Source organism: Falco punctatus (assembly GCF_963210335.1).
Source record: "Falco punctatus genome assembly, chromosome: 4".
Classification (NCBI taxonomy): Eukaryota; Metazoa; Chordata; class Aves; order Falconiformes; family Falconidae; genus Falco; species Falco punctatus.
Genome location: NC_137583.1, coordinates 110,129,019 through 110,200,850, shown reverse-complemented (window position 1 = coordinate 110,200,850; position 71,832 = coordinate 110,129,019). Strand labels below are relative to the sequence as shown.

General features: G+C 44.2%; 1 protein-coding gene across 1 annotated transcript; it reads left to right on the top strand.

Annotated features, from left to right (window-relative positions):
- The first annotated feature begins 28,011 nt into the window (after positions 1 to 28,011).
- SNX10 (sorting nexin 10) lies at positions 28,012 to 50,643 on the top strand. Its single transcript, XM_080383201.1, has 6 exons — positions 28,012 to 29,859; positions 35,609 to 35,695; positions 38,213 to 38,313; positions 38,950 to 39,048; positions 47,178 to 47,393; positions 47,848 to 50,643. Exons 1-6 carry the CDS (start codon positions 29,836 to 29,838, stop codon positions 47,924 to 47,926), a joined length of 606 nt encoding a protein of 201 aa, XP_080239327.1. The 5' UTR covers positions 28,012 to 29,835; the 3' UTR covers positions 47,927 to 50,643.
- Positions 50,644 to 71,832: the final 21,189 nt, after the last annotated feature.

Below are 71,832 nucleotides of genomic sequence, written 5' to 3'. Positions count from 1 at the left end.
TATCTCATTTTTGTGGACAATCCGTTTCAGAAGAAGCTCAGAGAATTATACCAATCAAGATAAACACAGTTACGGAGGCTACTATAAAGGAACCAATAAGTTTGCACAACTTGGACAACATGAGACTGCTAAATGTATATTTTTTTTCTTCCACTGTGTAAAATTCAAAGGCTGCTTGAACTTCTTTCCCCACCTTTCAAAACACCAGTCAAAAAGCAGGCAATGAATTCTGACTTTGGTTTTCCCAGAACTGCAAAAGGCTGTGCTAAATGTATTGGGAAGGTTAAGAACTGAAAAGCCGTTTGCTCTTTCTGTCATCAAGCACCACGAGTAGCCTGGACAAGATGCAACATTTCTGTTGGACAAAAGTCAGCCGAAACTGTGTGCAGGGAGCACGCTGCCCATCACCGGAGAAATGTTTGTGTCTTTCCAGTGTTAATAATAATAGTATTAATGATCCAGGTGAAGGTGCTTTTGCTTTTATAGAATAATACCTGGTAGTCCTTAGATAAAAAGCAGAATTCGTGGGCTTCCCTTTGAAAGTCTGTTGTTTCTCTTAATTGCCACTGACTCACAGGTGCCATGCCTGTCAGTATTCTGTGCATCACTGCTTAGAAAATGTACGTTACCCCCTCAATTTAGAAAAAACCTAGTTCAATCTATCTTTTTGAACGAGTTGTTGAGCTGGTTTTACTCCTTCAGGGGTAGCTGAAGATACAGTTGCTACGTTTAAGCATTTAAACACGTTGTTAGATGTAACACGTAATTAAGATATCTCGTGTGCAGTGGCTTTTATTTCAAATGCTGTGGCTAAACCTACAAGCTCGAAACAAATCGCCGTAGGCAGCAGCGGTGGTGATTCAGTAGGTGGCACCCCAGCCTGGGAGTCACGGGGCTGCCTGCACCCAACCCGCCAGCGCACTGGCTGGTGCCTGGGGGGTGATGTTTGTGTTCTCCCATGTAACTGCAAATAGTTCATAGCCAGTGTGCAATGCTGCAATGACGTACCTTCGGACTGCCCCTTTGGGTGCAGTTTACAACCTATCCGAATACAAAGGATCGGGGTCAAATTAACAACGTACTGTTTTTCCACGGTCAGTGCTCCGCAGTGACTTTGCTGCTAACACTCTAGGTGCTGCTTACACAGCACTGTGCACCATCGTTCTGAAATGACCGCTATCCTAACCACTAATACTGAATAGATCTTCAGTCACATTGGCCCTCGTCTTGGTGGATGACTTTGAAGAGTTGGAAGATGCCACCAGCCTGGCCACTGCGACTTAATGTGCTCAGCGTTGGAGAAGGGCGATCATGAATGCAGCACTTTCCGTACGGCTGTCTCCTTGTGATGCTCTGCTTGGGATGAGCTGGTCCCGAGAACGGAAAGGCGAGCAGCGGCCAAAGAATTTCAGAGGTGAACAGCGGCTTCCCTCGAGATGGCTCCAGGCATTGGCAACTTCCTTGAGGAATCTAATTGTGCTTATTGCTTTCTGGTGACTAATCTATTTGCTGCCAGTAGACCAGCAGTTGGAGCTGCTGTCATGAAGATCAGCGCCTCCATTAAGAGGATGTTGTGTTCATTTAGAGGGAATGTGGGCCTGGGGAATAAAGGTTGTAATACAAATCTGTAACGTTAACTGCTTAAGTATGGTTCAAGGTTTGAATAGAGTCTTTGCTTTTCTTTCCCCCACGGCAGACATGCAAGATGTATGTTGAGGTTTGCAAATGTATTTTTAGGATGAACAAGGATAAAGTTCAAAAAGTTTAAACTTCAAGTGAATAGATATGTCAGATAACATTAATTAGAATATTAAAATGCCTTACCAAAGATGTGGTAAAGGACTCTCAACCTGCCAGTAGTTCTGATGAAAAAGAATAGCTTCTCAGGCTGATTTGGGGACTGTCATGGTTACCTTCCTGCTTGTGATTTCGTGGCTGCTAGTCACACTGGTGATGACATGATGTCCTAAAGATCTGACTTACTGTTTGCTTCCTTGGCTTCCAAATGGTTTTACCGAACACTTGGACAGGAGGCAGAAGCTGTTTAACTTCATACAGGACAGTTGTGGAGTAGCAGTATGGAACAGATGTGGATGACTGGAGACTACCTGTACGTAGCCATGTGGACAGTTTTCTTGTTGTGCACATGTGCAAGAGCAACAGAAGAACCACAGCAAAACCTGGTAAATATACATTTGGGAAACTTCCTCACCAGTTGGAAGTGTTGCCTCTGAAAAATGTGAATATTTCAGATCAGTTAAAAGATTACGCATTGATAAATCGCTATCTTTCCAAGAAAGTTGTGCTAAAATAGCCCTTGGAACAGCGCCTGCTGAAATGTTCCTGTTCCTTTTGCAATAACATCGGTAAATGCTGGGCTAGACTCACAGAGCTGACCTGCTGAGGCAAGGCTGAGGATGCAGCACTGCGGCTGAAGAAAAACAATGCAAATAAATGAAAGCACTTTATTCATGTGGATAGAATGATTATAGTGGGGATGTCACGTGGAAAGAACAGACATGGAACAGTTGCATTTCTTTACAAAATTGCGAGAAATGTACATCAATATAATCGCAGGCTTGATTCCTAGTTCCTCATGCTTTCTCATGATGCATATTAAGTGCTTTCAAAATAACAGATGCTGTATTTTGAAAAAGAGGCGATTTGATTTGATCGGCAGTGTTTGCAAAGGCAAAACTGAAGTTTAAGGCAATACTAAACCTTCAGTTAGTAGAGGACAGTGTACATAAAGCCAACACCACTGGAGCAGATCTCAAAGACACAATTACAAACTTAAGAGATACTCTCTTTAGTGGAGAACTGAAGTTCAAACAATTGAAGGCCTCCTGCTCTTCCTTCTCATCCTCCTCGTTACTTGCCATCTGAAGCTGCTCAATTACAGCTGCTACAGACTGCTCACTGCCTGTGTCTAATTTGAATATGCACAAAAATGGAACCAATGTCATCTTTTTGTGTCTGACCCAGTCATATCTCACTATTAAGACAACTCAGCAGGCTCTCACTTAAAATTTGCATGCCTTTTTCCTGTACCTAGTGAGAAATGAAGTTGCTGAGACTGGTCTGAGTGGAGTTCAGAATATCAAGGCCCAGACTGCTGAAGAGATGAAGAACATGCTCTGAAAAGGCAGTTACAGGTAAGGGGGAGTTGCTTATGCCCTTGAAACCTCAGTTCTAACTGTTCCCCTGATACCACACAACAGATACGTAATCAGTGTAATCGGTGTAACTGCACCAGCAAGCCCAGCTACCACGCTGTCAGTGCACAGGGGCAAAATGCTTTTTAAAATTGTTTTATTTCATTTAAGTAATACAAAAACTTTCTGAGAAAGTAAATAAATTACTGCAAAAAGTCTTTTGGTGTCTTGCTTAACTGTGCTAATGAAGTGAGGGAGGGCAGCACAGTACAGCATGGAAATACTATTTGAAATCACAGCAAGTGCATGGTAGAGTCCCACGTCACAAACCGAGCTAAGGCGGGTGGCATTACAAACATCCCTATCAATATTGCTATACCAACAAATCCTGAGGTCAGACCAGTGAGTTTTGTCACAATTTAATGACAAAATTCTTAATACTCCTGCCACCGTGGAAGTTACACTAGTATCCGACACCGGTGATGACAAGGTAATTAAAAAATGCACCCAAATGTTTTAGAATTTGTAGTCAGAAAGAGGGAATCAAGCCACAGGAGGAAACTAAAGAGTCACTCAAATGCCTGAAAGCGTGTCTAATTAAGTAACACACATTTCAGATAGTCCCTAGCCTTAGCTTTTTTAGCCATGTAATATAATGAATAAACCTCATATGAAGTCATTAAAGGCAGGCAAAGCAATGAGCTACGCCATAGGGCTTGTCTACACAGGAAAGAGCTCAGCACAGCCATTGCAGAGTATCTGTTCTGCAACAGCTCCCCGAGGGAATGCTTTTTTGCAATAAATATGAATTTGTGTGGTTTAGCTTAATACACGGGAGAAGTGAACTATGTTAAAAGCAAAGGCATCCATCATGGAGAATAAGAACATCTGCTTGAGGAACTGGTACACCATAGCTGCTGGGCTTTGAATTTTGCACTTCAGATTGTTTCACAGTAACCACCTTCTATAGATCAATCCACTGCTCCTTCATTGTAAATGTGCAAAATGAAGGAAATGGAACAATAGACTGCATGGTTTCATGATGAGGTAATAGTTAGCCAGAAGCTGCTTGTGGTGCTGAGCTGCAACTCACACATGTAGGCTCACAAAGTCCAGGCAGCCAACTGCAAAGAAGCAACAATGCTCCAGTACCACTCACACCCTACAACGTGTTTCTGTGGCCATAAATGGCCTTGCAGATGTTTATGAGACAATGAAGAAGCTGTTTCAAATATACTAGTGCACAGAACCTAACTTACATTGTAACTTCAGATATTACACAGGCGTGACTGCTTACTCCATGTAGACTTCGGAATGAGTCTGAAAAAAATAGCAGCGTTTCTCTGCTGTAACGCCTTTAAGGTCACAGGTAGGTTCCTCTAAGAGGGACAGAATACATGGGCAACAGGGAGGGCAAAGCCTGTCTGGTGTAGCTGGGCCAGGCAGCAGGAGGTACCTAATCCACTTGACTTAGTGTGGAAAGAACTAAGCAAGTTGCCCTAAAACACAGTGTCAAGAGGGGATTCTGAACACCGGATGGTTTTGCTTGCCCATCTCCTCCATGTAACAAGCCAGCTGGTTCAGTAGATTTCATCCCCATGTACTTGTAAACTTTATTCACAGCAATGAGGTATTGATATAATTAAAAGTGACAGCCGTTGGCATGTTACATGCTGCACTAGAGGCTGTCTGTGTATGGCAGTCATACCGCCGCATGAGAGGAGCACCGTTCTAACTATACAGGTGTGTCTTAAAATAATAAAACTTTGTCAAGGAGTTCATTAAATTGGCATTAGAAGGGTATATAGACAGGCTTGTGCCTGTGCTAGGGAAGAGAGTAGGTTATGCTGGTGTATGATAGCTTTAAATCAGCCTAATACATTAGTACTGGGAATTGTACCGGTATGTTTATGCTGGTAAAAGCATTACCCGCCCTAAACAGCACCTACACCGGCACAAACCCTGGATGTAACCAGGTCACAGGGACAAGGAGGGGATGGCAGGCAAAGCCCTGCAAGGGACCAAGCTCCCTCGTGGGAGCCACCCACCGGCACGACCTCGGAGTGCTGGGAAAGCAAGGTGATAGCATCTAACTTACATCGTTCTTGTTTCCTGCTAAATGAGATTGTACGATGTGCCATTTACATGAACCGACAGCAGTGTCGGTGAAACTTGGGTGATGCACGGTAACTTGTTCAGCTGCCACATCTTCGGCACAGGCATGAACCCTAACCCTTTGCTATCAAAGTACTGAGGGGAAATGTTCGTTCAATGTGGAATTAGAACAAATGCATGCTCTCCGGCTGTTTTAGGAAAAAGGGTCCCTTCCCCAGTAACACAACCACTGCCAGTAAGGCCAGACCCTGTAAATCTTGGTCTTTCCAAAACTGCTTCTCCTAATTGCATCTCTGCTCTTCTTGAGCTTCTAACTCCATTGGTAGCTCACCCTGACGCAGCTTCACTTAAAATACTCACCACCAGTTCGACCCCTCCCATCCAAGCTCATCTCAGACAAAGAGTACAGATCCAAACGCCTTTCAAAATGACTGATTCCTCCCAGCCTCTCCACTGTCCCCACCTGGTTCCCGTTGCTGGTACCCTTGTTTCTGCCTGAGGGCGACCCGAAGTTACCTTAGCAGGCTGTTGCACAGTCACTGTCTACAAGTCAACTGCAGAAGTCACCTCATGGGGTCAGACCCACCGGCCCCTTAGGCGTGGGGTACTGTCAGCAGTAGCAGCAAGTGTCTGAGGCTTCAGGAGTGTGAGAACAGCGGGGTCATCTGCCAAAGGGAACAGATGCTCATTTGGAAACACACATGTACAACTTGCTGAAAGCGGTGCTCCCTCTAAAGTGTATAAAGAATGGCTAATTTTTTCATGGTTTGTTTTTTTTTTTTCCAGATGTGGAATAAATGGCACATGAGGATTTATCGTGGGTTTCTTTGCATCAAAAGAAAAAAAAAAAAAAAACAGAAGAGAAATACAGGAAAAGGTATTTACTAATGGGAGTATTTGGACTGAGACTATCACAAACCTCTTTTTATGCCACCTCTTTTTATGAATGTCTCAGGACAGCGGTGGGGAGTAGACAGCAGACTGCCTAGGCACGGCCTTTTGCATGACATGCACATTTTCTGGGCTAACAGAATCACAGCTCACGGCCAAGCCTCTGCAAGAAAAACCTACCATTTCATTGCCAGTCTGACCCGCCTCCTACTTGAAGGTACAGAATTACCCTCGGCCGCCTTCCCAGACACTGGAGGCACAGGTGTGTTCAGAGGACAAATTAAATCCTAGGCAATCTGAATTATCTGAAGGAGATGTTTGTATCTGCGTCGACTACAGAGAGCTGAGGGACAAGTAAGTCTGCCGTGTAGGTAGGGAAAATCGGGCACAGCCAGCTCCCTGGCCTTTGTGCCTTGCGTCCCAGTACAAAGGGCGAGAAATAGGAAGGGCAACCAGGAGATACAGAAATAAACACTCAGCTGGAATCTCTTTCAAGAACAATATTGTTCTGGTATAATATTTTACAAGAAACCAGCACACGAACAGTAAGAAATTGCAGGTGGAAAAACAGTGTCTCAGGCTTTTCCGCTCAACCACTGCTTTATGCTATTATTATCTTCTCAAATTTGAGGGCTGTGTATTTCATTACTTTAACATTTGCCCTGGATGCTGATTCTAATTTGTCAGTCTGGTGGGTCTGTGCAAATAAACATTGTTACTCTATGTCACTTTATTAAACCTGACTGAAAGAAACAAAACTAAACGGAACAAGCTGTCTAGGAAAAAAGGAAACAACAAGGACCTTTGAAGAAGCAACATCAGAGGAGAGAAGGGAGAGGAAACTCTGTATTTCTTTGCTTCTACCAAACATGTAAAGGAGGAGTCCCTTTAAAAATATTCCTGTTTGTTTCATCCTTGTTTATTTTTACCGCAGAAAATCATGCAAGTCTTGCAGGTTGGCCAGACAACTCTTTGCAGCACTGAGTGTGTGGCAGTGGGTCATAGCTCCTTCTGATGGTTTTCAGTTTTCAATAAGGCATTGGGCTTCTGCTTGAGTTGAAAAGATGGCATAGAGATTTCATTAATAGTTCTTTTCTTCTTAATTGATCGTTTTCTTCTTTTTCACACTGAAAAAAATGAGGCCTTCCATTTTAGCTTGTCTTCAGATCAGATGTAATACAGGAAACTGGAATTACTTACAGGGAGAAAAGCAAAAAAAAGAAACAAAATAAACAGTCTTTTTTTATATTACATGCAAATCCAAATAATCCTCTCCCTCCCACAGTCTGACCCAATTTTGCTTAGGCAGACTTTGTTTTTCTAAGCCAGGCAACTTTGAGACTGTAGACTTAGGAGATACTACTGAATACGGGAGCACAGCACTTGCAAAATAAAGTTTTAAAGCTACTGCGGTCACAGTGCTACGATGGCAGTGTACTGACAACTCGCCTGTTCTAACCAAATCTCCTCCCTTAGCCACGCTCACACAAACAAATAAACCAAAGCCAAGTTGCATTCCTCCAGCAATTTTAGATAACAGAACATCAATCTGTCCCAGCTGCTTCAGGGAATGCCCTGCTCACAGGTAAGAGAATTTAAATATGTTCAACCCCTTATTGTTATACATACCTGGGAAAGGGATAAAAATTGTTGGCAGGACAGCAGCAAATGCGCTGATTTTGTGCTTTCTTGCAAACAAGCTACAACAAAATCACTGCTTGCCAAACGTAATGTGACATCATGGATGAGGGACAACTGTTTCCCACCACAGAGCACAAACCAGCAAGGGGAAATCTTTGCAGTGTTCCGTCCTTTCTTCTCTTTTCTTAATCCTTACACCTTCCACAACATGAAAGGACCGAGCAACTTTTAGAACTGCAACCAGTGACACGACTCCTGTCACTACTTATTGGTGCTTCCTAAGAGTAATGCCTAAGAATCCCACCACAGCCTAATGCTGCACGATTCCCTCCCCTCTTTAGCTACAAAACCAAAACTATAGGAGAGTCTTAAAAACATATTTCTTTTTATTTTGTGTCCATAATATGCCATGTATGATTGTTCTTTAACTCTAGTTCTCCGGTTTGAAGAAGCGTAGCTTGCAAATTTAAGGATCTTCCTTTGAATCTACAATTTTTCATAATTGTGATCAAGCAATCAGGATCCAGATAGTCCTGTTGCATTTTCTGGATGCAGAGTTCTATTTCAGTCTAATGAACTAGTTGAAGGATTATAAAAATGTGGTAACAGAACCGGTACTTTAATCACTGTGCGACTTAGGCTATGTCTGTGTTAGCAGGCAGCGGGATGCAACAGGAAAAGCTCTGCAGTGCAAACCAGCTTGCACAGAGGACCCAGCCTTGACCCTCCGCGTGCTCTGGGGGGTTTGTTCCAGGCTGGCTCCATCAGTGGTTGGAATGCAGCTTTTGGTTACGTTTCAGGTAACACTAAATTTCTTCTGTGTCTTCTGGAGCTGCTCCACAAACTGAACCGAAGAGCAGGAAGGGAGGGCAACCAGAGGTCTGCTTCAAAAAATACAGACATACATCATCTGAAACAAAAATGCTAAAGTAAATGAAGGCACACTTAAGTTTGCGTTTCTGAGTCAATGGACAGTGACAGGTGTGGGAGATTTGATCTGAACTAGGTCAAACCAATGTCAAGATAGCAGAATAATAATTTATTTCAGTGGAAATTTGAAGAGCGTGTGGAATAGTCGTGTGTCATCCCTGCCCCCCCCCCTTTTTTTTTTGGCTAAAACGTGGAGAAAATATTTTATAGAGAGTCAATAGCTCCCTGAAATGCAATTAGTTTAACACAGCACTGGGATGTAAACTCCTGGAGCAGAGAAAGAAGCTTCCTTAGACCAGCAGGTCAGCTGGCGCCAGCAGCGGGCCCCATCATTCACACCAGCACTACAGCTGCACCCCGAGAAAGGGCCACAAAAAAACCTTCATGCAGAAGCATTCCTGGACATCACGTGTCCTGGTTTCAGCTGGGATAGAGTTAATTTTCTTCTTGGTAGCTGGTGCAGTGCTGTGGTTTGGATTTGGCGTGAGAGCACACTGATGGTGCTGGTTGTTGCCTGCAAATGTTTGTGCCAAGCCAAGGACCTGCCAGCGAATGGGCTGGGGGGGGTGACACAACCAGAACAGGTGACCTGAACTAGCCAAAGGGATATTCCATACCACATGATGTCATGATGAGCATATATAAGCTGGGGGAAGAAGCAGCAAGGTGGGGGATGTTCAAAGTTTTTCCTGAGTAACTGCTATGTATGACGGAGCCCGGCTTTCCTGGGGGTGGCTGAGCACCTGCCTGCTGTGGGAAACAGTGAACAAATTCCTTGTCTTGCTTTGCTTGCATGGGTGGCTTTTGCTTTACCTATTAAACTGTCTTTATCTCAACCCCACAGGTTTTCTCACTTTTACTCTTCTATCTCCCCCATCCCACTGTGGGGGGAGCGAGAGAGCGGCTGCGTGGGGCTTAGTCGCCCGCCGGGGTTAAACCACATCATCATGTCAGGACACAATGCTGCTGGTGTGAAAAAAGCTGGACAGAAATAGTATGAGAATTTCACAGAAAATGCACAGGAATTTCCTTTATGCAAATTCTCAACTGGCAACAGAACTGAACTGGCAACACCAGTTTTCTAAAAATCCCTCTCACCTCTGATTTCTAGCGCTTTCCTCAGGATATTAATCCCCTTTTCCCAGTCCTTCGGTCTTTTTCCCCTCCCTGTTTTTCTTCTGCTTCCTCAGTTTTTTCGGTTGTTTTCCTAGGATGCCATGTTTTACATTTTATCATTTAGCAGTGGCAATAATCCTGGATTTTGCTGTTGAGTTGACAGCTATTTCCCCTGCAGCGGGTCTGGTGGTAGATGCTCTGAGCAGTAACCAACAGGTCCCTCTGGATCTCTCACTGAGCAGTGTTATATAGCTCAAGGCAAACTGAGAGTCTGGTTTGCTGGCAAAAGGAAGAAGGAAACAGAGTTAGAGCATACAGCTCCCGTCATCCATGAATAAATGGAGAGCAGAACATGAAATGGAAAACATCGGTGAAGATGACTGAGACTAGGAAAATTTTGTCTAGGCTAGCAAAAACTGGGTGCATCGACCAAACTAGGCTACAGAAACAGAAAACCACTCTTTTGAGGAAATTCATCAAGGAGGTCTGGGACAGATCTTACACTTGTACGGCAAAATGTGGATATTGTGGTGATTGGCCTCTGTTCCTTTTGATGTATGCTTTCGTGTAAAAGTAGGAAGGAAGAAAATTTCTGTAGGAGCATCATTCACATTCTGCTGCTCACCGCAAGACAGTCATCTTAGTAAGGTCTGATGTCTTCCAATTTCCATTCTTTCCTGGAACATACCTGCACACCGTGTCCTTACGAAAGGTGGTAATTCAGTATGACACTGAAGTGGGACAGAACAAAAGAGGTCTGGTAAACGAATTAAGGATTGAAATCCTACAAATAAGCAGTTTGGAAGTTTGAACAGACCTTCTCCAAAAGAAAAACTTGTTCCCTGTTGTAATTGTTCTTTCCTTTTTCATTAAGAACACTTGCCTGTACAGCCTGTTTGTTGAATTTAACTGTATCTAATTATGTTTTTTTGTTGGCAACACTGTGTGGCTTAGAGGTTGCACTGTTTCACATTTAAGCAGAGATAACTAAGATTCACAGATCTCATTGATAACAATTTTTATTATGCTAGATTATAAAAACAAAAATCTGATTTCTGAAAATGAGTTTATACTGGCAGTCCCACGGAGAGCTACTTAATTGCCAGTTAGCTTCACTCTTCCTTTCCACTCCCATCTTCTCCTACGCTGGCCTGCCTTTGTGGATCCTTTCTCAGACAGGACGACTGCTCAGCACGGCACCGGACAGGAACAGCCAAAAAGGCGATGCCCAGCCTTGGTGTTTCCACTACCTTCCCACCAAAATTGCTTCCACAGGACAAATGCCAGCAGCTGTTTTGAGCCCCCATCTGCGCTCACAGGGTCTCCCTGCCAGTGATGTTGAACCACCATCACCAAAAGTGGCAAATATTTGGGGAAAAAAAGTCTGATGTAGACACCTAACATAGCAGCCGTGTAATTCTCTGTACTTTGTTACGAGGAATCAATAGTTGTTCATATTATTCTCTACCTGTCCCTGTAGTATTTTGCTTAAGAGCTCGTCAGATTAAAGTTTTGGGGCACACAAGACAAATTAATGACAATTATTTTCTTTCAGAATTTTTATCCTAGAGATCCCTTCATATTTTAATATCTTGGGGGGAAAATGAGCCCACAATTTACGTAAAAAGACTAAGAAAAGAAAAACTTCTAGGCTTTTCAGTATTTAGAAATGAAGTAAATATGTGTAATAGCATTGAAATTATTTTTCCTTTTTAAAATAGAACTTGCTTGGATTATTTGGTGATTCTTTATCAGTATATAAGTTAAGTTCAATCAAGCTCTTCAGAAGCAGCAGCAGCAGCAGCAGCAGAAACTTACTTCTTGTTGTAACAGAGAATTTACCATTTCCCTTCCACCCTCGTTAGTGGATATTTCCAAAGGCCCTTTTGTTTATTCCTATTAAGACAATTTCAGCACACAAGAACAGCCAGAACTGATAACCCCTGAGCTGGTTCAGCTCCTTTTCAGAAGCCAGATTCCAAACCCCAGGAATCTGAGGTTCCAGGGATGTGGCATAAAATTTACTGTGCCATTCTCAAGAGGACCCCGGAGCGCGGGCACACAGCATTCATCATGTATTTCAAATCCCTCTTGGAACTTTTAACAACAAAGATGTGATTTAGCTAAAATAGGAAACCAGAACCAAAACCCAACGAAAACCAGTAAGGAAACAAAAAAAATTATAGTATTTTGGGTTCCTGAGAAATATCAAGTAAAGCTGGGCATAAACCTTCAGGAGGGGTTTTATTCATTCTTAAACATGTATATATATAATAATTAGTTGAATTTATCAATCGTTATTTCTCTCTTTTTCCTTTTTTTTCCCCCTCCTTAACTAGAAGGCTCCTAAAAACAGCTGGCACCGAGGAGAGCCGCCTGCCGCACCTCCCAGTTTCCCGAATGCAGGTGGCGGACGCGGCGCTCACACAAGACGCAGCCGCCGGCTGAGCCCGGCCCCGCCCCTCCCCGCCCCGCCCCCCCTCCCCCCAGCAGCGAGACCCGGGCCGCCCCCCTGCGCTGCCGAGTGCCCCGGGGCCGGGGGCGGTGCCGGGGGCGGTGCCGGGGCGGGCGCGGTGTGGGGGCGGTGCCGGGGGCGGGGCTGGAGAGTGCGGCCCTGCCCACTGCTGGTGACGCGCCGGCGCCTGCGGGCCTATGGGTGGCGGCGGGAGCGGCGGGCCGTGCGCGGCGGCGGCGGCGGTGAGCGGTGAGTGGGGCGGCGGCGATGGCGATGCGTCGCGGTGGGCGGCAGCCCCGCCTGCATCCCGGAGGGCGCCGGCCCGGCGGCTGGTGCGGGGTTGCTCGGGCGGTGTGCGTGCGGCCGCCGGCGCGGCGGGGGAGTGCGAGCCGCCGTCCTCCGGTTCCGCGGGTGCCGGCGAGGCGCTACCGGAGCGCGTTAGACTAGCGCGGCGGCGGCTCGGGAAGGCCGGGTACGAGCAGCCAGCGCCGCCGCGGAGCTGCCGGCTGCGAAGGGCTCGGTTCCGCCTGGCCTTTGGGAGCGTGTTCGTTCTCCTCATCCTTGCCGTCGGGCCGCGCTGTGCCGCACGGCGGTGCGAGTGGCTGCGCGTAGTAATGATTAACGCCCGGCAGTAACGCCTCGGTTGAATTACCGCTCCTGCTTTGTGCCGCCGCTTTCCGAAGTGACTCCATCACCTTCGGCAGCTGTGGTCTTTCCGTAGAAGCACGAAGGCTCTGCGTGTGTGTACATCGTGGTGTTAGCCTGCATTATATAAGCATGTGCCGTACTGTGGACAATAATATATAGGTATATAATGTACATCATATAGCAACATTATTTTGCGTTAAATACACCGTATTTGTTGTACCTTTTTGTTAGTCAGGAGGCGGTCTCGTTATTAACTTTAAATTCTGTGTGTTACTCAAATAAGTGGCCTGAGTGCTTTGAGGCGCACGTGAAGGAAGGCGATGAAAACGCAGCAGGCGATGGAAGCAAACCAGCGGATGGAGCAAAGGGCTGCGGGCAGGTTCTGGGCCAGCCCCGGGCTGGGTCAGGCAGCAGCAGGCGGGAGCAGCCCCCACGACACCCGCGATGCCCACGTTGGCTTGCTGTCTCGCACCCACGTGCCGGGGCTGCCCTGGAGAGACGTGCAGTCACCATCGGATCAGGGCACCGGGGTGTTGTCACAGCCCCTCCGAGGATGGGGCCATGCGAGAGGAATGTTGCCCGGTCCTGCTAGCGGTGGTGGGAAGGCGAAGGCAGGTGGAGGTGAGGAGCCAAGCTGCTGAGGGTGGCGGTCCGACCTGCTCTGAAGGTCCCACCAGGCACGTGCCCACATCACCCGTCGTCTAGGGAAAAGGGCACTTGGGTCTTCATTACCCGCTTAGCTTCTCACGTTGACAGTAAATAGCTCAAGTGAGGAGAATGCAGCCTTCCCATTGCTGCTAGGGAAAACTGAAACTAAAAGTAATACAAGGCAGAACTTTCCTGGATGATGCAAAACGGGAATTCCTGAATGATGCAAAACTGAAATTCCCTTAGAAAAATGGAAACACCAATGTTTTCTCTGTGTACAAGAGGAAAATAATATTTATGTCTACTTCAGCCTAGGGTATTATTTGTAATGCTTGAAATTCAGAAGTCTCTTGTTTATAATTTATATTTTATATTGAAACTAAGAAGTATTTACCTTTTAGTGAATTTCATTGTAAAGATCTTGCATTGGTACACCATGCTTATGTTCATACAAATACTTTTTAGTACCATCTTTATTATACTAAGTTTTATCTGCTAAGTAATTATGTTTAAGTTGGGGTTTTTTTTAGAAAAAGGAGAAAAATGTTCTGAAAATATTACTGCCAAGGTACTAACAACATACTTTCTTAAATGCCATAGTCTAGTTAGAAGATAGCACCTAAAAGCCTCATTCAGTTACTTGGGCTCCATGGTGGGAGCAATGCAAATACAGACAGAAAGGCAATCCTTGGTCCCAGCAGAGAAGTTAAGAATTAGAAAACGTGATGCCATTTCTGATCATAGACAGGAGTAGTTGTTTAGTAAAGTACCTCCAAATGTTCATGGAAGTGGAAAATACATTATAAGTTATATTGGTGTCAAGGTTCCTATTTCATTTATCTCTCTCTAGCTTAAATGCTGTTAACTGTTATCAGCTGAGCTACTGGAATTAAAGTTTTGTGCTTCTCTACCACTGTAAAACAGCAGTTGCCAGCTTGCAGATCGTCTTCCCTAAAATTAGCTGTTTTGTGATAGAATCTGCTGCAGGAGTTCTTATATTTGAATAAGATAGTGGTTTATTGAATGGTGCAATTTTTAAAAATGTTTTATTACGATTTGGTTTTAGTGGTACAGACAGTCAGGGATGTTTATGGTACAGTCAGTCAGGGATAGCCCGGTAGAAAGCTGGAACAGCATCACTTCACCGTGTTACTGTGTTTTGTGAAATATTGCCTAGATCCTATCTTAGCAGACTTCCAGTTTTCTGGTTTGCCCTTGTTCCCTGCCTTGCAGGCAGAGCTAGGTAAACGTTGCCTTTAACCTTCAAGGTGTCTCCCTTTCATCTTTCAATACGCTTGGAAGTTGTTTTCAGCTGTACTTTTTTGTGTTAATTCCTGAAGAGCAACTGTTCTCAAGGCAGCACCTTTAACCACCCCTGGCGTACCTGCTTAAGCTAATACTATGATCATTGCATGCCCATAGCACTGCGATGCTTTTGGCGTAGATGCAGTGTTGGGGTCGGACATGAGTGGTGCCCTGCTGTGCTGCAGGCTCCCGGTGTCCTGGGACTTCCCTTCCCCAGCACGGTGCTGTACGGAGCAAAAGCCACCGGGGATTTGGGTCAGACCGAGTAATTCTCAGACATAAGAGGAGGTGGAGCATTAAATCAAGCCAGCACTGGGTAAGCATGTGATGTGACCTCTTGGACTGTCACCGTCGAGCCAGGACCCCGCGATGTGAATGGTGCCAGGTAGTAGCACTAAACAGATGAGGACTGGAACACAATAAGGGTGAAAGCTACGTTCCCAGAATTTTTTAGAACTTACGCTGCTGCTGCACGTGGGTCTTTTACAGAATAGTTTTTTTCCATTCAGAAAGGGTCGTGGCAGTCATTGTTCTGAAGATTTCTGCATCCTGTTCCTGCTTAAGCAGCCCTAGAGCACCTTTCCTTGATTCTTCCCTCCTTGCTCCCCCTGTCTAAAGAGCACTGTTGCATTTGGCCCAAGGGGCTGCATTCGCTGGTACCAAATGCACTTGCTTCGGTGTGGTGTTCCCATCTGCCTGCCCTTCTGCTGGTCCTGTGGAGTGAAAGATGCTGTGAAGGGTATCCAGGCGAGGTTGGGCTCTTCTGACCATAAAGGGGCCGAATCAGCCTGGTGGCCCCATTTTACTCAATTTTTCCTCAGTACTTCTCCTAATTGTCATCATTTCAGACAACTGCAGCTTTCTCTGCTTTTATCACACAATTTTGTAATTTCTCCATATGAAAGAAGGAAACATGTCTCTGGTAGGCCGGTTGGGTTTTTGTGGCTTTTAAAAACAGCAAAACCCACACTAATAAATCCCAAAGTAAAAGGGTAGTGAATGTTTGCTTAGCAGCACGGGCTGCTAGAGGTTTTGCTTGCTTCCTGGGAGCAGGTAGGTAGGATAGGACACGTGACAAATTGTGTGTGTCATATCTCCACAGTGTATCACATGGATCTTCATTCCATGCATATGTTATCTAGTATGCATAAGCTTTTGGCTTTTGTAAGCAGAGAAGTAAAAGAAATCTGGTTTATTTAGGGTATTCTGATTTTTTTTTTTTCTTTCATCTTGTTAAACATTTTGCATCTTTTTATTATCTCAAAAAAATAACTCGGCAAAATTTTTGTTCTGATATTAAACATAGAGGAAAGCACAGCTATGTGTCCTACAAAAATTTCCTTACTACTTGGCAGGATAACTCTTGGGATAGAGAAGCAAATCATGCTGTGTAATTATAGGGAACTACACATGCAAGTATGGTGTGTAGTGTTTGGCTCTGGATCTTTGTAGCATTCCTTGCTATATCTCTACACAGTACTTAACAATAGAAACACCTTTCATAAGCATTCTTCCCCAGCTTGGAGGAAAAAAAACCCCAACAACCAACCCGAAAGAATCCTTGATTAATCAATATGGTCACAAAACATTCATGTTTTGCGTGTATGTAGACATTGAAGAACAGGGTAGTAAAATTCAAAGCTTGTTGTGTTGCTTTGGCGGCTGCAGGAATGGTCCCTCCGCTCCCAGAAAGCAGCCTGCCGTCCTGATCTCCTTGTCAGCAGAAGCTCTAACTCAATTACACCCTTGGTCAACAGCTCTCTGTTCTTCTAAAATCTGGGGGAGGGCAAGAACAGAGAGGCTGCAGAGAGAGCTTGGAGCTGAAACCCCTGGCAACAGCCCTGGCATGGGCTGACCCTCGTGGTGGGGGATGCTGCGGGTGGAGTGGGGTCTCCTGGGCACTGCAGGTAGCGACAGAGTGCTGCCTGTGCAGCGTCCGTCAGCTTGGGCACGGCTCTGCTGCTTGGGTGTGGGTAGCTGGGGCCTTCCGTGAGGGTTCTCCAAGAGGACTCAAGACACCTGTATGAGGCTGGCATCCTGACTGGTGACCTACAGCTGATCCACCCTCTTCTTTGGCAGCAGCTGAAGAGTAAGTAGGACACCTGGTGAGCATCCACAAAGACACTGAACATTTCTGTTCAGCTATCGGAATCCTACTTGTCCTGATGTCCGCAGAGCAGCGGGATCAGTGGGACGTTTAATGGAACACAATCCAATAACGTAATCACAAATAGCCCTGCGTTTCCCACAGTGGTGCTCCGGTGATCCTCTTCCAACATGGAGGACTTCTCTTCTCGAGGTCTGTTTAGTGATATGTCTTCATAGAATCCTAAAAAAGCCTCACGGCTTCTGGTCCCAGAAACTAGTTTCCTTTTGGACGCGGCTGGGCATGTTTTCCACGGAGTGTGCACTGAAGGAGCTGGTAGCCCACGCTGTCTCCAGCCTCTTTGCTGGCCTGGTACCCACTCCCTGCTACACTCCCTCCTTCAGTGCTTAGAGGACAGTCACGTAAGTAATACACAATCTCCATCCTTGTTTTCTTCTGTTTTGCTGATAGCCTGCAGTTACACAGGGTGTATCTTGGGATTAGCGCCGTGCAGGTGTTGCTCAGGGGCTCTGCACACCAGCACTGCACACTGTCTCACTGGTACCTCAGCATAAGTTATTTCAAAATATTTCCCAGTATGGCAGATAAATTCATCAATAGATGTGAACCTTGCAAAAACCTTTACAACTGAGCATGTCCAAAAGGAAGGACTTGATTGATTTGAAAGGAGTTTCTTTTTGCTCCGGCATCTTCATGTGGCTGGGGTTACACATGGCCAGACTCGTTTAGCAGGATGCATACCGATGAGTTTCATTTGTTTGAGAACAAGTAAACCTACAATGATTTTGTTACGGATCTTCTCTCCAGTCGCTCTTGTGCATAAAGAGAGAATGCAATTTACTTGCCATGCCTGCTTTTTTTTTTTTTTTTTTTTTTTTTTTTTTGTGGTAGGCAGGATTTTCTGTTTTGTGGTATTTAAAGGATTTGTGGCTTTAGAAAATTACTTCTTCCTCTCCCCTTCTTCGCTGCCAGAGTTGTCTAGGAGGATGCACTCACTCGCAGGTAAACTACTCTTAAAGCAAAACAGGTATTTTAGTCCTGTAGCAAAGCATGTGTTTCACTATGGAGTTGACAGTGAGTAATACACGCTGACCTCTGCGTGTGTGCTGCCAACACATCCCTCAAGTTCCTGTCCCTCCTTTCCCTTAGGGAAGCCCAAACTGCTCGCCTACCTTGCTCCGTGTGTACAGCAACAGTCACCGGGTTATAACGTTGTGCCTTCTAATAGCCTTCATTTTAATTGCATAATGGGGATGTGTGGTTTTAAATTAGTCATAAGGTTGGTACCTGTTTTAATGAGCTCTTCAGCTGTCTTCCCAGAGGGGAAGGCTTTGTTTTCCCAGGGGCGACATGCCTGTTCCCAGAAGAAATGTATTTCCACTAACGAGGGCATGAAAAGGCAAGGTGGTAAGGGGACTATTGGGAATGGTTAGAGGGAGAAGGGTAAATAGCTGCAAGTCCTTGGTGCTGGAGAGCATTTTGATAATGCCAGAGCCTATGATGTGCCAGGTGTTCACGTGTATAAGCACGGTCACGTCGGCACGTCCTGTCATTGTGATCATGCTTGCTTTGATCGCATTGGTGTGATCTAAATGGCATAGCCTTGTCTGTCATGGCATAGAGGAGCACAGCCCAGATACCCTCACGTGTCTTCAGACATACGGAATAACGAGACTGGTGTTTAATGGCTGTGACACCGGTTGGTCTGCTCCCCGAGAATCGATGGCTGTGTTGCATGTTACGTCTGTCTGGTCATGGTGAAGACCGACTGCAGTATGACTGCGTGGCGCTGAGCCAACAGAATTGCTGGGGAGACAGTAAGGTGCATCACTCGTTCCAGATGAGCTAAAGCCTCTTGTTTCCCCTTCTCCAGGCAGCTGGAGGTGGGGATTGCTCTGAACGTGGTGGGGAAGTCAGCCAGGTGGCTGGCTTCAACAGTCTCTCCAGCTGCCAGACCACGAAATTGGGTTTGGGCAGTAAGATCCAAGAATGAGAGAAGTTTTATAGCCGAAATACCCCTTTGGGGATTTTAGGAAGTACCGTTTGACACGCATAAATACTTGTGCAGAAGCGAAGTCCTCCTAAACTGCTTGTCCACAGCAAAGCTTTCTGACTGCTGTTTCACTCATCATCGCAGGTAGATTTGGAAGGAAGATCTGTTTGACTTGCTGGCCAGGAAAAGGATGTCTGCATTGGGTGTGTAGTCCAAGGCTAAATCTTAGAGTAGAGATGCAAGTTCCTCTGGCAGCTGAGGTCTTTTTGGTGAGCTTTTCACAGCAGAATCACCGGGGTTTAATGCAGACCCTGGTAAGTAGGTGCTGATAGTTGAGATCAGCTTGCAAAGAAAAAGCATCTTGGCTTTCGCATTGGGAAAACTACCCTTCAATACATGCGCCAAACCTTGTAACTCATGCAAGATAGCTGTAAAGAATATTTGGAGTACTGTGGACTGACTGCCTTTAAGAAAACACAAAGGCAGTCTTTAGTCTTCAGTCCACAGACAGATTTTGCCTTCTTTTTTGCCATTACATATTTGAGTTTAAATAAAAGATGTGAAAAAATAATATTAATATGCTGTATTATAGCATATGTGCATAAGCAATGATTTTTTCCAGAAGGATTCTTCCATATTCTCCAGGCTCTCCAGAGCTACAGATCTCTTTGTCCAAGGCAAGTTTTGCACGTTAAATATCTTTTATCAGAGTAATATGTTTGGTCAAAAAAATACGGCTGTGGGATATACAGCCTCTGAAATACTTTAAAGTATACTTCTAATCTCTCATACGAGGCACCATCTCTCCTTATAGCACTGTCTTGCCTATGCTCAGACCGTGGCAGCAACAAGCACTAGTGTGTTTCCGAATACTGCGGAATTATTTTGGCCACCTGAGGATGACTAGAGCTTCTATCATTCTGACCTGGACTGGTAATTGGCTTGTGGTGGACAACTGAAATAAAAGTCCGTCGGCAGTGTGAAAAATGATGATTGGGTTTGGTGTATATGATTACCCCTTCACTCTATTTCTGGCAAAGCTTAATTCTAAGGAGTGCTGTCTTTTCGCCATAAGCTGAGCTAAACCGGATGACTTGCAAACCCTGAACTGCCGCCTTCTCTCTTTAATGCAAATGAAATTCTGCATTTGCAGAATTGCAATGCAGTCAGTTAATAGCTAGCTCTTACAGTTGCAAAGGTTGTGTTGTTTTAAGGCTCGATGACGACCATTCTTCTTCCTGTTCTCCTGCTAGATCAATAAAACAGAACCTGTCGAGGACAGCAGTATCCTTACAGAGTGCTTTCCAAGTATGTAAAGCACTTGCCTGTATATAAAGTGCTGCAGGATTTGAAACTTGCCTGTAAAGCAGAATGCATTGTCAGTAATGGTTATTTCCACATCTGTTGGCCATGGTGACCCCTTTGCATCAGTTCTGCAGAAGAGTTACTGGCAGTGACCGAGCAGGCTGGATACCTGCGGCGAGGCTTTTCTTTATGGGCTTCCAGCCACGGAGGATGTGCGGTAACTGGTACCTTCTCCTCCCACCTCCTCTGGGCTGTTTGTTTCATCAAGTTGCCTTGACTCTTCTGAGATTTCTTTTGTTCTGAGATGCACGTGTAGCCTTGGACTGAAAAGTCATCATCCCCCACAACACCGTTTCTGCAAAACGGTGGAGCTGGAGAGGATCTCTTGGTGGTTGTCTGGTCCCATCAGCCACATGATAGATGTTTATTGCAGATTTGCCTGTACGACCACAAAGCAGGGTTTCTAATATGTCCATACATACTGTGTAGGTTGCAAGTGGTTTAGCGAAAGGTGTGATTACATAAATTGACACTTGTTCTGTCTTAAGAATGGATTGTACTGGTTTTGGCCTGAAGTAAATACATTTAAGTGGACCTGGCACAAGCCTTACTTAAATGACACAAACCTAAACCAGTTTCTTCTTGTTCCATTATTTTCCCACAGGCTTGGAATACAGGCTGAACTGACCAGGTTTAAAATGGATGTAAACATGTGCCTTCTGCTCATTTAAGCAGCACCTGCTCTGCAAGTAGGAAGTCTTTCCTCCTGCTGAAGGCAGAAAAAGTCCTTCAGACCACTTAATGGTCTACTTGAATTTGTTGTTGGAAAAGTATCACGTGGGTTTGGGCACCAGGGGCTGTATTTGTCCTGTCTACCTTTGCTCCTCTTGCTGCTTGACCTTGTGCAAGTGTTTGTTCTAGGCTGGCTGGTGACTCCGTTGACTCGGCTGTGATGGCAGAGCAGTCAAACCCAAGCACTGCCTTTCTTCTCTTCCTCCTGTTTCTCTGTTTGTTGTGTCTCCTGCTGTCCTCTCACAACTTCTGAGAGGAGTTTTCTGTACCAGAAATCTGCCTCCTGTGCTGAGAGTTGGCGGAGGGTTGATGCCAGTCTTGCAAAGTCACAGTGTAGCAGTGGGGTCCGTAATTGGGGCGAGAGTAACCCAAATCACATCTTAACATTTAGTAGGCACTAAAGAAATGAGAAGCAGAAAATCCGAGGATATGGATAAATCACTGATTTGCAGCCTGGTTTTCTCGTGGGTCAGTCTCATGAAAAGTTCCTCCTGCAAAATGCTGTTTGCTCCTCTGAATTACCTGCTTTAGTAACGAGTAACACTATTTAGAATCTGTTTACTTCCAAAATACTGTTTTCATGCCACTGGCACAGGCTGGCTTAGAAGGAGAACAAAGCCCGTTGAACAAGCAAGCTGCCCAGTTGAATTCGCTGCTAATGCAATCTTAAATGGTTAATTTAACTGTTGATCGATCCAGCTCATAAACTAGTGCAATATATGGATGCAGCTACGCAGATGCAATGCCAGTAAGACCTTGCGGTAATGATGGGCCATCTGATGCATCCTCCAGGGGAAGAGAGCCCGAAGAGTGGATTGCTGTTGTGTGAGAGACTGGGTATCTGATCCAGCTGGACCGTTGTAACGATCCCTCTTGGGCTTGGTTGACTTAAAAGTCCCAAGAAACGCAGCATTTTGAACAGAGTTGCCCAAAATGCTGAGCGAGCATGCTGCATTGACTGCAGTATTTCCTGGCTTCCCCGCTGGTTTGAGCTGCAGTTACAGAGGCTGCTCAGGACCGATCTGTCTCGGGACGTTACTACTGAACTGTTCATTTCAGTTTTGACTGCATCTGTGCTTGGTCTTTCCCAGCCATCTCCCCAGATGCACATCATGAGACTGGGACTTAGAATTCGGTGGTTACAGTCAAAACTACCGCTTTTGCTTCGCTTTCCTCTCTGGGGGCAAGACCAAGCACTTCCTGGATGGGACCAGTTGGCACGTCACAAAAATAGCTGGTTGGGTAGAATAAGGAAATCCGCAGCAGGAAGAAAGCCAAGCTAAAACATGTAGTGATGCAGTGCTAAGTAACAGCAATTCAAGCAGCAGAGAAAAATGGTATCATAAATTAAGAGTTTGAAATCAGCAAAAAAAAAAAAAAAAAAATTTGAATCTCATGTGCCAGAAATTTGTCAGTGTTCCAGGGGTGAGTCAGGAAGGAACGGGTCAGGTGATGTCAGCCTCTGCACTTGAGAGACTGAGAGAGAAATGTTGCAATAAGACTGCACGGCATTTGCTGGCTTTCGCTCTGCTTACTCAGCAGCAGAGATACAGCTTCCATCAACCCGTCTTTTCCTGTGATAAGTAAAAATTAGGTATTACAAAGAGCTATCTCGGGGAAGATAATATTTTGGCGGCAATCTGATTTAATGCAATGACATATTTAAATCCCGTAAGAAACATGGAAGCTTTGGAAGAAAGAAAAACATAAGCATTTAAGATTTTTCTTAGGATTTTAACCAGTGTTTGGAAATGCTGATACTTTAGTCTCTATTTACAAATCCCTTCTTTTTGGGTTGTAATCCAGCTCGTAAAAGTATCAGCTGTCTGATGTGTTGTTTGTAACTGGCATCATACAAAAATATCTAGGAGTGGCTTATCTGTCTGTGGGTGACTTTTATATTGCTAGTTCTCCCTGGTGTGTCTAATATGTGTGGTTTGTATGTGCACAACACGTATGTTTTCACTCATCAGTTTTGTAACCGAACACAACTTTGACTTGGAAAGTACTTGGGTGCTATGTCAGCAAGTGGTTTTAGTCTGGAAATTACTTGCTGCTTTCCCTTTGTTTTCAAAGGTAGTTTTATTGCCTGTGGTATGCCCTATTTATGTCAGTATTGGTGAGAAGTCTAGTGCCTCTCCAGTGTTTTCCACGTCGAGTATGGCTGTAGTTGAAAGATGATTGAATTTGCCAGATCGCCAGTGTTGCTGCTTCTTCTGAAACTGGTTTCCCCTAGTTCAAAGGATTTCAAAACTCTTCTGGGGCAAACATCTTACTGGGACTTTACCTTAGAGGTCACCACTGCTTCCCTTCGAAGACTGCCTTATCTCTTTGTTGGCCTTCTGAAAATGCCCTAGCAGCAAAACCTGCAATTATGTACACTACAAAATCATTCAGTGTAGTTTAAGCTACTTATTATGCACTGTAATATTTGGGAAGAGTAGCAAAGGCAGGCTCACGTGGCAGACCAGCTTGACAGGCTGCCTGGAGAACACAGGAGCCAGGGCTGCGGAAGTGTTTTGAGTGGTCCCCAGGTTGGCTGCAGAAGCTGCAGCAAGCATCAGCCCCGAGTCAGAAATAATTACTGTGATGAAGATGGCACATACTGTTCTTTCGGTATCTTGACCCACAAATACCATTCTCTAGCCATTGCCTAAGAGCCCAGGCTGCCAGTGTGAGCATTACTGGTGTTTTCTAATGTGAGAAAACCAAAGTCATAGTTGCTTTGGGGTCAGCAACCCACCACAACTGCAGAGTATACATGAAGTCCTTTGGCTGAGCATACGTCTGCGATTTGAGGCTGCCAAAATTAGAGGGGGAAAAAAAAAAGGGGGGGGGCAAAGAAACATCTGATCTTCTTTCTTACAATGAACAGATTTCTTAGTACTTCTTCCTTGTTGAAGCTTTTAGAGGCTTCAGAGAGGCTTGGCGTGTGAGTCATGCTGCTGTCCAGCAATACGGTATCGACTTGAGGAAATTCAGAGTGTGGTGTAATACCACTGTGACTGGAAATCTGTGACCCACACCTGACACCGTAATCCACGTAACTTTACTTATTTTGGAGGGGGAGCGGGTAAATCTGTCGTATGTTTGATTAACTCCAATTCTCAGGTTCCTCAGAAATGAATTAAATTTTCTTTGGTAGTTTTTTTTCAAATAAACTGAATTCGTTCTCTTCACCAAGTGGGTCTTAATAGCTAGAAAGATTGCAGCACAAGGGAAGAGATGATCAGGGAGAAATGATAATGTAGTGTTTAAAGGGGAGCTGTCTTGTACCTGGTGGCCGCAAGCAAGCATTTAGCAACCAAATGGAGTGGAATCGTGTCCGAAAAGAGTAGTTAACGCAGCATCATGGCAGTGGCGGCCAGAAGTCAGAATTTCAGGTACCACTGCAGAGGCATGATTATTGGCAGTGCGTTTCCACATAGTGTTGTGGTTGGAGGGAAGGTGCGTGAATTCTCTTAGGGGGGTTGGAAAGCTCTTGTTCTTTTAAAAGCATTTTTAGACAGCGTGCTTGTTTCCTGCTCAGCAGCAAAGTGGCTCTGCTGCTACTGTAATTACAACCCTGATGAAATGGGTACCCTGAGCCTGACGAGTGAGATGGGTGTGCTCAAGGGGTGCTTTATTTTATTGATCTCTGCTGTGCAGAGTTTAGGTGAAAACGCTGATGTCTTTCATATTCATTTCACTTCTGATGAACAAACCCTTAGTGATTTGCTTGAGGGTGAGGCGCATAAGCGGCAGGGTGGAAGAAAGAAGGAAGGATGCTTTGTGGTCTGCACAGTCTGGAGTTACAGTCCTCACCTGGACAGTGAAGGGCAGAAGGGAACTCAGGACTCCTGTGATGAGCACACTCGGGTTGACCCCAGGGGTTAAACTGGACCTGGTGAAGTAGAAGGCATCGACTGACACTGAGGGTGAGTTACTCTGGATTAACTGAAAGTCCCTGCTCAGGGAGAAGCATTTGAATAAGACGTTTCCCATCAACAGGAGCAGTAGCTCTGTGATGGCCATGTACCCGATTCCTGCAAATGCCGGGCTATGCTATGAAGTGGTCGGTTTGGCGTTACAGAACGGTACATTTTATGTGTGTAAATGTATTTATAGTTTTCACTATATACCTATTTGTAGTTTTCACATTACTTTTCTTAAAATAAAACTGGGGAATATAAGCACTCAAAATTTTGCTTGGTTTTCATACACTGGGCTCCCAGTACAAGTCATGATTTAAGTCACTGTTGGACTAGACGGACCTTTCCATTGATCGATGCAGTATGGCTGGTCTTATGACCCAGGCAGTTTTGTTCCATAACCACGTTAATATTGCTTTCTGCCCCTTGTTATCCTTTCATCTGAAGCCTCTAAGATTTCATCCGTGTTTCTGACTTGCTATGAGTCAGTACTAAGTGGGGATTTAGCTCCTCCATCTCATACTCCCTTGCAACAGCAGCGGAGCAGGCACCCTTCAGGTCCTCTGCTCTGTGCAGCAGCTGAGGAGATGCTCTTTCCCCAGCAGTGACTCTCCCTGCCAGTGACTGACCTTTCAGAGAACATGACGCTTCTGCAAATACAATAAACACACCTCAAGAAACATTCTCCTATCCTGAATCTAAGTACTACTTTAGTTTTAGCATGGGATTGAGTTTATTATAGTCTTTTTTTTTTTTTTTTTTTTTGAACTTTCCAGAGCTAGCATCTTCTTTTATTACAGCTCTGTCCTTCATACCCTCCCCCTCCCACCATCACCCCCAGCACATGTATTTTCCTTACAGATCCGTATGGATGACTTGCCTTTTGGGAGCACAGTGTCGTTGAGCGCACGCAGGCATCTTCTGTGGTCGTGAACTGCACGTACAGATGCAGCTGAACTTTCTACAGGCTGTAGATTAAAATTCTTATGACTTTTTTTTTTTAATGAATGTTAATGTAAGCAAAACAGAAAATGCAGGGAAGGTCTTTAGAGGTTTAATTGTGGGCGCTCTCTCTCTCTCAGTCACATTGAAGCCCTGAACGAAAGTTTCATTTGATACTGGTGATGGGAACAACCGTGAAAGTGTGGCTGAGGACTGGGCTTGTGGCTGGACGGGACTTTCAATCATCCCCAGGGTCTACAAATAACTCACTCTTCCTCATCAAAGCTTGAAGGTGGTCGTTTAGTTACGCATTTAGAAATACCCAGAGGTGGGTGGATGGATAATTCTCGAGCTGAAGATAAACGTTTGTTGCTGGAGGGGAAGCACTGGCCACATGGAAACTGCAGGTGCTCCCGGAGCAGACAAGAACGTTACAGTGGCCACTGGCCAGCAGTGGGTGAAATCATGAAACTTCAGTGCAACTAAACACAGAACTAGCAAGGCGGCTGGGAGGGCTCACATTTTTTTTTCGGCGCTGTTCTAATATCAAGTTGTCATGGTTTTTGTCTGTGGCATTGCTTGAATTTTCATCTTTTAGTTTGGGATTGTAGGGAAGTTACTTCCATTAAGAGCAATCCACTTACATGATAAAATGGTATTCCCCTAGAAATACTAAATAATCGGTTTTAGTTTAGATTTTGAAATATAAAATCAATTGTAAAATAGGAAATAAAATATAATACTTTGTAGTATTTATCTATTAGCTTTAAAAGCAGCACTACAGTTTGTCTGTTATCCCTAGGAAAAGCACTGCAGTACTTGGGTTGGGGGAGGTGGGGGTGTGTTTCTCCCCCCCCCCCCCGCCTTTTTTTTTTTTTTTTTTTTTTTTAAGGCTACAATAAGTGTGACAAGTCATCCTACGTAATCTTTTTGCTTTTGGGTGGTGGTTGTTCCCTGGTGGTTTTGTTCGTTACGCAATTAGTAAGATCAAAAATATGTGCTGCAAGGAGCTGGTGTTATATTAAGTATATGAAACTAATTTAAAAAAAGCACCTTCAGACTCATAATAGATCAGAAGCAGAATGACAACTTACTTAAAGCAATGGGTTTTTTTCCCCAGTCACAGCAGAAATTATTGTCTAAAAACTACAGATCTACCACTACCTTTTTTTGATTCTTTTTCCCAGCACTGGTTCATTTCAGTTGATTTTTTTTTTTTTTTTTTTTTTTTTTTTTTTAAACGAGTAAAAGGACCAGCAACCTTCTGTTTGCCTTCTGAAGCCTGCTTCTCTCTGTCACTGGTATTTTGGGTAGGGTTTTTCTAAAGATAAAAAGATACGTTCTTAAGCAGATAGTTGAACTGTAGCTTCTGCATGTGTTAAAAGTCCCAAAATACGTGTCTTGCTACCAGTGAGAATACTGCATTCAGTATGTTTGCAAGTGGCTGCAGCGTGGCTGGGGTGACCTCAGGTTTAATGCCGGTGGAAAAGGCAGCTTTGGGAGGCATTCATCCTCTTATTTTATTATTTCTTCAAATTACCTGATGAAAAAATTATGTATTTTAAATATTTTAGGAAGGGATTTGGTACTGAAATATTAACTTTAGGCATAAAATATTTAAAAATGTGATGGCTGTTTGGAGTTTCAACTGTTCGTTCTAACCTGCACCAGCACAGAACTTGGTCATTAGAAAAACAGGTGACAAAATGAAATGCGTTATTTCAGCCCTGTCATTCACTAACAGCGTCAGGAATGAGACATTTTGGGCTGGCTTACTCAAATTTCTTACTCAAATCAGTTAAGAGACAGGAGAGAAAGAGGCTGCAGAATCTGATAGAGTAAAGATGTATAACTGGAAACAAAAATGTTGAATTGCCATTTTTTTTAAAAAACACAACACATTCAATCAGAGCAGAAAGGGGGTGTGTGGGGGGGAGCCCAACCCAGAACTATATAGGTTTGCAACTGCACCCCATGGGGAGAGACTGCAGACAGAATCTTCATCTTAACAGCCTGAGCCCTGCGGGGGATTTAGTGGTGGGGGGGTTTTGGTGGTGTGGGCTTGCGCTCTTCTCTCCTGAGATGTAAAAACCATGTATCTCCACCGAAAGGAAAGCTCCTAACATACTTCCATATTAACGGCAGCTGTAGCTGATGAACCAAATTGTTGCCCCCGCCTTGCAGAGCTGCTTGGCACCGCTGAGCCTGTGCGGCACAAAGTGTCCAAGTGCTCTTCTACGCCTTCAGCCTGGAGCGTATATGCCAGTTAGGCATAAATACGTCGAGTAAAAAAAGAAAATTTATTGGGAGTGTGTTTTCAACATTCCTTTGTGCTTTTATCAGCACCATCCTAGCTGCAGAAGTGAAATGGTGGTTGTACCTTTATGGAGATGGGAACCATGCTGATGGCACCATGAGGATATCTGAAGTCCTGCATACAGGCATTTGTATTTGGAGACAGAATATCCTATTTTGATATAATTGATCCTGTAGAAATTTGGCAAAGAAGTGTTTGTTCTGAAATAATTTCCTGGTTAAAGAAATATACATGTGCTTATCTGTGTGCTCCGTTTTATGAAAATGGGTGGAATCGTGTCATGAAAGTTAGGTGTATTAGTAAGAGGCATTGGGCAGAAGTGGGGTGTCCAGGCTTGACCAAAATATATAGTTGTATAATAACAAGAGCAGCTCCAAGCTCTGTATTGTTGAACCTTTGCAAAGCACCTCCAAAAATACAGCCATGTGTCTTCCCTAGCCAGTTTTCCAGCTGGCTGACAACAGCTGCTACTGCCTAAGCAAGCCGTAAATTCACCTTTTCCAGGGGCAAGGTACCTGCCTTCAGGGATGTGTGGGAAGATCTCACTCAGCTGCTCCTGCTCGGTGGCACTCATCCTGACCACGGTGCCAGTGTAGGGAGCTGCACCCGCATCCCCTCTGTTTGGAGAGAAGAGGATGACTTTGAACAGCTGAGGAGGCACTAGGATGTTTTTGTAGCTGGGGGGTCAGTGTAGGCGTCAGCTGGCAGTGGCTAGTGGCACCCGGGAGAAGTAAAGGGGAAATGCAAATTGCAAATCCTTTTCCTGTGGCAGTTGATTTAGGCAGGTGGGGGGTGTGTAAGCGAGCAAGTGAATAAAGCTGCCTCCCTTCCGCTGTGCGGATACCTGTCCTGAGCAAACTGGGTGGGTTACAGGACTGCAGCGGTAGTTAAACATTTATTGCATTTCCAGTGAAAGAGTAGATTAAAAATACAAGTTAATGACTTTTTTTTTTATTTGGTCTAATTACGTACTTCCCTACACGAAGGGTTTAAACCCACAGACGCCATGAGATTTAGCCTGAGTTCTAGCAATCCTGCAGGATCCAAACAGATTGTCTCTGCTTATCTCCCTTTCAGAGAGGCAGCTGAGAGGCGCTTTTGATTCTGCTGACTCAGGTGTTTTAGCGTTTCTGAACCTCAGCCGCAGTCGTGCAGAGCCGTGCTTGGGTGCAAGGGGCCGGCAGCACGTGTGGGGTGCACTGGGGGTGCTGGCGGTGTGGGGGCTGTTGGCGGGGGGGGGCGAGGATGAGCCCTGGGGCGGCTCTTGGAGCAATGAAGAAAGACTTCCAGAGATGGATAGGCATCACTGGACTGTCATGTATGACAAATACCCATTGAAGGGGACTAAACCAGTGCTTCTGAAATGGGAATTTTTTTTAATGAATGAATTTTTAGGTATACGTAATGCAGACACATTTTTTGGTAAAGATGTTGTTGACCCTGGATCTTTCCACCATCTAATGTCTAGAAAAAGTGATAATGACCTTCAAGTAATTACTAAATGCTAATCTGATGTCTTTTTTTTTTTTTAGGTTGATTTTTATTTTAATACAAACCAGTGAAGATGACACCAAAACACGAAAAGCAAGTAAGTCACATATGAGCCCTAATAAAAAAGGATTCTAGTCTAGTTGTTGTGGATTGAATTTCATAAAGGGCTGCATGAACCAGGAAGGATGGGTTATGCTTTTCATGCTTTTAATTGCCAGGCTACAGAATATTCCGGAGTGATGCAGTACCAGTTCTTTCTGTTACAGTTTGGTAGAAGAGAGAATCAAATATTCATTGGATCAGAGAGGAGGAGAGTCATTGACTCTGTGCATAAGGGGCTCAGACACTGACACAGGAGGGAAGGACTTGGATTTTAGTCTTCTCTCCATCAGTCTTCAGGTATTTTTTGGGGGGCTAGGTCTGAGCTCTGATTACCAGATGCATGGACCGCAAGAATCACACGTGCACGCTTTCTTTCACTCGGTCCCAGTGACCACTAAAAGCTTCAACAAATTATTTTGTCTCAGCTGTTAGTCTCTTATCAGCCTTACTGCTCAGCACACAGGGAGTGAAAATGCCAACGCTTCCAGTGTGAAAAGCCCCATGTCCTTTGCAGTTGATCCTTATTACTAATAGGCAACCTGATGGGAACCTATTTTTCTTGGAAGCTTTGTGGAAAATGGCTCTCTGGGAGTTGTTGACTAATCAGATGTGTAACAGTGGCATCATGGAGCATGAGGTTATCACCTGATACAGTCCTGAGCACAGAGATTTGAATTAAAATGCAGCTGGAATGATTAATGCAAATAATCATCCAATGTGAGATTATTTTTATTCCTCTTGCATGTGGTAGATTTCCCCCCCCCCCCCCCCCCCCCGGTATTAAAAATAAATGTTTCCATGTCAGATTTCCTATTTTCCTAATAGGAAAATTTTAAGAAGAGGCTTCTCAGAAACATGATTTTTATGGTCAAATTTGATGTAGTAGAGCTTCTGGCTTATCCGTGTCTCTGAGCAACCCATTGCGTTGTGCAGAAAAAGACTTCTTGTGTTCGCTTCAGCTCCTTCGGTGGTGTAGTCTTCCTTTTGAGACAAATCCAAATGGGAATATTTCAGTTTTCAGTGCTTGTGTCTACATGACCTCGGTGCTGCCTGTTGCCTCTGCTGTCAGCACTCGTGCTTTTGCGTAGGACTGTAACCATGGGGAAGGGGACGTAAACCAGGCTTGGGGGTCACTTCAGCCATTCTGCATTTGTGTGACCCTAAGTACCTGGACTGCTCCAGGCCTTGAGGACAGGGCGGCGAAATGCCACCAGTGCCATGCCAAAACTGGCTGGTTTAGCGAGATATTAAAAGTTACATCTAGCCAGGAAAGCTGCTCTGCTGGTTCCTGCTTCTTAAGTAGGTATGGCTGCTTTTTGTAGTAGTTACGACTGCTTTGGGGGCAGATTTGAAGCTCTTCGTGAGGATGTTTGGCCCAGCATGGCTGCTGGGATCCATGTCAGAGCTATAGCACTGGTAGTTTAGATCGGAAGTGTTTTACTTATGATTTTAGCTGTTTCCAGGGAAAAGGAATAAATGGATGTAACGCTTCTTCCAGTAGCTTTCTGTTGAGCCTATATTGTTCCTGGTGCAATAAGCCTCCGTGACCAAGCTTGGACACTTTGAACTGTCAGCAGCAAGTTCTGATTTGGGGAGAATTGTTACACTTCAGCGTTACAGGACACATACCATTCTTGAATGCATGATAGATATGCACGTATTGTGCCCCTCAATTAAAAAGAAACAAAACAACTCATACCCCCCCCCCAAAAAAAAAATCCCAACAAAACACAACACAAAACCCCAACCAAACGAAAAACACCCCCCCCCCCCCCAAAAAAAAAAAAAAAAAAAAAAAAACAAAAACAACCCAGAAAGAATATATAATGTGGCATAATAACTAGATCTGCAGTTCTGGAAAAAAAACAAACCAAAACAAAACCCAAGCAGAACTAGGTGGGGGAAGGAGACACCTTGATAAGGATTGCAGCTGACGAAAGCAAAAAGTCCCTGCAGCCTCGGCTGTCCTGGGGCTTCGTGTCCCCGTCGTGTGGCTGGACTGCAGTGCGGTCTCCTGACAAAAGATGAAATTAGTCGTCTTGTGGGCTGCGGGAGGAAGACCTCAGCCTCGCCTCCCCTAGGTGAACCGTGTATTCTTGAAGACAGACGTGCCTATTGAGAGCATCCTAATTTTTGTGGCAGGTTGGGGAGGGAAGGGAGTATATAAAGCAGGGAAAGGCAAATATTATCCAAAAGTCCTGTAATCTGGTGACAGTTTGTGACCAGTGAATGCAAGATGGATCGAACATACAAGAGCAATGTCCCAGAGGAATATTCTGCCACCTATCTCTGCTTGGACAGTAACATAGCCTATATGTGAACATTAGCCTTTACAAGCCTACTTGTATAGGGACCGGGAGGCATAAGCACCTTTCGTGGCAGTGTATCTGCATCTATACTGGGCAGTTAAGGCTGCATTGATTAAATCAGTTTTGTTGTCCCAGTGGGGTCTTTTATCCTGGAGAAAGCTTAAAGGTCAAAAGAGAAGGGATAGCCTACACGTGGAATGCCACCGTTTCAGAGCAGCAGAAAATGTAACTGAAACCAGGATAAACACTTCCTGGATTCAAGATGTTTATAGGGGAAGTAACCATAAATCTTGAGAAAGGCTGTACATTTTTGGTTTTGTTTTGTAGTTGCTTAATGTCTATCTTGCTTCATTCTGAGCTCAGTGTTGGTATTCTTTGGTAAATAAAGCGGGGGGGGGGGAAGAGAAACACCCAGTCTTCTGCTGAAATCTCCTGGTGTTTCAAATCGGAGCCGACACTGACTGTGTGTGTGGGCTGAGGTGCTCTGCTGTGCTGCAGATCGTTTTTACTCCTGGCTCGGTGATGTAGTGCCTAGACACATGCCAGCCACAGCGTGTACAGCAGGTCTTCTTTCTTCTGCGGGTGCAGTCTGAAGGGTGCTTGACTTCACCAGTATTGAAACTTGCTGACTACTTAATTGGAAATTGAAAGTATACAGAGGGTTGGTTGTCGGTTGGTTTTTTTTTTTTTTTTTTGTGTGTGCAAATCATGTGGTCTGGAATGATTTGCAAGGTAACCTGTAGCTAACCCACAGCATATCCGATCTTCTAATCATAATACTTCGATATAATAGAGGTTGAAAGGAGCATTTTACTTCTAAGATTGTTTTGATCCTGTACAAGGGAGAGGCTTATAGACAGCTGCTTGGAAATAAAGTCGTTTGGGGAACCTGGACAAGAGGAAGGGCAGTGAGAAGCCAGTTTGGCGGATGACGGGAGGAAGGGGACTGAGGTCAGGTTGGGAGCAGGCTGCCTGCACTGGTGGCTACTGGGCAGCCGAGGGGAACAGGAGAGCAGGGTCCTGTCGGAGGCCTCCTGGCGTAACTCCTCTCCTTCCACTTGCAGGGCTGATGCCTGCAGCGCTCAGGGAAGAAAGTGTGTTTAGGAGAAGTGGCTGCAGCTCTGGGGAGGAGTGAGTCACGGGGAAATAGGAGGCTGGGGAAGACAAAAGCTTGGGAGAACATAAGACTATGGATATAAAAAGATGTTACTGCGGGTCCAAAAATACGCTGTGTCTATATATGTATGCTAGCTGTGACAGACGGTGAGGCCTGGCCTGTGGGGGGAAAAAACCAACCAGAAAATGGTTTCCTCTCTGTTGTTCAGCACATTGCTCGGGAGGGGGAATAACCTCCTCCTGTCTCCCACTAGCATCTTTGTAGAAGTAAAGGTGTGACCCTCAGCTGGCAGAAGTGGTTGCAGCTCGGTTCATTTGTTCCTCTTGTGCCGTGTTGGCATGGGGTTCAAAAGCTGCCGAGGAGGATCGGACCCCCAGTGCCCTTCAGCAAGGGAAGAAGCGGCAGAGGTGACGGGAGCCCTTCAAACAGCTTTCTGTGGCAAGGGGTTCGTCACACGTGCTGGGGGGGTACCCAGCAGCAATGCAGAAAAAAACCCTGTAACTAGAAGCTGGGCTAAGTGGGGTCAAACTGGGGGCTGTGTCCAGCATCAGGCCACAGGCTCCGCATCCGTGGGGTGGTACGGGCTGGAAATCGGAGCAGCAGATGATTTAATCCAGATGATGAACACCTCCCTGCCATGCACAGAGTGCAGGGACGGTTCAGGAAAAAACACATCTCTTTCCTTTCAAGGTTGTCCCTGTTCCCTTGTCAGCCCGCTGAAGGCTGCTGGTGGCACGCTGGTGTGCGGTGCCGGGGGAAGGCCTGACTAAGAGTAAAGGTTTTATTTCTGACATCTGTGGCTTGGGCATGGGGAGACATATTCTGAGAGCTTTCTAGTTCAAGATTTCTTGATTCGTGCAAAGACATACTAAAAAAGCGTGTTATTTACCAGAGACACTGTCGTTCCTCCCACAGCCGATTCACAGCACGATGCACAGTGCCTTTCTCTCAGGGGGAATGCATCTACAGCTTAAAATGATACACTTTTTTCTTTAACTGAGTCATTGTTTGAGTGGCTGGCTTAGCTCTTTGGGTGAATAGCTTATTTAAGCAGCTGAAGTAGGGCAGCCTGTTCATTTGCTCGGGAAATAGCCGGTAGGTAGGCACGCTTTCAACCTTTGTATTTTGAAGAAACCTTTTCCCACCTTCGTGTGAATGTACAAATTTAGCAGGCTTTTTGGTTTGGTGGTTTTTGGTTGTTTTTTTTTTTTTTTTTTTTTTTTTTTTTTTTAAATGCAGTACACATTTTCATGTGGTCATTAGTTGAAGACACTCAGAAGCATTTAATTCTCAACCTCTTTCAGTTCCTATTAGTGATGCCCAGTTACAGTAATGCCCACAGGCCTTTCTCACTCCTTTGGGATCCCTCTAAATTATTACATAAATGTAGGAACGACAAGGAAATTGTTGTAGAAGTTGTCACATCTAACCTAATACGGTATATCATCCCTCCAAAACTGGGGGTTATGCTCTGCAGTGCAGCTGTGCTGCTTCCCTGGGTCGGTTGATGGGCAAACTGGGACAGAAGTGCCCAGGTCCTGCATCCCCAGCTGTACTCCAGGGCTTGGGTTCCTGGTGTATCGGGAAGGATATGTGGCAGAGGGGGAGGATTCATCTCCTTCCACGCAGTATCTGGGACGTGGGGCTTGAGACCTTGGTTCTCTTAAGTCAGATCTGTGTCTCCAGGGTAATTAATAGTAGTCTGTCCTTTTCTGCTGGGCTGGAGCAAGTCATTTGGGGCATAGAAAAAAAGTGGTTCTTCAGCTCCTTGTGGAGATGCCAAGCTCTTACCTCAGCTCCCCAAAATCAATGGTATAAATACTTGATTTAAGAAAAAAAATTGATAAAATGACAAAAGTAAATTTAGTAGCAAATAAAAATATGTAAGTATTGGGTACATGGAGCAGGTTTGTAACACTTTCTTTGTGAACGTTGATGACAAGTGTGCAAAAAAAGCCTGAAATACCCACCTAGTTCTCTTAAATGTGTGACTTTCAACGGTAGGTTTTTTGTTTGTAGCTACTGAGATCACCAGTTCTCCCATGCATGAAACATGTTTGACTTTTCACAGTATTACTTAATCTGAAATAGTCCTTTTCAGCTAGCAATTTGGTAAGGAATTTCCCAAACATGTGGTGTAGCTCAGATGATTCATTGCTTTTTGCTTCTCCTTTTAGAGGGTTGCAAAACTCAATAAAACAGCAGTTCAGCTTTTAATCTGAGCACAGTAGTTTGTGGAACAGCAGAGCAATCAAGAGTCTTTCAAGCTGCCTCTGTCTTCCAAAATTAATTGCTTGATTTTTATTATGCACTTGCAGGAATTTGTAACTGTCTTGGTGCGAGACCCCAGGACACAGAAAGAAGATTCATGGCATTCTTACATAGACTATGAAATATTTATTCATGTAAGTATAAAAATATTGGCACAGATTCTTTGGGCTCTTATTGCTGCTTCTGTCCAAGCCAGGGTTCTCCTTGGGGTACTAATGGAATTTCTTGACACCACTTCTGGGAGGCTGGAGATGCAGTGGAACAGGTAAGGAGGGTTGGCCAGAGGCTGTGTAAGTCTGGCAGAGCTCGGAGTTGAACCTGGTGTCGTGTTGACATGTGCACTCCACAATGTCTTGCAACAGAGACTATTCTTAGCTTTACTTATCAGCTAGGAGACTGTCATAGTCAGTGATGTCTTACCCATTACAGAAAAATTTTGATGCTCAGGTAGTCATGGGAAACCAACTTTCTTCTCAAGTAATTATCTGCTTATTTGTACTTTAAATTCTTGGTTTGTTTTATTATTTGCTTTCTGCAGTGTGGTTTGGGTATGTCAAGTAACTACATTTGGGCTTGTGATTGTAGTCTACCATATATTAATGGGAATGCACTTAGAATTACAGCTCTGTTCAGATTTCTGTCTGTAATTCTAAGTCTGTCCTATGCATTATATTGATTTGTTGATTATTCTTCTTTGGTGGATGACATATGGAAAAAGTTTTCCAAGTCTAGATCCAGGGATTTAATTGCAATGAAAAAGTATTTTTGTGAAGTGTATCTGCCATCAGGTGAAGAATTTGAGAACACAGAGTTACACGGTTAACTGGGCACAAGGCTGAAAGCGTTTCCTTGCTGTGTGGGAGAGTTAAGCGTTCAGTGTAATGAGAGCAAGCAGTCAAATGATGGCTTATTGAATGTCCAGCGTGCCAAGAACTTCTCTCCTGTGTGGCAATCAGAGCTGTGAAACTTCTCACGTTTTGCAGTGCAATTTAAGTACTGGTCCCAAAGCAATTCTATTTTTGACTTCTGTTAAATAGAGTTTCTGTTCTTTTGTCGGGGCAGGTGCTGTATTACTGTTTCACAGGCATTGGTGCCTCTGGCTAGAAGTATATTACTGGCTATCTCTGTGACTGCTAAGTTGGGGTGATGTTATTTAGACCCAATGTGTTGCAGTTTAACCCCCGCCGGCAACTGAGCACCACACAACCACTTGCTCGCTGTTCCCCACTCCCGAGCAGGATGGGGAGGAAGAGAATCGGAAGGGTAAAAGTGAGAAAACTTGTGGGTTGAGATAAGAACAGTTTAATAATTTAAATAAATAAATGTAATTAAAATCAAAATAACAGAAATAAAAGCCAAGAAAAACAAGTGATGCAAATGGAAACAATTGCTCACCACTGACTGACTGATGCCCAGCCACTCTCTGAGCAGCGGCCCCCCAGCCAACATTCCCCCAGCTTTATATGCTGAGCAAGACGCCATATGGTATGGAATGTCCCTTTGGTCAGTTGGGGTCTGCTGTCCCAGCTGTGTCCCCTCCCAGCTTCTTGTGCACCCCCAGCCTGCTCACTGCTGGGGTGGGCTGAGGAGCAGAAAAGCCCTTGGCTCTGCGTAAGAACTGCTCAGCAGTAACTAAACATCCCTCTGTTACCAGCACTGTTTCCAGCACAAATCCAGGACATAGTCCCATACTGGCTACTGGGAAGAACATTAACACTACCCCAGCCAAACCCAGCATGCAGTGTTAATGTGATTCAGCACTGGGCATCTCTGAAGCTGATAAGCATCTGCTCAGCTTCCTACCAGCCAGAGACCAAGCCTCTAAGTCAGTCCTACCATCCAGGCTTCTCAATAGATTAAAAATCTTGGGTCTGCTAGGCTCTTGAACCAGCTGGGTTCCCCTTCTGCCCAGCTCCTAGAGCATCTGGCTTCTTAAACCGTGAGGTATCCCAGGTACTTGTCCCAGAAAGCTGCATCTTTGAGCCCTCTGCAACCTGCATCATGTGGCTGCCCGGGAGTCGGGGCTCCTGCCAGGTTGAGGGAGGTTGGACTGCAGGCAGATTTGTAACGGAGAACTGCCTGGTTAGGTGGAATTTCATCTAAGTGTATGCTCCACAGGACAATTTGGCAAAAATATTTTAATTTCCGTGAATTGTTTCTCTTCTGATGAATTAGCACTTTTCTAGTGGACTAATAGTGTTCTGTGGGAAAATTTCTAACTGCTGCTACTTGTGGAGAGCAGTCACATTGGTTTCTTTGATTTGATTTAAGTAGGTTTGCATGCTGGAAGAACTCTATGTAGCTAACTTTTCAGGATTGTACTAGTATCGTTAAACATGATTTTTCTCACTGCAAGGATTGGCATTATCTGCTGGAACTTTGCTCTGAGGTCTTTTTTCCCATTACTGCAAGTTGTACCGTAATTCAGGTCTTTTGCTTTTAAGAAGAAAAAGTGATGAAAAATATTTCCCTGAGAAGCAGTAAAAGCTGTCACCAGTCCTGCCTGAGGTGAAGCACAGTCCTTAACCTAAACTGAATTAATGTCAAGCTTTCCATTGGTGTCTCAGGGATTAGCATCTTGGATGTTTTTAATACCATGCCTGCACTTAAGCTGATTTACAAAGCAAAATGTTTTTTTTATTTCCTAACAGACAAACAGTATGTGCTTTACAAGGAAAACATCCTGTGTTAGACGACGCTTTCGAGAATTTGTTTGGCTTCGGCAGAGGCTTCAGAGCAACGCAGCACTTATGTGAGCAACTTCATATACGGCTATTTAATAATCTGTCAGTCATGGAAGAGGAGGATTGTTTCATCTTAACTATGAAAATTACAAAAATCAGAGCTGGAAAGTGCCCTGTGTTTCTTACTAGCACAATTTTATTCTGTACAAGGGATTTTCTCTGCTTTAAATCTGAAAGAATGTTGTTTGTACTGATAGCCTTTGTTTGGTGAGCCCCCCTCTAATTTGTAACAGATTTGATCTGTGTTTCCTTTGCTATGCACAGGCAGCAGAAATAGCAATCTAATGTAGGTGTGTGCCCTACATTATGTATGTACATTATTATTAAGTACATTATGTACAAATGTAGGTGTGTCTGTGCTTCTAGGATGGGCTTAAGTTTTGCAAGGACCGTGAGAGACCCAGCCAAACATGCATGCGAGCTTAACAACTGGACCAGAAAACTCAGATTAAATTATTTTTTTCTTTGAGGTGTGTGAAAAGCCTTCCAGTTTCACAATCTTGTGTTCCCAAATTCAATTTCGTGAGCTTCTGGAACATGACCTGCGATTTTTCACGTGCTCGGGGTTGGCATTTGCTTATTGCATTTCTCTCCACTGTTTCAGATTAGGTTTTAACTCTGTATTTGCTTTTTCTTTTATAAAGACAGCTACCTGAACTGCCATCTAAAACTCCCTTTTTCAATATGAACAATCCTCACCACGTGGACCACCGCCGGCAGGGTCTGCAAGAATTCCTGGAAAAGTAAGTACAGCCCATCCTAGAGATGTTGGCATTTTTATGATGTCATCAATTGCTGGTTTAAAATAGCTCATCCCTGGTACTTGAGAGCCACCATGTGGTCATCTGTACGCTTACACATTCGGTTTTATTTTATTTGCACAGTCGTATTTCATACATGTGACTTCAGCTCTATTGATTACAAGGAAACCTCAGCCGGGGCTTTTCCGTTGTGTTTAACTGCACTGGTTATAGATAATCGTTTATGCATATCTCTCACTTTCCAATTGTGTACTAAGGCTGGGAGGCCTTTCACCGTGCTGTCTCTTTCAGCTTTCAAGAATGAGCAAGATACGCTCATACAAAGAAATGGTCTCAGTCTTTATCTTCATGAAAAAAATCAGTGTCTCTGTAGGCTAAACTCCTGGGAAAATTCTGTAGTGAGATCTCCTAACACAGATATCTCCTATAATGCCAGTTCCTTTGTTTACCACTCCCACTCACGTAAATAAGCTCTAGCAGCTGTGACCATTCCCAGTACAGCTGTGATCTGTATAAAATCATTCCTCAGACTTAGCTAGAGCCTGACCTGTGTTACAAGGGAGTGCTGCGTGAGCTTCAGTACTGCATCCCTCCGGCCCACAGCTGTAACCACATCACCTTCTGCAGTGACGGAGACCTTGTTGGTATAATTTTCTGCTTCTCTGCCATTCTTGTAGTACCCTGGCACTGCGGGTGTGAGAGCAGGCTGCTCACAGCTGCTGGGGCAGGAACTGTGCCTACGTTTGCAGGCTGCCTTTAGCTCCTACTTGGGGTAAGGGCATGGTAAAACACTACGAGTAGAGACTATGCATCATCATCTTTCAGTATCAATGTTTCCATTAATCAGAACTCCATAAGCAAAGGGCAAAAGCAAATCAGTTAAGTAGGCTTTAAGCCTTGCGGTCAGTGGGTGGAAGAAATACTAGACTCGCTGTTTTTCCAGTCATTGTATTATAGCTATAAGCCTCCCTAACAGACAACAAATCATTGGTCCTGAGGTGTATTTGTTAAGCTTAACAGCTTGAAGACAGGGTGAGCTAACTGCTGCAGGAATAATATTCTGTATACGGTTATATAGGATCTGTGGCCAAAAGGATAGCCAATAAATACTGGTTGAAGGCATGTGAGACAGGGAAGGGAAAGCAGGAAAAGATCAGAGGGTTTTTTCCATGTCTCAGAGAGGAAGGACAGTGAAATAGAGCGACTGTGCTTCTAGAGGCAGTAATATTAATGGTCATATGAAGGGTGTGATAGTTCAGGTCCCTGGATCTGAGCAGTTCTAGCTTAGCTGTGTGCCTGATGCAGTAGTGCATTTCCAAAATCACTTTCACTTCAAAATGGCGAAGAGGCCGGTCTGGTAACAAGGTACAGTTTTTCAGCATGAAAAATATTTACAACCACAGTTTGTGCTTCAGAAGGCGAAGGAGGGAGGTCGCTTCTTTTAAAACACATCCACACTCCAGTTTTTGGGAAGTCTGTAGTTTAAATGGGTACTGATGGCATGTGGGGCGTTTTACTTTGATGCCGTTAGTCCAGCGGTTACCTGTTGTGATTTAAATGTTTGAACTTGGATGGTGTTTAGAAAGGTGTCAGCTTGCTGTCAGCCCTGGGGAACAGCTGGGAGGAATTTTCAGGGAGAGAATTGTGCTGTGCTGAGTTGGCTTGGCAGTACGTGCTGTATCATTGCCCTCTGCTGGCTGGCACCTCTGCGCTGCTGCTGCTGCTTTGTACTGGCTCAGACTGCCATGGTGCTTCCCCCCACCTTTTTTTTGAGTCTGAATCGAAGGTTATGATTTCTTCCTCTGAAATTGGATTTGTGGGGCTCTTTAACAAGTGTGTGCGTGTGTGTATATATATAAAAAAAAATATGTATGTACACCCCCTTGAATTTAGTAAAGTCCTAGGTCTAGGTGCTGCGTGTTCTGGAGCGCAGCAGTGCTAGGGCAAGCGGGACCTTCCTGGTATATTAGAAGCGGGGTGGGAAGGGGCCCAGCAAGGACCCGCATCGGGCGCTGTAACCCAGAACTGCAAAGCTGAGTGCTCCATTTGCCCCTGCAGCAGCGGCAGTCGCCGCGCACACGCTCACAGCCCCGCTGGTGTTTCTTTGTGGCAGTGGGAAGCAACGGGATTCGAGCCTAGATGGGCTTGTCAAGGGATGGGTTCGCAGGCAACACCTTTCAAATGCCTGCATGTGATGCAGGGACCTTAGCTCCTTGCTGCACCCCGTGTCTTGTGAGGTTATCGGGACCCAGGGTATCTCTGAAACAGAGCTCAGACCCTTCGCAGTCCCTGCTCGTGCCCTGTGCCCACTGCTGTGTGAGCAGCTTGCTGGAGTGTCTGCCTGGGCAGGAGCCACGTGCCCGAGGAGTACGGAGCGAGCAGCTGGAGGCTCTCCAGTGCTCAGCTTCTGGCCCCGGGAGCATCCCCACGCTGTCTATATGCGGATGGCCATGAAGTTCTGTCCTCCTCCTTCACGTGTCGCTCCGGAAGGAGTCAGCACGTGGCAAGGTGTGTGCTTACACAGAGCCTTGGTGAAGCCCCTCTGCGCTGAGCCCAGTAGTGACAGAATGAGGCCAGCAGCTGGAAAGCTATAGCAAAGCGCTGGAGTTTGGTGGAATCTGGAAATGGGTGTCCCATTTTGCTTTGGCTTTGCGGCACAAACGCAGGGCGAGACCTGCTTGTCTTATAGGTTATTATCTCTGAGTGATGAAGAGCTGTAAAGCTCACTTCTTGTCTGGGCATAATTTAATATTTCAAGAGGCCATTTGCATTAACGGAAGTCAGCTAGTCCCTTTTCAATTATGAATTACTTAGTAAGAATAAGGAAAATCATGTGTTTTGTCCTGGTAAGTATCCTCATCCTTTGAGGATGTCTGTAAATTCACACGAAAAGCTTTATTCTTAAATTAGAGGTCTAAATTAAAACCACTATCTTATAATATTAGGTTCTGTAAGATCATCGCTTTCATCATTGTTTCATCCCTTTGTAGGTGCATGGGTTTAATTTCAGGATTTAGACTACCTTCACAGAGATCATTTGAGTTTGCTTATGAGAAAACTAACAAAACCATTTTAAATGAGGTTGGGTTAAATTTTAATTGAATACAGCTGGGTCCCCCAGAATTTTGTGGTTTAGGAAAAAGGATGGTTTTCAAACAGGCGGTTTATGATGGGGTGGAAGGTATACTAGGGGTTCTGAGAAATGCAACACTTAGATGCACAGGAGATGAAGGGCAGGCGGCGTTGCTGGTCCGGCTCGCTGTGTGTTGGGCGCTCTCAGCACTGGAGTGAGCGAGCCACCCTCAACTCGGCTGCCTAAGGCAGAGCTGTTCTCTGGAGGTGGCTGAGGGTTTGCCCTCCTCCTCACACCTCCTTACCGTCCCCACCACCGTCCCACAAGCAGGAGCTGGCGCGGGCTCAGAGGACCCTCCCAGAGGTGTCTCCACCAGGTGTTCTCTCAGGGATGTGGAAACTGGGAGACTGGCTCCAAAAGGGATGGATGCCAGCTTGCTGGGGCTCAGTTGGAAGCATTGGTGACGGTGGGGCAGGTGGGATCTCCTTAGGTAAGTAGTGGTTGCCTCTTTCCAGTGGAGCCTTGCTAATATTTCCTATCCGGCGAGCAAAGCGAGCAATGCCGAGCAGGCGTGTGTCGCTTAATCCTTTCCTACGTGTACACATTATCGGATGCCCAGCAGTTGCTTCGCAGTTGCTTGCTGTCAGGAACGCTTCCCCCTTCTAAAAAATGAAGGAGGAAAGAGAGTTGGCTTTTTGTAAGAGGCAGCTGGGGGCTTTGTTTGCTGGGGGCTGGGGCTGAGGGCTGGCTGCTCAACAGAGGGCACCACAGCACCGGCTGTCACCGCCGCCTCCCAGCTCCTGGCTTTTTCCCTTGCTCTCCTGATAGGATGTAAATGGGCAGAGTAAATTTGTCGAAAACAAAATCGGAGTGTTAACCTTCCACACGCATGCAAGCATGCATCTGTCATTGTATTAGGTTACAGTAGATACAGGAAATCTTTAGTTAGGATTAAGTTGTACTGTTCAGCCATATGTTGTTCTCCTCCAGCACAACAGTGTATAATATACCTAATAAAATCATGTTGAAGAAAACCAGATTTTGGACCTTGTCCAAATAAGACAAAACACATGTTTTGTCTTTTGCAAATGTTCTTGCTATAACACGGGAAGGAGAAATACTCCTCATATAGTATCCAGCTTTTCCTCAAAAACGGCATTATTTCCTCTGGTTGTGAAGTGACATATTTTTTTCGGCCCTGCTTCTTTAAAGGTCCATAGATCACAAGCATTTACTGAAAGCTTACAAATAAAGATTCACATGGCTGTGAATAAAAAATGATTTTATTATCTCTAATTCAAATGTAGAGCCTTATCCTGCAGCCCCCTTAATCACGTAAGCAGTCATTATGCATGTGAGCAATCTGGCGGAGAGGAGTGAGATCTCTGACAAGTAATGACCACTGATGGAATCAAGACTTGCAGGGTTTAGCCTTTCATTCTTATTCCAGGCGTGCATAGAAAGTCTGTTGTTCTCTTAAGTACGCTCAGTCACTTTATAGGAATTATCACTGTGAGCTGTGACTCTTCCATTAGCGCGGCAGCAGCGAGAACTGATTTACATCGCTGTAACCCCAGCTTTGCACTGGCGCTGGCTGCAATAAAACTGCTGGAGGAGCACTGGGAGTGCTACTGGTTGTGTTGAAACTGCGCACGCGTTCAGCCTCTGCGAAGACATCAGTATATTAATATTACGACGCCCCGCCTTTCCTCTTGCCTTTTTAATTTGTTAGGTGGTGGTTTGTAATTTTGGTATTGTTTTTTTTTAGAGTCCTTGGAGCCAAATATATTTTTTAGATATACAGCCCTTCACATGGTGAGTCCCCAGGACAGCAAAAGCCCTGGAGGGTGACTGCTGTACCAGCACTTAATACCAGTAGTACCATCTGGTGACAAATGTAACGGTTATTTCCTTGAAGGGGTATTTTGAACAGGAAAACATAACGCTCACAGATAGCACAGAATTTATTTTTCATTTTGATTGCTTGAAGAACGCAATTAAAAAGCAATCTAACCTGTTGGTTCAGAGGGGGCGGGAAAAGCAGAAGTTATTTTTTAATTAACAGAAAGAAGAAATGCTTCAAGGGTATGACTGGGTGAAAGGTGATCATATATTTACTTTCAGGATGGTTTTAAATGGTTTGCAAAAATGCAGAGTGTTTGGTCCCTTCCCCCCCCCCCTTGTGAACATAGATATCCATACTATATATACACATCTGTGTGTATGTATGTGTGCTTAGCTTTATGAACATCTTTCCATTTTTTCGCCTTGGTTTCTCTGCGCTCCTTTTGCCTCCAGATGGCACTATGAAGCAGAAAAGAAAATTACTGTGAAATAATGAGTCCAATGTAAAGTAAAATTGGAAATTGAATTATAGCTGCAGAGAAAGGACAGTAGCCTTGAGGTCCTGATCAGTCTGTACTCTTATCACTTTTGTTTGCTGTTCCATGTGTTAGGTTACTGCCGAGTTAATAACAGTGCTTTAGCAGTTCAAGGCTGAGCAGAATTGTACTGGACACGAAATAAAGCTAAAATGAATTTGTGTCCAATATCATTGACATTAGTGCTCATTACTTCTCTGGTGTAATGCCTCAAACCATCTAAAATCAATTTTAAAGATTACCCATTATTTTATAAAGAAAATAAAATACATTTCAAACAGCAACAGAGCTGTAAGTGTAGCATAATCTCATGAAGAGTTAGTTACTTGTGTTTTTGCTGGTTGGCAGGAAACTTTTGAAGGTACAGCGAGAGGAAAATCTGTGAAACTAAATGCCATACACAGAATTTAATGTCTTGGCTTTTTGCTGGGTTACTTGGTATTAGACACGCAAATGTTAGAATTGCAGAAATGTGCGTCCCCTCATTGTGCTCGTAAGCCTGCGAAAAACAGTAACTCCAGTTACTCTACTGTAAACTCCAGCATGTTATTTTATTTTTTTTCTTAGGGGTGGGTGGCTGCTGGTTTTTGTTTGGTTTGGGTTTTTTTGTTTTTTTTTTTTTTTTTTGTGGTTAAGAGGAAGAAAATAGGAAGGAGAATATTTACTCCCACGGTTACATAAACTATAAACGTGGATTTATTGTATGGAATGATACTTTTTCTTTACTTTTGTTGCAATGTTTGCCTTTGTTTGGAATGTATGTTTATCAAGAGTCAAGGCTGAAGTCCTCTTTTAGTGGCTGCTGAATGATGGCTTTTCAAACTGTATTCATGAAGCTGTTGCTGTCAAGGTGTGTAGACCTGTAAATTCTGTGTTTTAAATCATTTTTACACAGCACTTGCTGGCTTCTTTTAGACTATGAAGTTTTTCTGTATATTAATACACTGTGGGCATTGATTTTTTTATTTTTTTTTTACAGATGTCTATTTGCTGTGTTTGTTTTATGGTAAAATTGTGAGAATTTAGATTGGATTAAAAAGGCTTTCTCTGGGTATGAAAGTGTGCTCATTTTGAACTTCAGCAAAGTCTGGTCCAAGACTGAATTTCAATGCACCTGGTAGATCACTGGGGTCATTGCAGACATTTCCTCATTGGAAGGTGTCAAAGTTTGAGTTATTTGGTTGAGTCTGTGTGTGTGTGTTTACGTAGGCAAATGAAATGTGCATGTACACAAATATCCCACGCTTTCAGTTAGGTATCTCTTATTACTTATTTTGATTGGAGAGATTTTTATAGGCTTAGATGAAGCTGGAAATCCTTTTGTGTATTTATTAAAGGTTATTGTAATGTTGGCTGCTTTAGAGAACAGTTTTCTGAATGTATCTGTGTTTTAAAACGTTACAGTCCAAACACACCATTAATTTTAATTGAGAGAAGGAACCAATCAGTTATGCCTTTCATTTTAGTCAGAGTACCAATAGAATGCAGTATTTCTATCTGCTTTTGGTAGTTATTATAATAACGTCATCTCTTGTTTCCTATTGCATAGCAATTATTTTTTTTGGTAATGAATGTAATCCAAATGGGAAGAAAGAGATAAATATTTACTCTTAATAGTTTTGATTTGTTTAAAGATACTTGAATAATTTTCGGTGGAGCAGTACTGTTTGGCATGGTCATAGGCTCTGATGACTTTATTACATGAGTAAAATTGCATGTACATATTGAAAAGTGTGTGCCCTGTTGTTCTAGGATTTGTGTATTAAAGAATTCCTTCTATAGAGAAATGTTGCAGCAAAGTTCCTTCCCCCCCCCCCCCAAATAGTCACGATCTTCAATTCTCAGTCCTTGTAAAAGTATCTGTACAACTTTCTGTGTTACTGGAATGTATTGTATTATGTTTACTCTCACTTGAGGTAGGTAAATACTATGTGCTAAATTTACTCGAACTCTTAATTTATAATACGTGTAAACCAAATTTTAAAATGGACTTTTGAAAAGAATGGCTGGAATGAACTTGTACTTAAGACTCCCTGAAAACTGTTTGCAAGTAAATTTAAATCAGCGTTCAGTATTAGCATTTTCATTCTAGCTTAAATGTACACATATTTGTGAAAGTGTAAATGATCTTGGCTGGTGTTGGCTCTGTCATTTACAGGTATTTCAAAGTCCTGACACTGCGTGTGTATGAAGTCCTCTGTGTCTGTACACACTTCTTTCCCCACCAAAGAAACTGGTGACATGTAACGTCTAGAAAAGCTTAGCTATTAAAAAAACCTCCCCAAAACAGAGCTCTCAAATGGAGACCAAATTTTCAAAAGAGTATATGCCTCTAACTGCCTAAAAATCATTAATTGATCCATGTGGTAATAACAGATGGTTAAATTGAAGAAATGTCCTTGAAGTTATTCTAATAGCAGATGTGCCTAACTATTAGCTTCGTGGTTTTACTTGCCTGAAATTCCAAATAATGTAATAAGAAAGTAACACACACCTAATCATTTTAATATGTTCATTACCTTCTGTTACTGATTTGGGATTCATCTGAAAACTTAAAAAGCAGGACATGATTTAGAATTTGTTCTGGTAGAAGACTTTACATAGATGCACATGCGGACGTAGATTCTAAAAACATTTGTCCTTTTTTCTTCTTCCAGGGTCCTACAAGACGCATTATTGCTCTCAGACAGTAGGCTTCACCTCTTCTTACAGACTCAGCTGAGCCCAGAAGATATGGAGGCTTGTGTGTCGGGACAGACCAAGTACTCCGTGGCTGATGCGATTCATAAGTTTGCCTCTTTGAACAGACGTTTTCCTGTAGAAGATGAAGAGAGAAAAAAAGGAGAAAACGATGCAGACTCTGATTCAGAGAGGTGATTTCTGTATATCCTTACTTTCTGAGATTATATATACATACATACACACGCGCATGCTTCACTTTTTTTGTTGATGTAATACTAAGATAATGAAAAAATTAATTGACTGAGATTTTATTGAGCTGTGACAGCTCATCATAGAAGTCTTCACACACACCTCCACACTGAATTAATGAATGCAGTAGAAATTCAATTATCTGCATTCTGATTATGTGAATTTCATTTAGTCAGACTTGAATTATTCGCGTTTAAATTATCTTGCTAAAAAAATATCCAACTGCACTCCAAATGGCTAATTAAAAGTCCAAATTTCCTGTCTCTCTTTGTGACTGGAGATAATTAAAGTTCTCCTCTGTTACTCAGGCTTTGAGTGTGTTGTGAAAACCAATTTCCTCCTTTTATTTTTTTTTATTTCCCCCCCCCCCCCCCCCCCCTCTCCCCTTTTCTGCAGTTCATCCTCCGGGCTCGGACCTAGTGGTGACAGTATTTCATGTGGATGTAAAGCAAGGCCAGCTTCTGAAGAATCATGAAAAATCATTCCTGTGTTGTGATCTTAAGGACAGCACAGAGCAGTTTCTGCCCCGTTTACTGGTTACGTTTACCATGTAAACGTGGCTGGCTGGTAAAGCGTACCTAAAAGACGCGTTGTCAATATGACCATATGTCCTTACAAAATTTTCAAAACAGACCTTGATGCTATTGCTTTGTTGATTTATTATGTATGTTGAGTCAGATCTATGTGCTACCTATTACATTTCATTTTGGGGGACTATTAAAATCTCAGTATTGGGTAAGTCATGCTCTGCTGACATACGTGGCAGTTAAAATATTTTCCCCTAGTGAGTGCATGTCTCACTAAAATAAAGATAACTTAATTCCTCAGCTTAAAAGTTGGTGTATCATATCGAATATATTCAAAGCGTCTTTTTGCAATTTGCATCAGAGAAGTTTCATCTGTAGAAGTCATTTGACATTGGTGATGAAATTACATACCCCACAAGGTATTCACTTTTTAAAGTAGCTCAGCAACATCAGCAAAACAACACTTGTACAAACTATATGCTGCTGACAATTTGAGATATAAATATATCTTCCCCTGGTCTTTCTGTAGGGTTTATGGAAAGCTTGGTTTTATCATGCATAAGAACCGAAGGCCAAAATTCTTGAGCATGGTGGCTCAGAATGTAGAAATATTAATAAAAATGACATCACTTCTAGGCTCGCTGGAGATTCTCAGTTCCCAGGGAATTACGGATCCTCATTCCCAGTGACAATCCTGGATGCAGTCCATTGAAACCAGTGGCCGAATTTTGCATCAACCTTGGTAGGGCCAGGATTTCCCCCAGCGCGTTTAACTTGAGGCATCGATGTTTGGAGATGCCGGGAGAGATCTTTTAGTTTAGCAGCTGGAACAGGGAGTCTCTCCCTCTCTGAAATGAGAGTCACGTAGCTCTAACGCTGTACGGACGTGGACCTCTTCACTCTTCGGGAGTAACAGGAGCTGCTAGTTGCATTGTGGCCGGAGTTAACGCCTTGGAATAGCTTCGTTCACAAACAAAAGGCAGGCTTGAACACAACTTCATAACCACCACCACTTATTTTGATTAAACGTCCGTTTTGCTCTTCATTGTTAACAGCAGCTGCGTAGTGTCTTGTCCCAGATTCTGTCAAAGGAATATATTTCACTGGGGTGTTGTATTTATATTTGACATTTAACTGCTATTAAAAAGAGCTAGGGGGTCTGATCACCCTAGCAAAGCTCCCATTAACTTCAGTGCTGTAGTTACAGATCTAGAAATGTGTATATATATTTTTTTATTATTTTTTTTTTTACAAATTCTGTGGATACTTGCAAAGAAGGAGCATTTTAAACCCATGAATTACGGAAACAATAGATTATTAAATGTCCAGTTAATAAAGGGTAGCATTGTGGGCATGCTTTTTTAAGACATCCAGCTGGGAATCTGTATAATTTTAAAAACATGTTTTATTAACCCAATAATAACATCTCTTAGGTAACTAATTTAAGCCACTGTATTTAGTTGATGGGTAGCGCTTTTGTAAGATAAATATCCTTGTTTCTTTTTGCTTGGTCTTACTGAATTGCACAAATGTATCTATTCACTTTCTCAGCTTGTGTGTGAGTCAGCAACACTATTTTAATGTAAAAGTAGTAACAATTAAAGCAACAAATAATCACTAAAAATAGGTTAAAAAATAGCTGTTATTGCCAGGCAGAGATTTTGATTACTTGACACTTTTTTTTATCCCACACTAAAATGGCACATTACAAGAAAATATGGTTTAACACATTTATTTAAAAGATGGGGAAAATATAACCCCAAAAACTGGAATAATGCCTGACAAAGATATTAATGTTTTTATTTAATGCAATGCCAGGGTAGTGGCGTTTTATTTTGTTTTAAAATATTGAGCTAAACTGTTGAAGCACTTTACAATTCTGGCCTACTAACACCTCCTCAATATCTGACAAAAATTACAGAAATACAAGGCTGGGAGAGTCTTTGTGGCTATTTTTTATTTTCTAATTCTGGAGCATATCTGTTGCCAGTGAGTGTTTTCCAAATGAAGATGTTTCAGAAATACTTGTTTTCTAATCGTTCTATTTTGTTCTGTTATTTACTTTGTCACCCTGTCCAAAAATTCTAAGACTAATACAGCAGAACTTTCTTCCCAGTTTTGACAGAAATTTGTAATTCGTTTAAATATTTTTGATTGTTGTTTGTGTAGCTAGTGTTACTGGAATTTTTCTTACTAAAAGGGAAGGAAGATATATTTCGTGCTTTCTGGTATGTCTTTTGCATCAGCTGTATGTAACTGCACTTAAATGCTTTAAGACATTTTGTCTGATTTGGAACATTAAATGTTGCTGTTGCAAATTTAAATGTAAAAAAAATTATTTTTGATGTCTTTTGTGACTTCAATGATTTGGTGATTTTTTTTTTTATACACTATGTCATATGTTTTGATCAGTTGATCACTGGTATTTTGAGTCTCATTTTTTTGTTTTGAATAATGCTGGTATTTCCAGCTTTTTTTTTAACAGGCTAATATCTAGTTTATGATATCTAATTATTACTGCTAATTTAGATCTAATTGCAGTAATTCTGCACTGAAAAGCTTTGCTTTATCTTTTGCTTAAACTTTATATTCTCATTTTTACGATGATTTCTTAAAAGCTTTTAAGTCATTAAATAAAACAAGTTACAACTGTCTTGTGTTTAAATCTGCCACTAACGTTTCCTTTATTTCAATATCAGTATCCTAATCACTTCATGACTTACCATGTGTAATTGCTCTTTAACTATTTTTGTAGAGATGGAGAGTGTGCGTGTGCATACACACACATGCTCTTGTGTTTGGGGTTGTGGTTGATTTTGTAGAAAATCTAAAAAAGTGGGGAAAAAAAATCCAGTAAGATAAGAAAGATTGTCTTTTGGAATTTAAATTACGGTTTTAATAGCAATGAAGTTTTATAAGCGTTGAGAAAACGTTGACTTTTAAAATGCCCTGTCATGTAACACTGCAAAATTCTGTGTCCGTGGTTGGTTTTGGTGGGGGTTTTTTTGGTTGTTTTTGGGTTTTGTGTGTGTTTGGTGGTTTTTTGTTTTGTTTTTTTTTGTCATGTGCTGTTGACATTTTTTCCGGAGCCCTCTGTTCCGTACAGGGGTGCTGGGACTGGCCCTGTTGTCCTTTGCAACGTGCGTTCGGCCGCGGGAAGCACGGCGGCCCTCGCGTGTCCCGCTGCGGCCGGTCCCCCCGGGCCTGCCGGCGAGGACGTTTCTCCTCCAGCTTTTTTTTTTTTTTTTTTTTTTTTTACAAATGTTGCAAAAATGTAAACCGTGATGGCCGGGCTCGGGAAAGGCCTAGAACGTTCAGGAAAGATGCGATCCTTCTCCTCTCCGGCGTTCTAAGTGCTCTGTGGGGTGCTGAGCTGCTGCGCTGCCGTGGGCCGTCGGACCCCCGCAGGAGACCATTCGCGTCACCTTTCAGAGCGGCCACCGGCCCCCCCCCTCCTCCCCCGGCTACCGGGACCCCCCTCCGGGCTTCGGCGCCCCCTGGGTCAATGTGCGAGGCGCTGTCACGCAGGGGGGCGGCGGGGGCGGCGGTGCCGGGGGGGGGGAAGCTCCGCGTACGAGCGGCGAGTGCGGGGGAAGGGGAGGGCTTAACAGAAATGGGGGGGGGCGCTGGAGAACAAGCAAAGGAACGGGCTGCAGCAGGGAGCGTCCGCGGGGCGCCGGGAGGCAGGAGCGCCGCTCTCCGCCACCGCGCCCCGGCCCTGCCCCGGGGCCGCCCGGAGCGGAGCGGAGCGCAGCGGGGGCAGAGCCTTACCTGGGGCCGCCCCGCCCCGCCCCGCCCCGGGGCGCAGGGCTGGGAGCGCGGCTGCGTGCGCGCCCGCGCGTGCCCGCGGTCGCGGCGGCGGGGGGAGGCAGGGGGCGGCTGTCAGGCAGCGGAGCCGCCGGGCCTTGATCCGGTAACTCGTGGCAACCGCAGCCCATGGCAACGGCGGGGGGAGGGGGGGGGGAGCGGGCCGGGGCGGGGGCGGAGGGGCCCGCCCGCACGCACGCACGCACGCAGCGCCCCCTCTCCAGTCCCGCGCCCACGCGCGGCCGCGGCAGTCGCCCGGTTCTCCCCGCGGGGGGCGGCGCGGAGACGGGAGCTGCGCGCCCCCCCCCCGCCCCCCCCGCAGCCCGTCGCTGCGCCCCGCCGCGGGCTCCTTCCTGCCCCCCGCGCCGGCCGCCGCCGTGGTGCCGCCAGGGGGCGCTGTGGGGCAGCGAGAGGCGCGGGGCGGCGACCCCCGGGCTGGCAGCGCCCCTCATGGCCGCGGCGGCGGGGGCTCTAACGTCGTTTCCGTTTATTTTTCGGTTTTGCCGCTCCCCCCGCCATCCCCGAGCGCCCCCCGCTGCCGCGCGGCTTCGCTTCCCGGCAGCACAGGGAGGCGCCCACCGCGCTGGGACGGGGCTCAGCGGGGGGGGGGGGGGAAAGCTGCACCTGCCTCCCTGGGGCAGCCCCTCTGCCCCCCGCGCACCGGGCCCCGCGGGGTTTTCTTTTTGTGTTGGTTCTGGGTTGGGTTGTTTTTTTTCCTTTTTTTTTTTCCCTAGTTTTTTTTCCTTTTTTTTCCTTTTTTTTTCCCCTCTTTTTTTTTTTCTTTTCTTTTAATATCTTTTACACAAAAGCAATTAGGGGCCAGTGCAAAGCCGAGGCGTGACATTTCGCAGCCCGGTGGCAGGCGGGCGGCACTTAAGCGGAGCCCTTTCTGCGGAACAACAGGAGCCAAAAGGCCCTGTGTCACCCGGTTATGTAAGACACAATCTTGCCTGAAAATGCACAATGAATCGGGAAGGATTTATGTAATTAATTGACCAGTCTTAACCTGTTATCGTGATGTAAGGAATTTGGAACTCATTAATTTGAGCCCTGACAGATTTCATATTAGAGCTGGCAAATATGGATTGAGCCTCTTATTCTTGTAGCAGCTGGAATTTCCATGACAGTGAGGATTAGTGAAGAAGACCTATTGCTGGAGTCAAACTGCCTCTTTTGTAATCAGCAGCCCTGCTCTGCATTAAAGGGGTAATGGGAAAGAGAAAAAAAAATAAATACCAAAAGAAAAAAAAAAAAAAAAAAAGAAATGTATTCATGTGTGGAGCGGAGCAGGGGAGGGAGAGGAGGGATGTATCCTGGAGTGCGGAGGCACCAGTGCAGGGCTGTCCCGGTCCTGTGGCAAGGAAAACACCCCGAAGGCAGCCCTTTCAGGGCAGAAAGTGCAAGTGGCCAAAGGACAGGTCCGCAGCACCAGCGTGCGGCTTGCAGCCCCTCGCCAGGCCTCTAGATCGAGCCTCCCGCGAGCCACAGAGCACTCGGGGCCGCAGCGTCAGAGGTGCTGGGCGCCGGCTCTGGGCTGCCAAGAGCCAGAGGGATTTAAGGATAGAGAGGTTTGGGTGGTGATCCTGGGGAAGTGGGGACCAGGGGGTACCTGTCTTCCAGCCTGGACCAGGATGCCCTCCCCGGCAGGGAAAAGGATGCTGAGGGTGGGTAAGGACCAGATCTGGTATGAGGACGAGCCTCCATGCCACTGTGGCAGGGGTGACCTCGGCACCTGATATGCCTCAACTTCCCACACACAAAGACAAGAGTAAGAGAACTCCCTTTGTCTGCTGGTTCACGATAACCTTTCAGAATGGTTTTCCATGGTGCCTGGCCGGGGAGGGCCCTCATCCCATTATCATTTCTAGGCATTGATGTAATAGTAATAACATAGAATGCAGGCTGCGTGGAAGCAGGCTAGGAGCTTTTATTTTCTCTCCTGGCAACCTGTTAATGACTGCTCTGGTAGTGAATGCAGTTGTTAGAAATGGCTTTAAAAGGTTTCCATGAGGCATCATCGTCTTTCTCCCTGCAAAGTGTTTACCTACTCTTGCGACAAATGCCGTGCAAAGGTAAAGGGGTATTTTTCCTATTCTCATCGTTTCTTTGCTTTATGCTTTTCGGTAGTTGAACATTTTCCCTCCACGATTGCTTAGATACGCCGTTTGCTCCTGTGGATCACGTCTGTATAATGACTGGGAGAAGGGAAAAGATGTAAAACTGGGGTATGGACAGTAAACCCATGATTGTTTGCAAAGGCTGTAGTGGCAAATGCAGATTAAAAATAAAATGCAGCCAATAAGGCCTCTGTGGCTCAAATCCTCTGGACAACTTTGTTCGTGTGCGTGTTGGCTTTGTCTCCCATCAGTGCGTTGGGGTGAATCCTGCTACCAGAACTGGAGCATTCAGTCCTACACCGAGGACTCGCCATGGGACTGAGCACTTGGTGCTGGAGACGTGCCCTTCCCAAACTGCAAAGTCTTTGGGGAAGGACTTCCATGTCTTACTTGGAGGGTTAGGTCTAGCTCTGTGGTAGCCTTTGCATTGCTCTCCTAGTTGTCAACTAATAATCCAGATAGTAGCTTTAATCTCCTTGATTTTAAACAAAAAAAAAAAAAAAAACCAAACCCAACCCAACAGATTACAATTGGATTGTGCTCCTTCAAAGAATATCTTTTGTCTGACTGTCTCCTGATAAATTGAAACATCTTCACACATGTCAACTAGCTCAGATTTCCCCCAGAGGTAGGGAATAATTTATCTTTTATGGTGGTACACAGCCCCGACTCCACCATTGTCTCACCGAGTATTTCTGCTGCTTTTTAGCAATCGGGAGTGGCAAACCCCTCGGTACTACTGCAGCTATAGGTTTCACTCAAATGTTCCTCTTGTTAACATGTTGATCAGGTACAGCTAATTTCCATCTTAAATGTGCCAGCATATGCCAGAGCTTAGAATTATTTCAAACAGCAAAACAAAGCATTTTAAAGTTTAAATGAATATTGTAATTATATGTATTTGCACTTTCGCTGATTCCTTCCCGTGGATATATTTAACCTGTGCTTGAGTTGTAAAGTTTCCTGTGACACCCGTGATTTTGGGTACCTGCAAAATTAAATTCAGTATTTATTACTAGTGTCTTCCCCTCTTTTTTTTTTTTTTCTTGTAGGTAAGTCATCAGCTGAGATTAGGTATTTTGTCAGATTCTTACACTATTTTTGTTTTTTGATGGTTGGTCAGAAAGCAAAGCAAACACTTGATATAGAAAAATGAATGAAGAAAAAACCCCACAGCTAAACCTTCTGAACATAAATACATTTGCTTTAGGTATTTTGCAACTTACACCAATACCAAAGGCCTGTTTTAGTTTCTGTGCAGATATGAAATGCTAATTTCACAGTGGAAGTGGTTAAGAAATATCAAACACTGGTTCAGCTGAAGTCAGTGGAAAAAACTTGGTGCTGCATATGCTGAAGGTGAAAAAATTCTGATGGCACTCGGATTAAAAATGACATTCTTGTTTGAACCAATAGGTGGCCTTTTTGAGTGTGCTATGGTTAATTTTTTTCCTGAAAACAGGAAAATGTCTGCTTTGAAGTAGAGAACATTTTCACACAGTAATTTTCAAATATGGTGAAAATGGTTTTTTGTTTCTGAAAGGCAATAGGTAGTAAATGAAGTTCTGGATTTATTTCCTAGTATTCTAGAAGTTTTTGGAATACTTACATTTATCTTAAGTCCTGAGTCTTCAATGCATGATAATAATAGATAATAGCAATGATAAAGTGGACTACTTTATTTTTTGTGTGTTCGTGCCCTCAAAATGCTATATATTTCCAGTTTCTAAGACTTCTCATAGGTTCTTATTTCCTGCTGTTTACACAGGTACTTAAAACAGGTTTAAAAGAACAGTATCTTCTTGTGCTTCGGAAAAGGAGCACTTGTGATTTGTCAGAAGTCACACCTCTGAGCCAAGCATCAGCAATCTTTATTCTATTTTATTTCCTATATAAGCAATACATCTTAAAAGGGTTTTTGCAAGAAAGAAGCAGCCAGCAGCCATGGGTGGCCAAGCTCTCTTAAAAGCCTGGGTCAGGTGGGGGTGTTAAACACTTGAAAATGGAGACCTGAGTTCTTCAGAACATCCCTCCCTTGGGCCCTGACCCCCTGAGATATTTTAGCAGCTCAATCCCCGAGCTGTGTTTTTCTGGATACATGACTATTTATTTTGTTGGGATTTTTTTTTGCCAGAATTTGGGCTTGTGCTTTTGTCCCTGCGAAGCCAGTGTGAGGCTGAGAGCTGGGCAGGTATCCCAGGAGGGAGGCATCACCTTATTCCTGTCCTGCCCTTGTGGTCTTCTCTTGGCACTTCCTGGTGACCCCTGTCCAAGAGCAGATTCAGAATCACAAGGACTGCTGGTCTGACCCAGTTCTTACGTTCCTTGAAGGCAATAGCTGTCAGGTAGAAATATAGCCTGCGCCCAGCGTTCTTACCGTGACTTTGGCCTTTAATTAGAGACCTCAGTGTGGGACAGTAGTTCACCAACAAAGTCCAGTGCACCTGTGTTCCCATTTGTGTCCGCACACCGTCTTTTACTTCCAAGGTTCATTTGAAGGTTCTGTGTGTTGAGTTATGAGACTGAAGAACCTAAGATGTAGGGAGAGTTTTTCTCAAAAGCTAACGTGAGCCCGAGGAGGTGGTTCCTAAACAAATTTAGTTGCTCTGACTCATCCCCTGAAGGAGCCCTTCACTCCCTTGGGTGTGTGAGAGCCTTGGGAGACCCAGTCCTATGACAGAAAAGTAACCCAGTGGATGCCCACCTTGGGACACTGGTACTTAGCGCCGGAGAATAAAATTGTTGGAAAAGTAACCTGTATCTAGCAGTAGGATAGCTTCTTACTATATGGCAAGAAACACCTTGTAAGTGCCGTTTATATCAATCTTGTCTTTTATTACTATTTTCTGCTCTATAGGTGACCCACAACTCTTGCTACTTCTAATCATCTAAGGCACTGGGAGGGGAGGTGGGATATGAATGTCTATCCATCGAAACGTTGATTTGATCACACAAAAAAGGAAGTCTTAAAGCAAGTTTGGCTCCTGGATGGTTTGAATTTTGCTGGGAAGTCAAAGTTCCCCTTGGCACCAGAGTCAGCACATCACTGGCGGGACATAGGAAGTTAATAATTTGTCTGTGTTTATGATAAAGCTTTCCTACCAGAATCTCAAAGCCTTTTGTGATGAAGGATTAATTCAGCCTTACAATAAACAGGATCTACTATTTTACAGCTGGGGAAACTGAGGAAGACTGAGGAGATGCACAGGGATATACGGGGCGTCTGTTGCAGATAAGGGAGGACCAGTGATCCTCCCACTGCTGGGCTCCACCACCGCTTTACCTGCTGGCAGGGACAAAGTGCCGTGCTGCTTGTGAAAATCTCACCCCAGCTATCAGCACAAAGTGTTCCTAAGAGGTAGCAGAGAGGCCCCAGTTTTTTATGTTTGGCTTGAAACACTTGAAAAGGACTTACTTTTTGCTTCCAAGTGCTGTGCACTCTGGCACTTCGAAACCAAACTCCCTCCGGCACCTGTTGCCTCTGAAAATTTTGGGCTGATTATCCTTTGGGCTGCAGCATTCAGAACAGAGATTTATGTCTATTTTGGAAAAAGGAGGTTACTCACTCCCCTTGCTAATAAAAAAACAGGAGGTGAGAAGAGAGAAGCAATTAGGGCATCTTGTTTAGTTTAGTTAAATAAGCAGCACTAACAGGATTTTCTCTGAGGGACACTTGCAGAAGTGCTGCGGTCTTGATATCAGGTAGTGTTATTGGAAGCGGACTGAAGGGAGCAGGGTTGATGTTGACTACAAACTACAGGAAAGATTGATTTTTGCCAGATCTTTCAGTCTTTACTCATCCATCCATGATGGTACTTATAAAAATAGTTTGGGACTACTCGCGTGAGTAAAGACTGTTTGTGTGAACAAGCACTGCAAACCTGGGCTTTAAACTTCCCGAACTGAAGTTGTGTTGCCTGTTCAGCTGATTCCAGCAGACCTCCTCACACCACGTAAATTTGTTTTGCCAATGGGATGTGTGATCTGGCCTTCTGTACTACCAATAAAAAAAAAAAAAGTCTCAAAAATTGACTTCAAATGCAAGCATTATTGGTAAATATAGTTTTCTGGACTGCGACATCCCATTTGATTCAATCCAAGTAGAATCCCTTCAGGTTCATATTTTGCTTTCTGACCAGGTCTTCTTCTTGGGGCAGTGGCTGAGACACTTCCCCAAAAGTCTGTGAGCTTATCCTTGGTTCTGCATTGTTTGTACAAAGCAACGATCGCTTCTGAGCAGGAGATGAAGACTGTGCCAAGGACAGGGCATTGTGCTGTGCCTGGAGCTTTACTGGCTTTTTCCCTCCTGCTCTGTTTCTTGCTAATCACAATGGCTTCCTACAGTGCATTTATCAGCACAGGCCACTGCCTGTAAATAAAACAGTTCTTGTCCTTTCCAAAAGCCAGAAGTACAATGTTATCTTTCCTCTTTCCCACAGAAGAGAGCCATTAGGAAGTTCCTTGGTTTAGTTTGTCCCTCCTTGTTCCTGGATGATGTTTGAGCCATTGTAAAAAGACAAGGCTTGTGTTTCCTTCTGAAGATGGCAAACTCATTGATGCATTGGATTGATGAGCTGGATGTGCACTGATGTGTCGCATCCTGTCAGGCGAGGAGCATTCTGGGCTACTTCAGGGCTCCGGAGTCCACAAAGCATTTTGCTGGTCTGGGAATTACGTAGTTGGGATTTTTCTGGGTGAAACACGAGGAAGTATAGACCTGAACACTAAATTTAGTGAAAAACGATTTGGGGAGTCAGTTCATGGCAAGGGTGGTGATACGCTTGCACTCATTCATGACCATCACCCTTAGCACCCCCTGAAATTTGAAGGCAGTGCCCTAATTCCCATGTGAGCATAAATTGGGAAGGAGACTTCAAAGATTTGGCTTTATAAAGTGAAATGCAGCTCCTGCAGAAGGATCCTCTGGAGGTTCTGCCATAGCAGGGAGGACAAGGAGGGGCCCCTGGCTCAAGCTCTCCTGCCCCAACCAAGGGGGACCGCTTTGGCTGCAGATGGTGTCAGGGATGTCACCAGCAGGAGGGTCACCTGCTCTTGCTCATGCAGTGTTTGCACCACTTGCCGTGGTTTTGCTCAGCCCAGCTTCCCCCCTAGGTAACGGTACTCTGGGGCTCGTTAAGGGATGCTTGCCGAATTCTGCCACTTGAATGCATGGTGCTTTGCTGCTCCCCTGGTAGATCTGCGGAGTTCAAGCTCCCCTCTCGGTTAGGCAGCTGTTAATACCGTGCACATGCAGAAACTCTACAGGCAGAGAAAGGATTTTACTTTTTGCGGGGCAGAGATTAACAACCAAACCATCCTCGCTTACAGGAGTCATCCCCTGGGGTCAGAAGAACCATTTGTGTTAGCAAGAGAGCCGAGACCTCCCGAGATGCACCAAAATGATCGTGAGATGAAATTGCTCTGATCTTCCCGGGAGGGCCTGCAGCATCTCACAGCGTCGGCTGCATAAATTGTAAGTTCTTCAGGGCAAGGACCTTGCCCCCTGATTTGTCTGGGAAGCACACGTTTGGTGCTCTGTACCGCAAATAATAAATAACCACTTCAGCTGATGGCTGGGCTTGGGATTACGAGTCAGTTCTCCCTCCTGATTCATTTCTTGTTCCGAGATGCCAGCGATGCACTTTTACTGGAGTATGTCAGTGCTGGTGTTAGCCCCCTGCTCTTCCCTTGCTCACGGTAAGGCAACTGTCATCTCCTGTCTACAGCATACTTTACAGCACTGAGGAAGAATATCAATAAGACTTCCAAAGGGCTTGCTGCCACTTTTGGTGGAAAGGTTTCCTACAAAGGATGTGCAGCAAAACTCCCAGGAGACAGATGGTGAAAACCCTCCCACCAAGAAGAGCTGCTGTCATCCTGTTTCATTGTCTGTGTCACCGTAACACCCCTGTGACTCTGACACGCTGCTCTGTGCTGCTCTAGCTTGTGCTGCTCGATGTGATTTCCTCGGCTGAACATCTTTATTTCAGATTTGTAACAAGGTATTAACTAGTTTCCCTGTGCCTGTTAGCTGTTTGTGGTTTAAGGAACAGTCTCCTTCCTGTTAAGGTCAGCTAGACTTTTGCTTTTCCTACTTTTTTTTTTTTTTTTTTTCATCACACGCATTTTAAAAAACCTGAACTCTTACATGCCATATTTTTGTCCCAGTTAAGGGCTCAGGATCACAGCAGTGCATGTGACAAGGAAACCAGAAATGCACTTTGTCAGTGAATAACAAACATGTTTAGCCCAGCAGCCAAGAAAAGAAGAAGGTAGACGTGGAGAATCCAAATGTTAGGCTACGAAGCCTGCAGTTTACTAGATGTGCTTCTCCTGGGTGAGCTGGCAGAGTCAGTGTTCCTGTGAAACTACTAGGAGTGCCCTTTGAAAAGCACTGGGCAGCCCCATTGTGGTTTCTTAGATGTGTCTCCCTACCGCTGCACCTAAGCCCGCCCTTGGTGGTCCTAGGGGTTGGCCGCCCCTGCCCTGCTCTGGCAGGACACCCTGTACTCCCACCACCCCTTGCCAGGGGAGACCCTTCCTCTGCGCAAGCGGCTCCAGCGGGGTGCAGCTCTGCCACAGGCACCTTGGCAGGACGTGCCTGGCATCAGTGGTTGGGAGACAGACCGTCTTTTACAGGTCTGCTCCTGAGGACGCCCCTTAAATGGGGCATCCTCGGTAAGTCTGTGAACGTGATCTAAACAAAGAGCAAAGTGCAATGGAAGAAGGCTTTTAAAGCAGAAAACCCCATAAAGCTAATTGTCAAAGAGCTCCCGTCAGATGTTAGGCAACCTCAAGCCAATGCAGCAGCTGCCTTTGCAGATCTTGACCTTTGTTATTTTTATCTTCTTTGGGTTCAGGGAGACAACTCTTAAATGGAATTAGGAGTCTGTGAGCTGGCTCTGTGTTTGTAAGCAGATGCTCATGAAGCAACTGCAGGGCTGACCAACAGATTGAAATACCTTTTATTGCTCATTCATGCTTCATATCTATATTTTTTCTATAGTTGAATAAGTGTAATACTTTAAAAAGTTTGACTAATGTATCAGTTGCATCATCCAGGCATAACTTTTAATATTGAACAGTGATGTTGCTTGGTGTATTCAAATAATAAATCCCTAACTCCCGTGTAAGGCATATTATGTTTTTGTTTCGTTTTGTTTTCAGATTGAAACCGGGAAGCTGATGTACATGAGTTGGCCTGTTCTGAATTTTTGTCATCTTAGACAGCCCTGCTTATTGTCAGCTCATTTCACAGAGATCTATTTCAAATCAACTCATAAATTATTAATAGTACATGTGTAGGTCAGAGAGACACTAACCCTGACAATCACGCCCTAATATTCTCTCTTTAGCATCAGAAATAAGAAAGGAGATGTGAATAATCAATATTCAACAACTGAGGTACATCTTACACAGATATGGTATATGTACTTAGAAAAAAAAGAACCCCTGTCTTTGCAAAACCTGTCAGGCTGGCATTAATCTTGCATGATGAATAATGTGGCAATCTATGAATTTTTAACACCTTTAAAATGATAAAATTGTAGGATGTGATATCCAAAAGTAAATTTGTTCAAATTGGAGAATATTTTTGATCAAATGGAGATATTGAATAATGTGTATAAAAATATTTAAACATCAATTTCAGTGGCACAACAGGCAAGAGGGTTTGTACAGGTTTGTGACCGGGAGCAGCTTTTCATCACAAATAATTTGCCTGAAGATTTAATTATAACTCAAAGCTTAAGCAATAGCTGTTCTGAGAAGAGGCCTAACCCTGGAGGTCCCCAGCGGCTCCTGGGACTGGCAGGGCAGCTCTTGCCTCCCAGTCACCCCAGCACAGGAGGGGCTGCACCGACCTGGCAGAGTCCTGGGCCAGAGAGGGTTGCCTTGCCTGGTTCCTGCTGTGCAACACCCTCTGCAGAAAACCCCACCGAAACCAGAGTGGGATGCTTCCAGAGAAAACCCCACCAAAGCCAGAGTGGGATGCCTCCAGAGAAAACCCCACCGAAGCCAGAGTGGGATGCTTCCAGAGAGGACGTACCACAGTGGCAGAAAGGGGCAGGAGCAGGATTTCACCTTTTATTCTCAGTGGGGCTGAACCCTGGAGGTGTTGCACACAGAGGTCTCTTGGCTACCCCCGGGCACTGCCAGTGCTCACAGTGAGCAGGATCAGCCCTTGTTCAGCCGATTGTGCCTGGGGGAAGGGGGCGAATTTGGGGGTTTAGGTTGGAAAAAAAAATGAATTGCTTGTGTATAGGAGATAATGGGATGGCTGCCATCCAGCTGAATCAGTATGAATTTGTGGTTGACATTCGTGGGGACAGGATCAGACTTTACATTTGAAGTCACCTCCCTTTGAGATTGCCTGACAAACACTAAACCAAAATGTTTCATTTAGAAACTGTCAAAAAGGAATTACTAACCTTTTATACTTATTAAAATTGCTATATGTGTTCCTGTAAAGGGACTAGAGAGCAGCTGGACATTTTAATTTTCACTCTATGCAAAATAAAAATGACACTCAAGAACTTTACCTATTTTTTAACTCCTTCTAATGAAAGCATTTTATTCGATTTTTATTGAACAGAAAATAAAATGTGTTTGTTTCCCCTGATTTGAGGAGAATTAACGTGTATCTGATTGTTAATATTTGATCCTTCTTTAATTATTTATGGTATCAAGGAATGAATCTGTCAAGTAAATAATGAAATGCGTACATGCAGCATATGTAATTAGGTTAGGTGCATAAATCCAAAGTGTTCACTTTATAGTTGTCAGTGCAAAATTTATTAATAATGAGAAATGCTAAGGAAGAAAATCCCTAACAGTCTACTCATTAGTGTAGGTTAGAGCAGTTGCTGAAAAGGAAAGTTATCATTCCTCTCTTACTGTATTTCATCATTTAGAGAATGTTAGTCAATCGCTATACATTTTCCTCATCTCTTCTTTAAATCTGTAATAAGAGAAGTCTTCAAGTTGTGCTGGGAAGGTGCACTTTATCATCGCTCTGCCAACAGACAGCTATCAAAGCAGAGGTTTTCTGCAGCTTTGTGTACTTGAAAGTCAATCTTATACCTCGGTCTTGCTTTCCTTAGGACACAGGAGTTCCTATAGATTTAAAAGGGAAATGCATTGTATTTATCTCCTGGTATTTTAGGACTGAAGTTGATGAATGAATGCTTATACACAAGAGCAAATGTGACGGCACATTTGTCGGGGGGGGTAGGACACAGGCAGTACAAGATGGTGGGTGACACACGTGTACCTTTACTTGTGTGGTGTGCCATCTCCTGCTTCAGCACAGGTCACGTAGCCACAGTCTTCACACAATGTGTGTCTTCCTATAACATACACCCAGCAGAAAAGCTCAACACTTAGAGGTCCAAGTCTGTAACTGTCTGTAACGATCATGACACCATCATTTTGAGTGGAGTGGAGCATCTGAGTATTTCTTGGGCCATGGGTGATTTGGTCCACGCAATCAGAAACCTTAATGTATTGCCAAGGGCAGGTGACCTGGGTGAGGAGCTGTGTGGCTGTGCCCGGATCCAGGAATAGATGAGCCAAACTAATTGGCTTTAACAGTGGGGTATGGCCCATGTCACCCTTACCACCCCTTCACCTTAGCTTGCCATCAAGTTGTTTCTGCTTTTTGCAGATTAAGGAAAAAATGGTTCTAGTTAATAAAAAAAACAAAACAAAATTAATCTGTGAGTTTATGCCCCTTGGGGCCTGAGAAAAATGTGAGAAAGAGATGAAACACCTGTTTGAGACAGAGAACTGTCATTGCGGGAGCACAAAGAACATTTCTCTATCCCAAAAGGTATTTTTCAGAGCTCCCTCTCCGAAAGAAGATTTGATTGCTAAATGTATATTTAAAACAATATTTCAACATCATTTTGAATCTTATCATTAGCACAAGCACTTCATGGACCAATTCTCTATATCCAAGGATAGGCATTCAACCCAGCTCACTTTCACTGTGGAAAATTAGATATCTAGTCTGAATGAGTCACCTGGGCTCCCTCCACAATCATTGAGATTCATCCCAGCCTGAAGCTGGTGCTTGAGGCTAAGCCTGAGATACAGGAGGTGAATCACCCTCTGGAGACACCCACTCTCTTCTTGGGCTGCAGAAACCTCCGGCTGGAAGCCTGACTTTGAGGCTGCTAAATGTGTTGAGCTGAATCCCGTGCTATGAATCTGTGCTGGATCCGACTTCCACTGGGGAGCTTAGAGGGAAGGTCATCACACGATGGCCCTAAGGTAGCTAAAGCTCTTGGAGACCGACCACGCAACCACAGCAAAGTGCTTATACTGGCTCTGCCTTATTTTTTCAAAGCATTAAAATAAGGAGTGCTGGATTTGCTGATCAGCAGAAGCTGGCTTAAGTCTGGGATGTCGCTGAAAGCCCCCAACCTGAAGCTGCATATCCGTATCCCTCACTTCTGCTGGCCTCAGCATCCACCCAGCGCAGCAGGCAGATTCTTTGGGAGCTGATTTGGCTGAGCACTACAATTTGGGAGGTGTTGCAAGGTAACTTCATTTTTAGAGGTCTAGCTGACCGTGCAGCCCCACAGTTGCTAGTGCTGGCACAAGGGAGAAGATGGGGAGGCAGCGGTTGCCGGCATTGTGAGGTGGCAGGGTTGCTGCTGCTGGTAGCAGTGCAAAATTAAACGGCTTGTGAAATCGAACCCTGAGCAAAAGGATGCTGACAGCCATTCATTAAATTTTGCATCACACTGTTAGATTTTAATCACAATGTTTTGGATCAGAATCACAAATCCTCTTATCTGCCGTAAGAGCTTCTTTCAAGCTTAACATTTTTATGCCCCATATAGGATGCAACAATATTCATCTCTGCTAGTCAAGCTTGGAAATGCATTAAACTGCCCAACCAGAAAATCAGGAACAGGCATTTAGTGATGCAAAATGGTCATTCTGCAACCTAATGCCTAAGGGACAAATCAGTCATCACAGACTCCCACTTCTGCCTGAAAAGACCAATTAGGTGACTCTGCCTATTCAACTATCAATACAGGATTGCTCCCAACAGGATATTCCCCTGTGCTTTACCCACTCTAATTTTAAATTACTCAAGTGCCAAGACTTCTATCACTTCCCTGGGGTGACCATTACACAATTGAAGTCCTCACTGTGAGGAAATGTTTCCTGATATTCTGTCACAATTTTCCTATGCTTAGACTCATCCCATTTTGCCTAGTTACATGTTCAGGAATGGGTCTACCTTCTTTCATAGCTGTGTCATTGCAAAATATGGGAGCTAGCACTGCCCCCCCCCCTTTTTTTTTTTTGTGTGTGTGTGTAATCATTCCTGCTAGGCATTAAACACATAAAGAAAAAGTCGGTTATTTCAACCACTGGTATCTTTATTGGTGTTGTTCCAGTGCTGAGGTGCTCTGATCATACAGCATCGAACAAAGTTTCTTTTTTGATGAAGAGGAACAGTTTTCTGTGCACATCCTTTGATGAAGGATGATAAGGGCTGAACAGAGGGAAGTCTAGAAAAAAACAGCCCGCTTCAGGTGTTGTGTACTACTGTGGAAAGCGGCGTTCGCTGCTCACGCATGGGAGTCCCCTAACAATGAATAATTAAGATTAAACTCCTCACAAGAAGAGCTTAAGGCTTACTCTGTACTTCCAGGTTTTGATAGGTAGGTAAATGCCAGAGCCCATTGGGTTGTGACTGGTTTGGGGAAGAGGCATCAGAGCCGTGCCACAGCCTAGTGCTCTCAGGCGCTCTCAGTGCCCTTGCTCCAAGGAATAAGGCTTGGGTGCACCTTGTATAGCAGGAAAGGACTTGTCTTCAAACATCTTGGGCCAATGAAGGACAGGCCTCCTCCTCACCGGTCTTTTTATGCTCAATAAAGGGGCAATGGTATTATGTTCCTGCTCCTTTCGTCTGAATCAACAGCACCCTGAATTTTGGGTCAGGTGCATTCAGGACAAGCTTTCCCAAAGTCATTGCAGGACCTTTCAGCCTGCTTTAGGTAGAATTTCTTTTTGCATTTTTCCCCCACACAGTGAGTGTCGTATAGTCAAACCTTTCTTCTGTTTTATCAGACAAGCAGAACTGGGAGTCTGATATCTTTTAAAAAAAGATACAGTTCTCTGATTAACTGAAGAGTAATAGCATGAAATTCTAGTCTCCAATAAGTAACATATTGATGCTTATGTCTAATTTAATCAGCATCAGGGGGGACGGGGGTGCCCATTCCTTCACCATCAGTTATGCAGCAGTTCAAGGTGATAAATCCTATCTGCAGAATGATATTCCGTCGACATTTCTATAATATTAATTAGATCACCGTGTCAGGCTGTAGGAAATTTGCTTAACATTCATTAGAAATTTCTTATAGATAGATAGGCATCCCTCCCTCCTTCTCCCCCTGCTTTCTTTCTCCGGTGATTGACAGATGAGGTCAAGCCGGAGACAGACCCCCCCCCTCCCTCCCCATGCCTTAAGAGCCAGGTCACCGGACTCCATAATGCATGGGGAGTGGGAAGGAAGGATTATGCCTTGAAGAGATATCCTATTAAATTGGACAAAAGCTTGTCTGCCTCCAGGCTCCATTGCAGGTCTCCTCGGCCTGCAGCCGGCACGCAGAACACAGGCGAGTGTACGACGCAAAAGCCATTTGCATTACCCTGCAGTCATTTTTATATGTGGAGGTAATGAAGTTGTCAGTGGAGCCCCGAGTGTGGCAGAGCCTGATATTCAAATAGACCTGCCAGCTCTCCCCCCCCCCCTCACTGCCACCCTCCGCTCCTCGCTCTCCTTCCATACCCACAGCTGATCTACTGACTCCCTGGATTACTGCTTCGCTGGCTCCCCGGCTCTGACTGTGCTTGCACTCTTGCCCCTGTCAAGTGCCTTTGTTTCCAAGTCAGGGAACAGGCAGCTGCGGCTGCTCGTGCACTGCTGCCCGCGCTGCCGGGCTGGCCCAGGCGCACCCACACTGCCTGCACACACCGGGCGTCACGGGCTGACTGCTGACTGCTAACGAGTGGCAAGTCTGGATGGTCACTCCACGGCCCTGCTCGCAGCAGCAGCAGTCCTGCTAAATTTGAAGGCAGAGCTCCCCCAGGCACCACGTTCATCCCAGGTTGAACATCCGGGGCATTTTGTTGTGGTCAAGTGGAGGAGAAAGGCTTCCAATTCAGGTAGATTTTCTAAGCAAGGTGGAGGTAAAAATGGCATGTCCGTATTTTGCATTTCTGCTGTACCTTTTTGCTGAGGAACAGCAAAGCACGGTGCAAACTGTGTGTGCAGCTGGGAGGGAGGCAGCAGCCAAGTGGTACCCAGCCCTCATGCTTACCAGTGTCGAGGAGGTGTTGGCAAAGGGCATCACAGGCATATCTTGTCCTCATAAAACAAACCCCAGGATCATAAATAACAAGGCAGTCAGAACTGGCCTTTGGTAATTTTTAAGTCCATTTTTGGGGAAAAAAAAAAAAAAATAAAAAATTAATTCCCTGTGGCAAAGTTGCCTGGTAAGCAAAAGGTCTGAATCAACCCCATTAGGCTAGGAAACTAGCTTTTACTAAATATGGGGCTAGACTGTCAGCTGGTGTTAATTGGCATAAACCCACTGAAGTCAATGGAATGACAGTGATTTATACCAGGATGAAGACTTGGGGGATGGATATTTAAAAGGAGACTGTCTTTTCTCTGCTTTCACTAACTGGACCCACTTGTGGTTAGAATCCTGTAGGAGCAAATGATAGCTTTTAGGCTTGATGGGCAGTTGTCACTAGGTCGTTAGGCATCCGCAGGTTGTCAAATGTGTGATGAGAAACTGAAGTCCACTTCAAAAAATTCATCACCCTGGTAAATATTTAGCTGCCTCAATAGTCTCATTTTTGGACCAGCAACTCATTCATTATTTGCAGAAAAGGATGCTTTCTGTGCTCTTATGAAAATGATCAATGATCCTTTAGCACAGGAGGCCCGTGGGATTAATTTATTTTGTAAGCAGCATGTTAAAAAGACTGGTTCAAGCATTTTTTTTAAACTTACAGGAGGGTCAAACCCACACAGGTTTCAGCAGTAGCTTTTTTTGGCCTTTGTTCTTACAATTGAGATTTCGAAAGATCCCTAGAACCCCAGCAAGCTACAAATTTTCATGGCATGATACATCATTGCACCACTGGAATTCATATGCCTTCAGGAGCTCCTTTTGGAGCAAACTGAAATTTATTTAGGAAAGTGAACTTTATGTTACAATACAACAGTTAGTCTACAAGTACTTCCAGTATACAGGGCTACTCTAAATGCACCAACCTGCAGATTAAAGGCTCCCTGAGTATAAATTGGCATGATGCACTGTAAATGATTCACAAATGGAGGAGTCCCTAAGTGTGCATTGACTCACTACACCATAACGTCTCCTACAGAGATTTTACAGCATTGTATGCCAATGATCCATGGATTAAGGACTCCCTAAGTGCACATTGACACGATAGACTGGAGCTGTTTTGGTCTATCGTGTCAATGATCCGGGGATAATGACAGTGTCTTGTGCAGATCCACTGAGACCAGAGATGTTGTGGTTCCTAATGGAAGAGCCAAAATTGTCCCACTTAAGTCATATTGACCTTTTTCAGTGCTACGGAAACATGGACAATGTTCTCATCCTTCATACCGATTGAGGAGTATCTTCACAGTGCAGTTCTGCCGTTTGGGTGGCTTCTGTTTGTGTATGTACATGCATATAGAGGTTCATATAAAAACTGTGGACAAGTGCACTTTTATATGCATATATGCATATATCTTTCTTATATATGCATATATCTTTCTTCACAGAGAGCAGGACTCTTACACTAAAATTTTGGCGCTGTCATTGAGCGTACCAAGGCCCAAACTGAGGAAGATTCATTGTATATACAGATTGACTTCCTATGCAAAAGAGCAAAGCCCTCCCTAGTACAGAGCAGGATGGGAGGGGAAAATGAAACCCAAACCATAATAATGCCTATTTGTTCTGTGACTTGCGTCTCAAAAAATGTCTCTCCAACATTTGTAAACCTCCACTTGAACAGATGGGGAAACTGGGATGTAGTAAGTTTAAATGATTTGGTAAATCTGTGACCGCAGTGCAGCTGGGACCAAAACACAGTCTTTTCTAGTATGTCTCAAACCCAACAGCAATGGTTTAACAGGTCGAAGATAAGACTGTGTAGTCCTTATGCCATATCTATGAAGATTATGCAAAAGAAGGTGGCTGGAATGCCTTCAGAGACGGGTAAGAAGAGAGTGTTAGGGAGTGTTTATCCTCCAGAAATTGTCATTTGCAGCACCCTGGGTCACCACTCTCACCTTCAGCTAATCAAGTTTTAGAACTGCTAGGACAGAGGAAAAGTTAACATGACAAAAATCAGGTTTCAAAATAAACTCCAAGAGAGGTAGAGTCAAAGAAAAAATGCAATAGACTGAAGGCAGAAAAAGGTTGACTCAGGGCCATGATTATGTATCTGCTCCATGTGGCTGGTTCTGTCTAATCCCATCCAAACAGCAGAATCCCTGGCCATGCAGATGAAATGAGTCTGATGTCCAAGCCACACTTAGTGTTGGGAATTTCCCTTCTGAACCTGCTAAAGCAGACACTTCAAAGGACATTTCTGAGTTGCCTTTGCATTTTAACTCTCAGAGTTGTTTCTTCTCCATAAGAAGGAATGGCAGAGATGACTGGCAGAAAACCTCTGGGACAAACACTGTGCATGTGATGGAAGCATGAGAAGAAACAGGAAAAGGATCAAGTCTGGAAAAAAGCAGCTGCCACAGATGCAGTGCGTGCTGTTTCAGCAGAAAGAAACATGGGCACAGTTTCAGCGTACAGGAGGTGTACCTTTAGCAAATCGTAAGAAAAACACTTTTTATGTCTCAATGGTTTCTATAATTTGTGGGTTATATAATTTGTGGTTTATATAACCTCTCCACTTTTTCCTATGTGTTTCGGTAAGAGTTAAACTATTTCTATAGTGGAATGAGATTGGAGGAGGTACAGTACAAAATTAAATGGGATGAAGTTGGCGTAGGACAGGATTATAAACATCAACAAATGCATTTAGGATTAGAGTAACCAGGTTGATGTGCCATTTGCACAGAATGTCATTTATGGAAAAAGAAGGAGAACTAAGCACAAGCGATGTTTGTCCTGACTGATAAGACTTGAAGTATCCTCAAACAACCATTCACTGGATATCCATCCACCTAAACCCATAACTTTTGATTAAGCTATTCAGTGCTTCAGCAGGCCTGGCCACAGCTCCTCTTGAAGTCACTAGGCGGCTCTACATTAAATTTCTAAAATGGAGCTTAAGGCTGTGGGCATTCACGCTTCTTTCTCTGCTTTTCCTGTAAGCGGAGGACCTATGGGAAGTTTCACTGGAACAGCAATTGCTAAGTGCAAAGCACTTGCCCTTGTTAATGCACTTAGAGTAGGCCAGATAATTTTTATCATTTGTAGGTAGATTTGTCTTTAGAGTTGGAAAATATGTTGAAGAGCTTGTTTTTTTAATAAATAAAGGTGATAGTGAAGGTTCCAGATGAATGAAAAAGAAAACCCTAAAATTTTAAATATGCGATTAAAATTGGAGTCCCATCAACTTCCACAGAGCTCTCTCAGAAGCAACTAAATTCTCTGAATGCACTTAATTGAAAAGATGAGAAAGTCTTTGCAATTACGATTTAAATGAATACATTGTATGTTGACAACTGGATCCTTTGGTGAAAGGCTGCTTGAAGTTGCAATATATTGGCTTCTTAGGTCCACTGATGTTCATTATAAAAATTTCTATTATAATATATTGTTTTCTAGAATGTTTAAATTCCTTGACTTCTGAAAGTCAAGAGAAAAGATGCATATTAAGAATATTAAGAGTACCTCCATCTTCTGCACAGTTTTACCTTTGTAGAAAGTGAAGTCTGACCTTATTTTATCTTCAGAGGTAAAATACATGCTACTGAGGCCCAAAGAAAACTGAAGAAAGTCCAGAGATCATCACTGATATTTGGGAACTTAAATCCAAAATAGCCTTTGCTGTTTATATTCCTGAAATTACAAAATTAATGACATTTGCCATTTTATCGGAAGATATCACTTTATTTATAGCACACATACCACTACTTTAATCATGTTCAAAAGAATCAGGAATGTCTGATCAATTGCTGTATTTCCTAATGCACGAGGTTAGAAATTCCAGTTCCCAGGATTGTAATAGTTGATATTCAAGTGGCCCCACCTTGAAAATGGGGAGACTCCAGTCTCCCCATTCCTAAAAGCTGCCTCTCCATGAAAGTCTGACAGATTTTTAGGACAAACATAGAGATTTTGAGAAACAGAAATGTCCTGGGTTTGGCTGGGATAATGTTAGTTGACTTTCTAGTAGCTGATACACTGCTATGGTTTTGGATTTAATATGAGAATAATGTTGATAACACACTGATGTTTTAGCTGTTGCTAAGTCGTGCTTGCTCAAGTCAAGGACTTTCCAGCTTCCCATGCTTTGCCAGTGAGCAGGTGCACAAGAAGCTGGGAAGGAGCAGAGCCAGGACAGCTGATCCGAACTAGCCAAATTCCATACTATAGAGTGTCATGCTCAGTATATAAACTGGGGGGAGTTGTCTGGGAGCGGCCGATCACTGCTCGGGGACTGGTTGGGCATTGGTCAGTGGGTGGTGAACAACTGTATTGTGCATCACTTGTTTTCCTTGGGTTTTATTTCTCTCTCTCTTTTTGTGGTCTCACTTTTCTTGACAACATTATTATTATTATTATTATTATTATTATTGTTGTTGTTGCTGTTGTTATTATGTTCACTCATTAAACTGTCCTTATCTCGACCCACAGGTTTTACCTTCTTTACTGATAGAAGGTATTTAGTGCTAAGGTAGTCACAAC

Coding starts and splice junctions, on each gene's coding strand:
- SNX10 (XM_080383201.1), top strand. CDS start 29,836: ATGACACCAAAACACGAAAAGCAA. Junction 35,696..38,212: donor ACTATGAAATATTTATTCAT/GTAAGTATAAAA, acceptor ATTTCCTAACAG/ACAAACAGTATGTGCTTTAC. Junction 39,049..47,177: donor CTGCAAGAATTCCTGGAAAA/GTAAGTACAGCC, acceptor TTCTTCTTCCAG/GGTCCTACAAGACGCATTAT.